The sequence below is a fragment of the Bidens hawaiensis genome, unplaced genomic scaffold, assembly GCF_021521415.1.
Source record: "Bidens hawaiensis isolate Kalapana, Puna unplaced genomic scaffold, B.hawaiensis_p1.1 tig00018229_1, whole genome shotgun sequence".
NCBI classification, from domain to species: domain Eukaryota; kingdom Viridiplantae; phylum Streptophyta; class Magnoliopsida; order Asterales; family Asteraceae; genus Bidens; species Bidens hawaiensis.
Genome location: NW_027492759.1, coordinates 1,708 through 73,796, shown reverse-complemented (window position 1 = coordinate 73,796; position 72,089 = coordinate 1,708). Strand labels below are relative to the sequence as shown.

At 34.1% G+C, this 72,089-nt stretch overlaps 4 protein-coding genes across 4 annotated transcripts; 3 read left to right on the top strand and 1 right to left on the bottom strand.

Moving 5' to 3' along the window:
- The first annotated feature begins 24,172 nt into the window (after positions 1 to 24,172).
- LOC143555651 (transcription factor MYB51-like) lies at positions 24,173 to 26,086 on the top strand. The gene is made up of 3 exons (XM_077045172.1): positions 24,173 to 24,476; positions 24,580 to 24,709; positions 25,427 to 26,086. Exons 1-3 carry the CDS (start codon positions 24,344 to 24,346, stop codon positions 25,905 to 25,907), a joined length of 744 nt encoding a protein of 247 aa, XP_076901287.1. The 5' UTR covers positions 24,173 to 24,343; the 3' UTR covers positions 25,908 to 26,086.
- Positions 26,087 to 34,517: 8,431 nt separating this feature from the next.
- Positions 34,518 to 36,410, top strand: LOC143555650 (transcription factor MYB14-like). The gene is made up of 3 exons (XM_077045171.1): positions 34,518 to 34,797; positions 34,901 to 35,030; positions 35,748 to 36,410. Exons 1-3 carry the CDS (start codon positions 34,665 to 34,667, stop codon positions 36,226 to 36,228), a joined length of 744 nt encoding a protein of 247 aa, XP_076901286.1. The 5' UTR covers positions 34,518 to 34,664; the 3' UTR covers positions 36,229 to 36,410.
- An 8,340-nt stretch (positions 36,411 to 44,750) lies between these two features.
- On the top strand, positions 44,751 to 46,629 carry LOC143555649 (transcription factor MYB51-like). The gene is made up of 3 exons (XM_077045170.1): positions 44,751 to 45,058; positions 45,162 to 45,291; positions 46,009 to 46,629. Exons 1-3 carry the CDS (start codon positions 44,926 to 44,928, stop codon positions 46,487 to 46,489), a joined length of 744 nt encoding a protein of 247 aa, XP_076901285.1. The 5' UTR covers positions 44,751 to 44,925; the 3' UTR covers positions 46,490 to 46,629.
- Positions 46,630 to 59,622: 12,993 nt separating this feature from the next.
- On the bottom strand, positions 59,623 to 60,952 carry LOC143555647 (transcription factor WER-like). The gene is made up of 3 exons (XM_077045169.1): positions 60,743 to 60,952; positions 60,515 to 60,644; positions 59,623 to 60,186 (listed from the first exon to the last, which is right to left on the bottom strand). Exons 1-3 carry the CDS (start codon positions 60,873 to 60,875, stop codon positions 59,691 to 59,693), a joined length of 759 nt encoding a protein of 252 aa, XP_076901284.1. The 5' UTR covers positions 60,876 to 60,952; the 3' UTR covers positions 59,623 to 59,690.
- Between the last annotated feature and the right edge of the window lie 11,137 nt (positions 60,953 to 72,089).

Below are 72,089 nucleotides of genomic sequence, written 5' to 3'. Positions count from 1 at the left end.
CGACGTCTCTCAAAAAGCTCTCTCTCTGGTTCGGGAAATCCTTCAATTTCTGGTGGTCCTAGAGATCGAGTACGTTGCATACAACTATTAAAATAAATAAAAGAAACTATAATTAGCTAAACTATTTTAAACTAAGAAACAAAACAAATAAGAAAGACAAGTAGTAAACAAGGCAAGTCCTAACTCGAGTCGTTCTTAATACGCCTCAAACCGTGTCCCCGGAAACGGCGCCAAAAACTTGATGTGCGAATATATATATATACATATATATATAAGAATAAAACACAAGTCGCAACTAAGCTTTAAAAACCAAACAATCTATCCTAGTTCACACAAACGGCAAGTGTACCGGTCGTGTATAGCACAAATGAGGAAAGTCCGGATATCGAACTCGAAGACACGTGAAAACGTTTATAATCACTAAACTCTAATCGAGACTCACCAAAATATTTAATTGATATTTTTTAGATTTGATTTAACTACTTAACTTAACTAAATAAAAACTTTTGACAAAACTTCAGAAACTTTGACTGCAGTGATAAAAACGTCTACCTAGGTAAGAATCATATTGAAGGAGATGACAAGACAATGGATTGAAAACTCTCACGACACCGGTTCTAAAGGATGACACAACTAAGGTTCGCTCAAGAAGGTCAGATCACCTCTCGGTCTCACTAACAAACTCTAACTTATTTTAGTTGATTTTAAGAACAAACCGGGAAAACAAATTATTAACGTGTTCTAATGCCGACTCACCTCTCGGTACTAGCCTAATGGAAACGAATACTACGCAACCAAGGATAGAGAAACAATTCAACTTAACTTAAACTAGACCAACTAATCGCTCAAACACCCAAACCCGACAAGAACAAAACCCGTTCTCGTGCGATCTTAATTCTAACACGTAAAAGTAATGAGACGAGTTTACTTCTTATCACCTCTCGGTCTCTAAGAAGGTGTTTCACAACTGATTTTATCTAATTAATTTACCCACTTATCCCTACGGTTGTACTTCCCGCAAATAAACCCTGAACACAAAGTAAAGAGCCTTAAACATGCAACAACTAATCAAAACCGATTCAATTAATTAAAGCACGAGGTTATTAGGTATAATCAAACAAAACACAGCCACTAAACACAATCTAATTTACTGTTAAATCAAACTTTACATTAACAATTTAAGTCATGATCATTAACAATCCATATTACTAGTCAAAACCTAACAATATTCATCAAACTTAGGTAGAACAAACAAGATTAGCTACTCATTAAGTTTGGACAGCCATTAACATTCAAGTAAATCATCATAAACATCAACATAAGCATAATCAAACTCATTCAAGATCCAATAATAACTAAATCAAAGTCAAACAATCAATTACTTGCAAAACAATCCAAAGAAAAAGATCAATTCAACTAGTTAGGGTTCTTGAACAAAAAACAAAGTTTAAAGATGATTACTTAGGGTTATATGGCTGAGATTATGGATGTATTTGATGCCTAGCAGCTGCACAAGAGTCTCTCTGGTGTTCTTCTTTTTCTCCAGCTGTCACAACAGCCACCACAGCCGCCAAACTTTTCTTCTTTTTCCTTCTCCTTTGCTGCTGCCGATCGGAACTATGGATAGGAGTTAGGGTTTTTTTATTTTCGGGATTTAGGGCTGGATAATGGCTGAAAACTAAGTTAATTAACTTAATATAATATCATGTAAGGCTTCTAACTTGTGGGCATGGGTCGGGCCTTGAGTTGTAGCTTTGAAACTTGACCAAAAAGGTCCCTAAAGTCTTCCAACTTAACTCTTTTTTCACCATCTTTCATAAACCTACAATTAACATTTAAACTTTGTAAATTATTGCACTTAACCCCCAATACTTTTATAAAATAAACAATTAAGCATAAAAACCATGATAAAATCATAAGGAAAGTAAGTGTATTTTACTACACATCATCCACCCTTTCCTAATGTTATGCCATCTCAATGATATCAATTTAAGTTGGCAAGTAGTTTCGTAAAGTAAAAAGATTAGGATTGACTTCGATTTCTCAAATACCAATTCTAACAACTTCGGGTGATTGTAGTTTAGTCACACAACCTCCCCTTGGTTGATTTATGTAGGTTATAATTACACATTCCATTAACATATGATTTCTTTAACTAGTATGATATCCTAAGCAAAGCCATTTTCGGATTACCAAGACTTAGAGAAATAAATCATAACTTATATCTCATCATTTCTAAGTACAATATAAGGATCCCTATTTCGATAATGTATCAAAGTATTTCTATCTTTCAAGAACATGAATCGATCATGAACGATTGCCAATATAATTGACAACCACCAACTTTGAATTAATGATTTAAGATGGTGAAACATTTCTCATCAAAAGATAACTGTAATATAACGATGTACTTGACTAGACTACACCACATGTTTTATATAATTATCAAGTAAAACAAAGCTTCTTCATAGATTTCAGATGGTAAAAGGACTTTAGCTCATAATGAGCATGATGATAAACATTAAGATGAATGATGATAACAAATACATGATTAAACTTGGAATGATCTAACCAAATGTAGATGAATCTTTCTTCTTAATGATGGTGATGATGGATGGTGATGACCTCCAAGCCTTCAAACTCTTCACTAAATCTTCTTTTTGAGTGTTAGTGTGTGTTTTTATAAGAGAAAGCCGGATAGAATTATTTTTAAGACACACTATTTAAATGGCACAAGAGCCTCTATTTATAGGCTGTCTGGAGATAGAAGCACGACCCCGTGCTTTATTAAGCACGACCTCGTGTCTACGTGTCCCAGTTGCATGTTGTCAGATCGTACATGATGACTCACCACGACCCCGTGCTTCCTGAGGCACGGCCCCGTGTCTTTTTATGACATGTTCTAATTTCATTTTGTAGTTTCTGAAAGGTGACTATGGCCCCGTGGTTGAGAGGCACGGCCTCGTGCTTTTGTTCTCAGTTTTTTGTCTTTTCTTGTAGATTTTTGTCTTTTCTGGTGTTCAGAAGCATGGGGGCGTGTTTCTTGAGGCATTGGGGCGTGTTTCTTTGTTTTTCTTGTGTTTTCATCTGTTTTTCTCCATCTTTTCGCTTGTTTCTTCGTTTGGGGCTTGTTTTCACATGAAATTACATTTTATTATGATAAGTATCCTTTTATGCTATGTTCTTTAATAGAAATTGTAGTTTTTAGAGATTATTTGATGCTGAAAAGATGTATAATTTTATGTACATCAGTAGTATAGAATTCCTCAATAAGGTTAGCCTCCTTTCAAATCTCATTGGCTTGCTGAGATATTGAGGGTCTCGGTTCTACATAGGCGGAAAATAAGGATTTTCGTTTTCCTCATCTTGTTCTTCAGGATCCTCTTCCGATTCATAAGAATTATTGATTGGTGGTTGAAATGATATCTTTTCATAAGTCATAGTAACCTTCATCTTAGGTTTTTGACTGGGTCCTGCAACATTTTGTGGAATTTGATAGTTCTGTGGTGGCGATCCAAAATGCCACTTACTCTGATCAGAATGACAATTCATCCAATTTGATGAGCCAGAACTAATCTCCTGCTTAATCTTACTTTGAACTTCTTGGTCCTCGGAAAGATGGTAAGATGGAATTTCAGATGGATAATATTGGGAAATGTTATCGGTGGTATCGTCAGAAATTTCAATCGGCATTTGCTGACTTCCCGGGAGGTGCACGGGTTGACTCACATAGGGTTGTACTGGAACTATCGGTTGGTTTTGATTGAATAAGTTGGTGTAATAACTATTATTACTCACCATATCTAATGGTTCGCGAATGAGTGTTGGTTTATTTTGAATGGCTACTCGGCGTCTAGGACCAAGATAGTTGATATAAGACATCTGCACTTAGTTAAATTTAGGGATAGGAAGTTTACCAATCCTATCTTATCCTTACGAAATAATAATAATAATAATAATAATAATAATAATAATAATAATAATAATAATAATAATAATAATAATAATAATAATAATAATAATAATAATAATTTTAAGGTTAAAGATTAGGTACTAATGTTTAATACCTAATTCGCTGAAACCGATGACTTTGATACCAACCTATCACACCCCAACTTAGGTCGTAGGCGTGTGACCAATAGTGTGACATCCGGCATTTGTAGGTTAACCCCGTTAACTAAAATCAGTTAATTTTATTAACTCAGTCGAAAACTAGCATCCATGTCACATGTCGCATAATCACACACACGAGTTTGTCTGAGTCGTTGACGGACTAACAACAATAACAAGTGCTATTAATTAAAATAATAAACTTGTTGCAAATGTCATGATACATATTATATGAAATATGACAACTTGTTAAAAATGTTATGATACATATGGTAGGTAAATGTTAGGTGCTGCATATGATATGTTATATAAACTAGTGAGATATATATTACATACTACTTGTCACATATTACACCATAAACTAATGTGATATAGATTACATACTACTTGTCACATGTTACATTATGAACTATGATAATATATGTTACATGCTACATGTCATATTTTACATGTCTATATGTATGTTATGTGTAAGAAATGGTTAAGAATGATTGTTACATGCATCTTATATTACATGTACATGTTAATTATTAAAATGTACCATGAACTTTAGATTATATACCTAGTAAACTTGAATTAAAAATGTTACACGATACATGTTATTAAATAAAAGTCTTAACCTAAAGTTTATTATTGATTAATAGTAGTTAAATTGTTGTTAATGAGAGTTAATATGTTTTTAATAAGATTTTGGTTACACAACTTTGATTTGAAAAACTTTTCTCTTCCTTTTCTCCTTACTTGGCCGAAATCCACACTACACACACACACATATCACAATTTTCTCTCTAAACAACACTTTCTTTACAACTTCTCTCTAGACATACATACACACAATTGGTTTTGGTGATTCTTGAATCAAGGTTTTGGACTCTTCATTGATAAAACAAGAAAGTAAGAATGTTTTTATATGTTTTAGTTTACTTTTCATTAATTTGGGATTGTGGGATGAAAGTATCCAAGCACATGAAATCATAAGAAAACGAAATACGATAAAATTGACAATCTACATACTAAGATTGTTTTGTTTGTTTCTTGATATGAAAACCCTAAAAATATTTGTAATAAAATCTGTATGAACAACAAAAAGATGTGTCTTGATCATATAAAATGGTCCTTGAGTGAATTAGGATCATAGAGATATAAAATCATGTTTGTTGTAAAATTTTGATTTGGATATGCTTGCTGACAGATTTTGTGATCTAGATTGTTAGTTGCATAACTTGTTAATACGATGGTATATTTGATTAATTATTCATTCTAAGGTTAAGTAATTTGAGTCTAGTTTTCAAAGAGTCAAAAATTATAATTTTTGGAGTCTGTTTGACTACTGTTTTTGAATTTACAAAATCGGGTATATATTTTGGTTGAACATGTAATTTTCTGGTCTGTCTTGTAAAGAGTATAACTTGTGATTGAAAATGAATATTTGAGTGATTCCACCTCTGGAGTGTTATATATTTAATTATGAAACAAATCTAATTTGTCTTGCATTGATTGGACATATATGGAAGTTTTGACAAATATTTATTTTATGTTGCGTAGATAAAGTAGCTGAAGGTAGGTTTCTATAGTAAGTGAATTATCATGATGGTTGTGAGTGTTGAAATATTACAAGAAAATTCTGAAGATACCTAATATTTGATAGTTTCGGTGGAAATTGTTTGGTAATTTATTTCCAAGATTTAGGTGGTTAGAAAAATGGGCCTTGGTGATTAGAAATCTGTCCAAATTTGTCTAGCTTGCTGTTTTGGTAAAATAGTTATAGTTTGTGCAAAGATTGTTGTGTTAACTTGAAATTTGACTTTGTTGGTCAACTTGAAACCATTTGACTAAATGTTTATCTTACTTATGATTTATAAATATTGCTTTAGCTATAGGACTTCATGAAAAGTGTCTAAGTGCAAGTTACATGATGGATTGATAAATCGAGATTAAGGATATAATACGACTAGGCAAAGTCTAGATAATGGGACAAAAGTCACCAACGGGCCGTCAGTCAATATTTTGGGTCAAAGGTCAATACTTTGGTTAACGGTCAATGATGGTTGGGTCTTTTGTATATATATTAGTGTATTAATTATGTAGTTTTATTGAGTATATTGTTAGAACTTTGGTACTTCATACGTGCTTTTGTATTTCAGGTAATTGATCGTTAAAGATGCTAAATGCGAGACCTGTACGAGCATGGAATGATATCTCGGGAATACCAAAGCATGATTTGATGTCTTGGGAAGTGTTAGAAGGATTCGGGAAGAGTATGGATGAGAAATCATAAGCCAATGCTAAAACTGAACAAGATGGGTTGACAAAATGCGACCTTAAAGTAAAACGAGTATATCCTAAGCTAGAAAATGAGTTACGGGATCCATAATATATGAATTTTGGGTTTGTCGACGAGAGGAATCCAAATATGAGGTTTTCTTAGGTCGCGGTACGCGACGGGTAGGGTCTATGGCCATCGCGATACGCGATGATCTTAAAAAACGTGAAAAAACGGATTTTGACCTATATCTTCTATTTTCCGAACCCTAATCAGCATTGACGACTAGCTGTAGATATTAGGAGATTTTGGGTGAATTCCAGGGCTACCAATCATCTCTTGATCAATCCTAATGGCCTTCCTCATCATAATTGAAGATCTATCGATGACGATGCTCGGCTAGTCTTCTCCGAATCATACCTGGGATGTAAAGTTTGTAACAGTTTCAGTTTCCTCATGTGACTAAGAACATTTATGTATAAATGTTTATGGTTAATCTATAATTATTGATGTTTAGTATTTCTGTGTGTTCAATTCGTTTAGGTTTACGTTGATCTGAGCGATTAGTTACCAGTTGCTATAATAATTTATCATAGGGTTGTTTGATTAGGATGAATACGACAAAGCATATAATTGCCCTTAATTGAGTCACACTGGCAAGGACCGTTTGATAACCAGTGCCGTGTGTAAAGCAATTATTATTGCCTAAGGTTTTGTCTAGTTGATCAGTCTGTAGTTAACAGTTAATGATTAATCTGTTAGGTTGCATGAGATTACTGTAAGTTACCTACTTGAAGTCCCGGGTGTGATTTGCTTTGTTAATTGATTGAAATTCGTTTACTTGTTTGTTAGCTTAATTCTCTAAATTCACATTAATTGCTTGTGTGATCAACACTAAAAACCAGTCACTTCATAATTAGAAATCTGTTACACGAATACATTGACCACATACTCCTGGTGGATACGATACCTAACTTATCCTATCTATAGTTTAACTAGGTTTTTTATTGACTCAAACGACGGTCATCAGTCAACACTTTGGTCAATGGTCAACAAAACTCGAACTTTAGTCTTCGGTCATCGAGACTTGGACTTTTCAGTCAACGGTCAACGACTTGGACCTTTTTGGTCAAAGTCAACGATAAGTTAATTTTGGTCAAAGTCAACAAAAAGTCAAACTTTGGTCAAACTTCTAATAAACAATGGGATTGTTTGGATACTAAGGGTTCTAGGGATCTCTTAGCAAATACTTATAGTGCTTGTATGATTTAGGCACTAGAACAACTTTGACTTAAGCAGTTGACTTTTATTTGAACCGCATTCGAGTTGAGTTTCACTGCCCCTCTTTTTACTTACTCCTTTTGGGGGAGAAAGCATGCATACAAAACTTTTGGTGATATTGTAGACTTTGTTAATACCTCATGTGTACATAGTGAACTTAAACTGAAGTCCCTCATACATATTGGATCGTTAACAATTGGATATTGGCTGGGTAATGAAAGGTAGTACTACTGGGTTTGACGAACCCTCTCAGAGGTCTCGGGAGAGGGAGTTGCCGGGTGTCTTCATTTACTAGATACGCAGTATGCACTAGTTTATATTAGACTCTGTGGGTGGCAAACAAACTAACAAGTCAGCCTCGGCCATAATGGAACTTACACTAATGTAGCATGATTACTATCCTAATTAACTAGTGGTATTACAAAGGCATACATTATCTGTACTTAAATTCTGTTGGTACATGATGTCAGTAGTTCAGTGTCTAGTGTCTGTAATCGAGTTAGTTGGATTTGTATTTTGTATTAAGCTAAGTTAGCTCACAAGTTCGCTTATATAGGCGAACTTGTGGAATAAGCGAAGTTAGGGACAACTTCACCTAAACATGTTAGGCGAAGTTGTCGACTGTTAAATAGTCTAGGTTACGGCAGAATAGTCATATAGTTTTAAGTTTTGGTTTTTACGAGTTATTCAGTTTGTGTAATCGGTGATCAGTGAATCACGTGTTTCCAGTTGCAATACAACGTGTCTTTGTTTATTGTAACGTGTGCTTGATCATGTTAGCGTGTATCGTCTTCTACGCTCGTAACGTCTTACATAGGGATTCCGCACCTACGTAGAACGAGATATTCCGTGTAGATCCGGCTGGGAACCTACACTTATATTCTCTACAATGTTTTTACTTATTTACCTACTGGTTTGTTTGGAAAACTTGTTTTAAACTCAAACCTGTGAACTCACCAACCGTTGTGTTGACCCGTTTAGCATGTCTTTCTCAGGTTTTTAAAGTGCACATGTGAAGTTGAAAAGAGTCTAGGATGCATGGATCCCACTATGCATCGAATTATGTTGGGAGTCTTTAATGAAATGTTATGTCTAGGCGTCTTAACACGCACTCTGGGTTTTTAAGTGTTTTCATAAAGTATACGCTTCCGCAAATGTAAAAACTTTACTGTAAATGTACTTACCTCATTTATGATGAGCAATAATAATTAAATATTTTCCATTATAAATTAGTTGTTCATTATGACACATGGCTAGATCCTTGTATGTCACGCCCCTCACGGTAAAACCCTGTTAGTCAAAAATTGAGGGTGTGACAAATAGTTGGTACCTGTTTTTTAAATATATCAGAGTTTGTGGGTTAATTTTAGCGAAAGACTTTAGGTTGATATAATAATAATTTACATTGAAAATATACTTGAGAATTAAATACCAAGGTATTCGTTTACAAAATACGTGTTTATATTACAAGGATTTTAATATCAAAAGTTGAGCCATCTTGTAACGCGCTTCTAACTTCATGATGACTCCAATCCTTGCTACTTCTTATAAGTACTTAATTACCTGCATTGGGTTGAAAAAATACGTCAGCTATGTGCTAGTGAACACGTATGACTCCAAAAATAGTTGAATAACAGTTACAATACAAATATAGTTTTCTGTAAAAATTCAGTAGAAGTATTTCTACTACCGGGATTTGTACCACTACCCTACACACACAAAAGTGTTCCCCGAGCCAGGTAGCCCCTAATGGAGAACTAGTTATGACTGTTAGCCCATGGTAACGTAGCCTTTGACTGTTTAGGCTTAACAGTTATGTTTCGATCCAGACACCTGTGTAATTGGTCTGAGTTGCTTTTATTTTCAACTTTGTATTATAACATTTTTGAGATCACGTAATCTCATGTAAATGTTGACTGAATATTTAAGATAAATAACCCGTTCATCTTATAGAGTATAAATATGTTTTGACTGATTGTAAAGGTTTAACATATTCACCTGTACCGTCGGTGTGTGTTTGAAACATTGACTGTATATGAGAATGATATTAACCTATACATGAATAGGTTGGCATTAATATTTGAATGGTGTTTATTGATTAAGCTATTACCTTTAAGCTTAACCTTGAAATAGTTTATAACTTTGTTTGTGAATGAAAACACTTTGTTTTATGTGATGTTTGAAATAGCATGCTTTGGCTTAATAGGTTCTAACACGTTGGTGAGTTTCTCCAGGTAAGTAAACGGGTCCCGCGGTTGATTGGGATTTTTACAAATTACTTTTCCGTAGGCAAGAAACTCATTACTAGTGATATCCCCTTACAGTTTACTTCATGTTCGTCAAAATATATCCTTTATGAACATTACTTCATTAAGAAGTAACGTTTATGAAAATTTGTTTGTGATTTTTTATAAAATACTTTCAATGTTAAAGGCCATAGCCTTGATTGCTGTCTAAACTACGACTGAATATCTTAAACATAACCCCTACATTAGCACGAACACTCGGAATGATAATATTAAATAAAAAGTGACGACTTGTCGGTAGGATCTTGATCCAACTCGATTATAACTTCGTTACTTTCACAAACTTCGGGCACGCTTCCCTAGGCTAAGTGTGTATGAAATGAAGGTGTTTTGGGATGAATTGGGTTCAATCCTGTAACCCCCCCCCCCTTATATAGGCAAAATTCGTAAACCGTCGCGTTACGCGACGGGGTTCCTATACCCCCGTCGCGTAGCGCAACACCGCAATTTATACCGCCTTACCACGTTGCGACACATGGCCTGTCAATTCGTGCCACTTGTTGACACGTGGCTGGACACTTGTACCTGGTTACTTAACGAAGTCATATCGATACGCGATGATCCTATAGCTTAGGCCATCGCGTATAGCGAAGCCGTCCAAATTTTGAACCGTGTGCAAGTCCATAGCGCTACGCGATGGTCTTACGAAATATCCCATCGTGTATCGCGACGGATGAAGTTTCAGAATTTTTAGTTTTGGTCCTTAGACTATATATGTTGGCATAAAAGGCTAAATTCAAATAGGGTATTTTAGGTGGTGTTACATTTGGCACGTCAATTATTTTTATATTTATCTATAATAATTGTTAGCTAGTTACGCTAGAACACCTCATCATGTAGCTCGCGTTTTGTATACACATCAGGTTAGCAGGCTAAAGCAAAGAAGAATAAGGACTGATCGGAACCATCCAAACATTGAGGCATTTATATGTAGTTCAGTTGGTATGTTCTGACGTTAGTACTATAAAGACTTCTGATGCTGATATTTTATTGCAATTTTAAGAATCAAATGCATGTGCAAACCCAAAATATGAGATATCCCAGGTTATGGGTTTTTTAGGTTGGTATTAGAGCAACAGTTTGAGAGATTTTGACATCCTCGATGTCTAATTTAAAATGAGAATGGGACCAAGTAGTTGATGTCAGCAAGAATAACCTAGTGCAAACAAGTTACTTCTTAGGAAGTGAATAGTTAGAGATAGTGGTTTTCAAAAATAGGAAAAGAGTTAGAACTTAAGTAGTAATGTGAAGGGTTAATAGTAGTTGATCAATGGTATTAACAATTTACATTACCTTTTGTGTTATATGTTTATACTTATTTATGACAATGTTGGCATTTCATGTTTGTAGGATATTGAAATGATAAGCCAGAGTAATGGTAATCGAGACAGAGGTCGGACCCGAGGCCGTTAACGTCCACCTGGTAGTGCCATGGTTGTAAAACTCCAAGCTACGCGCTGATTAACCCTCGATTAAACGCTATTCGCCAGCCCCATTGATTAATTTTGGGTAAATCGGCTAAAATCAGTCAATGGTAAAATCTGGCCAAAATCGTGATTAATCGGCTCTAGCAGTTTGTTTTGGAGAGAATCTGGCCAAAATCAACGTTTTCTAGCAAGATTGCAGCCAATTTTTGGCTAAAATGTGTGTGTGTATTAAACCAAAAAATACATATAAAATATATCCATATACATAATACTGAAAACTATATATATAAGCTTGATCCAATTAATCCCGATTAAACTTGACTAATCCTAATTAATCGCTAGTCTCTACCCCACCGATCGACTAGCAACTACTATAGCCTTGGCATTAAAAGCATTAGTATATGACCATGACGATGATGTGGGGCAAGATTGTAACATCCCAAGTTTCGTCGGTATTTAACTGATTTGAGTTTAATTAAATTATAGAAGATAAATGCAATTATCTAAAGTAGGAGGGGAATAAGTGTCATTAGATGGAAAGTTAAATATGAAACCCTACCCTCTTACTATAAACCCTACCCGGTTTTTATCAGCAAAACCATAACAGCTATAAATAGAATTTTTCGGCAACTGTTCAGCTTCTCCGACGATTGTAGCGGAGTTTTCCGGTGACGGAGAGCTGATGGGTTTGTAGATAGCGACAAGACAGTTCCGTAGAAACTTAAATCACTCAATTCCGAGTTCGTTTGATACGGTTTTGGTCTATTCGAGTGATTTCGAACATAAACCTCAAAGGTACGTTTTTGTTAAAAAAGTGTACTTTTCGTGTACGGATTTGCATGAAAATTGGTAGGATTATATAATGGGCCAAGATTATTGATAAAGTAATGAAATTTATAGTAAACGGGTTATTTGGTTAATTTCGGGTAAAACGATTAGTGATCGGTTCGTGAAAGGGATGGGTAAACGAAGTCGGTTTTGCATGAAACTTGGTAGGATAGTAAATCAGACCTTATTATGTGAGAAAAATGTAAACTTGAACATAAACAAGCTGTTTGGAATAAAACGGGTAATACGGGTAACGTTTGGACCAAGTTAAAGTACGTAATTGAACTTGTTATGGCTCATAATTCGTTTTATCATTAAAACGCGCATATGGGATGTAAATATGTGATTAGGAAGAAAAGATACAAATAAACCATGTTTGAATCGTGTTATGGAGAAACGTATCAAAATAGAATGAAAATGAATCGAATCGAATCGAATGGAAACAAATCGAATCGAATTAAGACTCGATTCGATTAGAATTTCAGACTCGATTCCATTATAATTATGATTCGCTTAGAATCAGTGATTCAATTAGAATCAATGATTCGATTAGAATGGTCATTCGATTAGAATGGCCTTTTGATTAGAAAGGTCATTCGATTAGAACTGTCATTCGATTAGAGATGTCATTCGATTAGAATTGTGATTCGATTAGAAATGTGATTCGATTAGAATGGTGATTCGATTAGAATGATAATTCGATTAGATGATATAGTTAGATGTAGTCAATTTATACTTATAATTATTACACAGTTAGCTGTACACAGCTAAGGAAGTGTATTACTGTTAACTCGGAGAAGAACAGGACTCGGGTGAGTTTCTTGCCCCATTTCCTTGTTATGTTTTCGGGGGTGTGTGCATACTAGATGTGATTAGTTAATACACTTACCTTACGTGGTAAGTGTATTTTATATGAATGTTTCATGAACGATATATGAATGATATAGAAATGTTGAATGAATGTAGAAAGAATTATAAGTATATATATAAATAAAAGAAATGTATGTACGGTAGTTTGGTTCTATGGTTGTATGGCGGTATGGAATGAAGGGACCAGATCCTTATAATATCTGTGAGGATAGGGACCAGACCATTATAATATCTGTGAGGATAGGGACCAGACCCTTATAATATTTGTGAGGATAGGGACCGGACCCTCATAATATCTGTGCTGTTAGGGACCAGACTTATAATACATGTGATGATAGGGACCAGACCCTTAAAATACTGTGATGGTAGAGACTAGACCCTAATAATATCCATGAGGTTATAGGGCGGAATGCTCTTTAAAACGTAGAGATAGTTATGTATGTATTAAATGAGCTAAACCATATAGTATGAAAGTACGATAGTATGAAAGTATGAAAGAATATAAGTATGAAAGAATGCAAATATGAAAATATAGAAGTATGAATGTATGTATGTGTATATTGTTAGTAATCTTGTGTAATAAAATATGGAAAAAGAAAATAAATAAACAAGAAACGGTTAACCAGGCTTGTGTATGACATAATTCCCTTAAACAGATTCGCGGTATGTTCTCAGGGTACTCTGGTTCGAAACAGAAGCGTAGTACTGCCGGACTTGATCACTTGCCTGAAACAAAACCATAACAATGTTGTTGCAACAATGTTGTTGCAACAAAACCGTAACATGTAACATCCCAAAATTTCTAAGAATAAATAATTAATATATTATTTATTTAAGATGGAAAAGTTTACTTGAGTTTATAAAAAAATAGTAAAATAATAAAGATGGAAGAATAAGTAGGCTAATTAGATGTAATTAATTATGGACCAAAAATAAAAGATGGGCCTAAGGTCCATGGGCTTAAGGGAGTATAAATACTCCTTAGAACCCTAATCCTTTCCATTTTCATACATCTCTACACCATAGCCTCCACCATCAAAATACACACTTAACTCAATTCCCGTTTTTGAGAAAACCACCCACAATGACACAAAGATTCCCGGAGATCTAGCCGTCGGATCGGTCCCAAATTTTAACTGAGTGTTTACGGTATATAAATGAAGATTCCCACCGATTAGAGGTCGGGACATACAGTTTTTATCATCAAAACCGTAGCAGCTCAAAATGAGGATTTCCGGCCACTGTTTCACTATTCCGGCGACGGTAGCGGTGGTTTCCGGTGAAGGTGAGCTGATGGGTTTGTATATCGGTACGAGACGGTTCCGTGGCCACTTGAATCACTCAAATCGGAGTTCGTTTGATATGGTTTTGAGCATCTCGAGTGATTTCAAACAAAAACCTCAAATGTACGTTTTTGTTAAAAAGGTTTACTTTTCATGAACGAATTTACATGAAAATTGGTAGGATGATAGATCGGGTCTAGAAAAATCGTAAAGTTGCAAACATGAATATTAAAATGGACTTAACGAACTCATGGTTATGAACGGATCGTTTAAATAAACCTTAGGTCTAGTTTGTAATGTTTAAGCCTAAAGGTCCAAACTTTATGGTTCCCCGGGGCAAGACTTATCCAGAAATAGCTGTGGGAATGTTTACGGGAATGGTTAATACCATATCAAAGGTTTAAATGTTGTTAAATCCAAACCTGTACTGCTGCGTGTTAAGTTCGCCTGCTGGTTAACTTCGCGTACTGAATAAGTTCGCCTGCTGGTTAACTTCGCTTATAAGTTCGCTGATGTTAAGATCACCTATGGATAAGTTCGCCTATACTAAGTTCGCTTAATACTAAGATCGCTTAATACTAAGTAAAAGAAATCTGATACGATAGGACGAATTTTGATACGTATAACTTATATACAGTCAGCTGAGCTCAGTTAAAGAAGGGATTAACAACTATCGGAGAAAGAAGCAGAGCTCAGGTGAGTTTCTAGCCCCATTCCTTGTTATGTTTTCGGGGCTGTGTGCATACTCGTTGTGATTTGCTAATACACTTATCCTAAGTGATAAGTGTATGCCTTATGTGATTATGTGAAAGTTATGAATGATGGCTTGTCGATACGTGAACGATCTTCGGATATTGCACGTACTGTCAAGTTATAGTTATGTATAATGTATGAATGATTGCTTGCCGGTACGTGAACGATCTTCGGATATTACACGTACTGTCAAGTTATAGTTATGAATGTGAATGCTATGTATAATGTATGAATGATTACTTGCCGGTACGTGAACGATCTTCGGATATTGCACGTACTATCAAGTTATAGTTATGAATATGAATGCTATGTATAATGTATGAATGATTGCTTGTTGGTACGTGAACGATCTTCAGATATTGCACGTACTGCCAAGTTATGATTATGAATATGAATGTTATGTATGAACTATGAATGATACATATGTATGTTATGAATGAATGTAAGACATAGAAAGGTAGAAAAGGGACTGGACCCTAATAATATCCAAGGTAGAAAAGGGACCGAGCCCTTTAATTATCTCGAGGCAGAAAAGGGACTGGGCCCTAATAATATCCAAGGCAGAAAAGGGACTGAGCCCTTTAATAATCTCGAGGCAGAAAAGGGACTGGACCCTAATAATATCCAGGTAGAAAAGTGACTGAGCCCTTTAATAATCTCGAGGCAGAAAAGGGACTAGACCTTAATAATATCTAAGGCAGAAAAAGGAACCGGACCCTAATAATATCCGAGGAAGAATATAATAGAGTAAAGTAGAATTTGAATTATGAAAGTATGTATGTATGTATGTATGTATGTAAAGTATGTTATGTTATTAACTAGAACTCACTCAGCGTAGCTGACTTTTAGTATGCACGCAGGTGAGTAGGATGAGACAGCTCGCTTGAGGGGAACACGTGGCATTGAATAAGAGGCTGGCATCGGAAGACTCGAGACATTTATGTTTAATATTATAATATTTTGAAAGAAAAGATATTTATTTTAAGACAAGTTATGGTTAATGAAATGTTTTATGAAAGTTTTTATATTCCGCATATGTTTTTATTAACTCTGATGAATAGAACTATGTTGATGAGTATATCCAACGCCCAAATGTGAGGCACCGGTAACGGGGACTTACAAAACAACATTATTCCGATTAGATTTAAGCTATTGAATTTTGCATACAATAGGTAGGTGTTATCCTTTGAACCATTGCTTATGAAGTATACTTAGCCCACTGGCTCTGAGTAGACAGCGATGTCTTTGAACTCGTGTGTCGTTTGTGTAGACGACAATACACGTCACACAAGACTCTCCCTAACAAAGTCAAGTCCTCATAGTTATGTTAGTTATGGTCATGAACACGCGCCTGGTTCTGTAAGAGCTATTAAGTATTGTGCCCAACAACACCCTTCGAAGTGACCCCACTTCTCTTTCACATAGGTGATTCACCATGTATGACTACCTTGGTCGAATCATTAAAAGCCATATGCTTAGCTTCACACTTGTCACTTTAGGAATGGACTGGGAAGGTTACCTAGCTATGTAGTAAACTCCCTCTTAAGTTTAAGGGTTATCCCCCCCCCCCCCCAGTGACCGCACTAATTCATACGATTAGGTTTTCCTATTGAACTAAATTCTTGGGATCTCCAATCTGTTTAGTTAGGTTTCCTTCGCATGAACTTTAATTTTTCAAAAGATTTAGTCCCATTCCCATGGACGAATTCTGAACTAACTCTCTACTTAGGCCTTTTTTAGCGGATCCGCAATATTATCCTTTAACTTCATGTAGCCAACAGTGATAATTCCAGTAGATATTAGTTGTCGTACCGTATTATGTCTATTCTTACCATTATACATTGTGCTATGAGCTCTTCCAATTGCCGATTGGTATATCCTCAACTATTATGCCTCTTCGTCTGCTTTATCTAGAGCGATGAATTCTGATTCCATCGTGGATCTAACTATAACCGTTTACTTTGACGATTTCCACGATGTAGCAGCACCTCCAAGTGTAAATACATATACACTTGTTGCTCTGGAATCATTCGTGTCAGATATCCAATTTGCATCACAGTGTCCTTCGATAACTGTTGGATATCTGTTATAATGTAAAATGTATTCCCTAGTGTACCTTAGGTACCAAACACCCGAATCACACAGTTACAATGAGTTGAACTTGGGTTGCTTGTGTATCTACTTAGCTTGCTCACAGCATATGCTAAGTCGGATATAGTGCAACTCATAAGACACATCAAGCTACCAATAATTCTTGAGTATTCCAACTGGTTAACGGGTTCACCTCTATTCTTAGCTAGAGGTTGACTTGGTCCATGGGAGTTCTAGCTACATTAGAGTGATTCGCATTAAACTTCTCAAGAACTTTGCTCACGTAGTGGGATTGACCTAAAACAAGTCCATTTTGGGTTCGTGTGATGTTAACTCCCAGAATCACATCTGCGAAACTCATGTCTTTCATTTAAAATCTTGCTTTTAGCATCTTCTTTGTTGACTTTATGATTTTGTCATCACTTCCAGCAATGAGCATATCATCTACGTATAAACACAAACTGGCATATCCATCGGATGTGTCCTTCATGTATACATATTTGTCACATTCATTGATTTTGAACCTAGCATCAAGCATGACATGATCAAACTTTTGGTGCCATTGTTTGGGAGCTTGTTTCAATCCATACAAGGATTTCACAAGTTTACACACTTTCTTTTCTTGCCCAATGGCTATGAACCTTCAGGTTGTTCCATTTAAATCTCTTCCTCCATATTTCCATTCAAGAAAGCTGTTTTTACATTCATTTGTTGAACTTTCAAGTTTCTAATGGAGGCAATGGCAAGCACCAACCTGATAGAGGTTATTCGTGTAACTGGCGAATACGTATCAGAGTAATCTAAACCTTCTCGTTGTTTATATCCTTTGATCACCAACCTTGCCTTATACTTATCGATGGTGCCATCAGGCTTCATCTTCTTCTTGAAGATCCATCTATATCCTAGTGGTTTACATCCTTGAGGAAGATCCATTAGTTCCCATGTATGATTTTGTAAGATAGAATCTATCTCACATTTGATGGCCTCCCTACACCGAGGTCCTTCTACGGAGTTCACCGCTTGTTGGTACATTTGAGGTTCCTCTTCTACCATGTAGGTAAGGAAATCAGGGCCGAAGGATTTTTCACTTCTTTGTCATTTACTCTTTCTGATTTCAACCTCCTCTGTCTTAGATTGTTCCCGAGGTTCATCTCTTGTACCCTCATTCTCTGGAATAGTTTCCTCAACCGGTCTAGAATAGCTTGGTTTTCCTTTACCCAAACATGGGAACATATGTTCAAACCATGATGCATCCTGTGTTCTATTATGGTGCTATTGTTTATTCCAGTGTTCTTGGAATCATGCACAATAAATCGAAATGCACCACCAGAATGGGTAGATCCTATAGATACACAATCCACGGTTTTGGGTCCTATTAGAAGGCGTTTCGGTGGACTCACCAATACCTTGGCTAGGCACCCACACACTCGCAGTATTTATATGATGGTTTATTTCCCGTCCATAATTCATATGGCGTTACATCTTTCTTCTTATTGGGTATCATTTTCAAGACGTAATTCATCGATAAGATTGCTTCCCCACATGTCCGGGTTTACCCCAGAACTAATCATCATGGCATTCATCATTTCTTTAAAAGTTTGATTTTTACGTTCCGCTATGCGATTTGATTGAGTGGAGTAAGGAGGCGTGAGTTCATGTATGATTCCTTATTTTTCACACAAGTCAACAAAAGGTGAAACATATTCACCTCCTCGTTCACTCCTTACTCTTTTGATTTTCCTATTTAGTTGATTCACAACTTCGGCTTTAAATAAGATAAACTTATCAATAGCCTCGTCCTTACTCTTAAGTAAGTAAACATAGCAATGTGTTGTACTATCATCAATGAACGTGATGAAGTAATTGTTCCCACCACGAGTAGGAATTGCTTTTAGATTACAAACATCAGTGTGAATCATCTTGAGGGGTTCGGTGAATCGTTCAATCTTTTTGAATGACGATATCGTTTGTTTTGCTTCGACGCAAGTTTCAAATTTATTATTTGAGTCGATATCGAATGTTGGTATATAATTAAGTTTAATCAAACTCCGAATGGAATTAAAATTAACATGACATAGTCTACCATGCCAAACATTAGAAGACTCAAGCATATAAGCAAAACTAGTAGCATTTTCATTCATTCAATTAAACACAGTTATATTCAACTTAAACATACCATTGAGGGCATAGCCTTTACCAACATACAAACCATTTTTGGTCAACACGACCTTATCAAACTCAGTCACCATTTTGAAACCAAATTTGTTCAACTGCCACCCCGACACAAGATTCTTACGAATTTCGGGAACATACAACACATTTGACAAAGTGAGTTCATTTCCCGAAGTCATCTTCAAAACCACATTCCCCTCACATTTAACTTCTGTCGTAGCGAAGTTTCCCATAAATACTTTTCTCCATTAGTCACCTCTTTGAAAGTGCTAAAAGGACTTTTGTCAAATCACACATGACGGGTAGCCCCCGTATCGACCCACCAATCTTTTTTATTTTGCCCAACCAAGTTAATTTCGATAACCATAATCGAGAGATCCTTGACCACAACAACAAGGTTCTCAACCTCACGAACCATGTTCACTTGTCGAGCATTTACTTTCTTTGGAAGCTTGCATTCATTGGCCCTATGGCCTTGCTTTCCACAATCATAACATGTTCCTTGGAACTTCTTTTTCTTCCTAACTCCCCCCTTAGGACCAAGGTTGAAGCTTTTCCCATGATTATTCTTTCCTCTGTTTTTGTTACCCTTTGAATATTGGTCATGTTCAACAACATTGGCCTTTGTTGTTCCAGGGTTGTCACTTATTTTTAGTGCAATTTTGTTATCTTCTACAATACGAAGACGAACGACAAGATCTTCAATGGTCATCTCCTTTGGCTTATGCTTGAGATAATTCTTGAAATCGACCCAAATTGGTGGTAGCTTTTTAAATAATACAGGCAACTTGGAATGTCTCGCTAAGCGACATTCCTTCCGCATGAATATCATGAAGAATAACATGCAAATCTTGAACTTGACTCATAACAGTTCTTGAGTCTATCATTTCAAAGTCCAAGAACTTAGCCACCACAAATTTCTTAGTACCGGCATCTTCTGTTTTGTTTTTGCGGTCCAACGACTCTCATAATTCTTTGGCAGTCTTGGCCTTACAATACACATTATAGAGTGCATCCACCATGCCATTCAAAATATAATTCTGGAACAAGAAATTCGAACGATTCCAAGCCTGAACCGTGCTCAATAATTGTGCATCATTTCCCCTCCATCAACTTGGGGAACGGTTTTAGTCAAGAACCTCGCGAAGTTCAAAGTGGTCAAATAAAAGAACATTTTTTGCTGCCACTATTTGAAATTTACACCGATGAACTTTTTCGGTTTCTCAGCATGAGACGTGACTGCAACAGGCAGCGGAGCAAACAAACCGGTTCTGACAGCAACAACGGAAGTCACGATTGCAGGGACGGCAATAGTCATGGGTTGGGATTCCATTCTTAAACGAAATCACAAGAATAATAAGTAATTTGTTTAAGTTTGTTAATAATCTTGTGTAATAAAATCTTGAAAAAGAAAAGAAATAAACAAGAAACGGTGAACAGGGCTTGTGTTTGACACAATTCCCTTAAACAGATTCGTGGTCTGTTCCCAGGGTACTCTGATTCGAAGCAGAAGCGTAGTACTGCTGGACTTGATCACTTGCCTGAAACGAAACTGTAACAATGTTGTTGTAGCAAAGAGGAAGAAGAAGAAGTGTGTGTTGGTGTGTCTCAAACAGAAGCACTAGTCATGGTTTTATAACCAAACAATTATAAACATACTTAGTTCTAATTGATAACCATTAAATTGTAAAAATATTTAAATAATGATCATTAGTGCAGAATTGAAAACCGAAAATAATAATTATTATCATCATAATGATCATTAATAATCTTGACCAGGCCAACAGATTTTGAATTTCAAAAACAAATTCAAAAAATTGTCTCACGCGGGCTTGGGTTTTTGGACCTGCATTCGTGTCTGCAGGACGTGCGGGCATGCACGAGTTCGAAGAATTTCTAGTCCAAAAACCCAAATTTGCACCACCCAACCCCCCCGCGCGCGCATAGGACTTGTGGTAAAACATGTCATAAAGATTTAAATGAGTGGTAAATGCTCTACCTTATAGACCACTCTTTATTTTGTTCCCAATCCGATGTAGAAAACTTTAACCATTTCTTAATTAAGAATCCATTCAGACACTTTAAAACTTCCAACATGTATGTAAGTATGAATGAAAGAAGCAGTTTTAAGTATGTAATATGTATCCACAGATACGTATACACATAAATGTGTGTGTGTGTATGTAATGTAATGTATATTGTCTGATTAACTATAACTCACTTAGTGCAGCTGAGTTTTAGTATGCACGCAGACAAATAGGATGAATGGGTTGGCTTGAGGGGGACACATGGCACGGACTGAGCTAACTGACATCTAATGAAGAAAAGTTATGATGTTTTATGTTCAGATAATTTGAAAGTTTAAAGATAAGATTTTAATATTTTGTAATAAATGTTTGATGTTTTTATATTCTGCGAAAAGTTTTATTTAATTCTGATATTTAAACTGCGTTTATGAGTAAATCCAACTCTAATGTAGAGCACCGGGACCGGGGCCTTACAAAAATACCGTTGAGGAAAACGAGATTAGCATGACTCTTACCTCAAAGTGGGCAACATGGCGGCTTACCTTTGAGCTAGAGGTGAGGGCATCTCCTGCAAAGGAGACCTCCACCATTTTGCTAGCTTCCTTGCCTGCTATGCGCGATAAGGGTGTCCACGATTCAGTTTGGGTTGCTTTGGGCTAAAACCAAATCAAAAACTGAAACTTTGGTTTTTAGATTTTTAAAACCAATTGGTTTTGATTTTTTCTGTTTTTGCTATTTAAACTTGAAAATTTTTGCCCAAAAAAAAATTTTGTCGAAAATAATAAATTTATGTATAATTAATTTTATATATTATTAACTAATTGATTATTTTTCATTTGACCGAAATATTTGAGTTACTTATTTTTAGTTAATATAAATTATGCGTAATAGAAAACAAAATAATATAAAAGTAAATATTTGACCTCACTTTACTAGTGAAATGAGGGGGGGTCCACTAGCCTCATTCGAATGAAAAGGGGGGTCATATCGGATTAATAAGAGGTGCTTACCGATCCATACCCTATAGGCCTATAGAGAATATATGTTTTCTTAAATTTCCAAATTAAATGAGTAGCATCATACTTTAATCCAAGTTTAAAATTATTACAATTTAGATGCTTTTTTTATTATTATTATTATTATTAGTAGTAGTAGTAGGAGTAGTATTGTTTCTATTACTTGAACTCGATTGCTAGATCGCTAATTAGTAATTACTACGATTTCTAGATCGCTAATTAGTAATTACTAAGATAGATAACTTTGTATATATTTTCAGAAATTATCTTTCCTAAACAACCAGCGGGTTGTTAAAATTAACTTTGTTTTGTTTATTAGTTATCAGAATTATCATATTTTTTTCTTAAAAAAATAGAATTATATATAAGGGCCCAATTGTTAGTACACTCTTTGTGCATATGAAATCTCGATGAAGATTACAATCAATTAGTGGCGGATCTAGACGGAAATTTCAGGAGTAATGTTTAAAAAATATATATATACCGTATTTTGTACAATGCAAAATGAAATTTTTTTTACCATATTTCATACAAAAACTGAATTTTTTTATCATATTTCTTATAATAAGTTTTTTAACATGTTGGATCAATAATTCAATATCATCATTTTATTGGAATTTTCGTTTAAAAAGATTACTAATAAGACTTTTTCATTTTCATGTTCAATAGTTTTAAAAGAAACAAAATTTAAACCCTATATAGCTAGTCTATTCCAATTTACATTGTCAAAATATCCAATAAACCATAACCAATCATTCAGATATTTGATTGCCTATAATTAAAAAAAAATTCAAATTAACAATTTATATAAACAAATTAACAATTACAATTTTAGATAAAAGTAGGAGAATACCTAAAATGAATAAGTATAAGTCAAACGTGGAAGAGGGATTATCGGAACACCGGCCGTCGGCTAATCGACTGCAACGTGGAGGTCTGGTGACCTGAGGAGAGCGGCAGGGGGATGTGCAGCATGGGGTGGAAGCAGCGTGGGCTGGACAGTGTCTGAATGAAACTTTGCTTCGTTGAATGTTGATGCCGGCCTGGTCTAAATGTCCAAGCGTAAAGGAACAACAGACAATGATTTTATTTGGTTTGAGCTTTAATTTGGTTATGCTTTAAACCTTAATTGGTTTTAGCTTTTTGTTTGATTGGATTTTAAACAAATAGGGGTACCGTTATATTGTTTCAGGGATAACGAAATACGAAAACCGACTAAATAAAAAAAATTTTCACTGCCGATGAAAAGTTGAGGGGTAGCTAAGTCCACCCAATAATCAATAATAAACAATTTAGAAGAGGTGAAAGATGAATGCCCAAAATTATCCAAGGTTTATTGATTGAGAGAGAAGAGTTTATAGATTGAGAGAGAGAGAGAAAATTAGTACGGTTGGTGTAGAAGTACTGAAGTAGTCAATCATGGAAGACTACTTGAGAAACATTGAAACCCAACATTATCAATCCGTGACCTGTTGTGGGACAAAACTTTTTGTTAGAAGTGAATTTAAAAGAGCACCGCAATGTTTCCATCAATTAATTTAAAACACATGTGCATTCCCCCATGTATTATTTCATCACCCCATGCATGTATTTTCAAATCTAGACATTGTACGTACGACGCGTAGACAGTACTATTTTTTATGTTATCTGTGGAATATTTTTATGCTTATTATCCTTGATACTTTTGGCATCAAGACTGCTTACTTATATAGTACGTGTTTACTTTGACCAACATGATTGCACCACAGAATTTACTGATAATGGAAGTTGCTTGGTGGTTGAGAGGAAGCTGCTTCAGAATATCTATTACGTACGCTTATAATGATCATTATTTATAGCACTCAAACAGTCACTATACCACATCAGTTCATGATACTACACTACTGATTTGAATATAGTTTATACATTAAGAAGTGATGAGGTCTCCAAGTGGTGAGATGAACACAGGTTTAAAGAAAGGTTCATGGAGCCTTGAAGAAGATCAAAAGTTGGTTGCTTATATTAATAGATATGGCATCTGGAACTGGTCTCATATGCCCAAATTTGCTGGTAAAAAAATCCGAGGATTCATATACTTCGGATCTATATATGATTATGTGATATTGAAATATATAGCATGATTTCTTATAGTTTCTATGTTGTCTTTAATCAGGGTTATCGAGAAGCGGGAAGAGTTGCAGACTTCGGTGGATGAATTATCTAAAGCCTAACATAAAGAGAGGGAACTTCTCCAAGGAAGAAGAAGAAATCATACTACATTCTCACTCACTTCTTGGCAATAGGTATATATGCATAGATAATTATAATCAATGGTTTATTTCAAAATCCATTAACAAACCAACTTTCCTATGGTATATCTATTAATTAAGTACCTAAAGATTTTTCTAGTTAATAGCCAACATTGAACTTATCGTACCAACCGGTATTGTTTGATCTGTCTATACATATTTGGTTTTGATTGCCTGAATGAAAACTTTCAAGGAGACCATCTAGTGTAGAATTACTCTCACGCAAGGAGACTTAAATACGAAGTTACCCACACATCATTGACATTTGATATGAAGCACTCTTCATGTCCATCACTCATATGAACAATAACACAATAAACGACAAGTGATTTGCCTAAAGTGTCACATATATGTAGCGTCTAAAATTTATCCATCTTCACATACTCATATATCGACTCCCTAATTAATTTCATTAATAATTTATCGACTGAGTCTACGTATGTTTCAGTAACTCAACTACACATTAAAGTGTAAAGAAAAGGCATTTGACCAGACGGAACCGATGGTTCAGAAAAGTTGTTTAGTGTGTACATGATTAGTTGGATAAAATGTAACATGGATGTCTAAATCACTTGCCGACAAGCCTGTCTAACCCACGTTTATTAATTTAATTCCAAGGAATTTATTTAGATTCTCTTAAGAATGACATATAGTTTTGATCAAGTGTATTAAATACTAATTTATGCCCTCCTTTCTTTAATTTATTTACAGGTGGTCAGCAATTGCAACAAGACTTCCTGGTCGGACTGATAACGAAATCAAGAAATACTGGCATACTCGTCTCAAGAAACGTGGGACACACAACCTGATGCATGAAACTAACAGCCCAAATAATTCAAACGTATCATCAACGTTTGAATCCGATGATATCGATAATACACGGCATCGTGTTAATCATGTAACCGATGTTATTGTGACTCAATCGTCAGTGACTTTTGAAGATGATAGCTCTTCCTCTACTAGTACTACTTCATCCATAGAGAAAGAATTTGACATTAAAAGTAACTACTATGATATAGGATCCCCAGGAACCGTTGAAGATCTTCAATCGTTTTGGAAACAACTTTGCCCAATCGAGAACTTAGAGCATGGAAACAATCACCAAGACCCGTTTTCTGGTTCGGGTTTTCAAGATTCATTACACGATACAATCGGTTACTACACCTTATATGATCATGAGTTTGGCTACTAGAATTTACTTAGGATGGCATCCGATCTCGCGTCTAGGTGGTACTAAGTTGTAAGTTGTCGGTTTATGTAGGAAATTTGGACCTACAACTTCAATCTTGTACATTTTTAGAGGCATGAGATGTTCGAAGTTTTTCCTTTTGAGTGAAATGCATTGTACATAGAAAAAAAGGTCATGGAATAAAAGGCCCGCTCAAAATGTTGATTTTTATTATATACTTTTTTTGTTTTGTCTTTTGTGACTATTATTATTAATGATATAAAAATTATTTATTATTTATTGTCAATCCACCATTTGTGGTCTAGTTGCAGGAAGACTTGCGTTTTTTAGTACAAACCCAAGTTCGATCCCTACTTGTATCACTTTTGGTAAATTATGACAATGAATTATTTGAGTTAGGTCTTGTGAGGTTATCAGTTTAAATCCCAAACTCATCCGTGATTTTGTCCCACTGTGTGTTAGTTCAAATCCCGAGCTCACTCGGGTTCTCGTCTCACTGTGTGTTACGCCAAAGAGTTATTCTCTTATGGCAGCATAACGATCGTCACGTGGGAGCCGACAACATGGTTTCCTAGCACAACGATCATAGTCTGGCCAGTATAGGGCAACGAAGCTCTCGATTTTGGAGAGTCTGTTGACCTAAACACAAAAATGAAAGTCACCGTCGTAAAAAAAAATTATAATTTATTGTTATTGTTTATACAATAAATACCCATAAAATTGTAGAAAAATTTATTTGTTTATATTTTTACCGACCTTGATTATATTACTTATTTTATACCTCGTTAATTTTTTTTAATGTATAGCTACAAAGCCATTTATGTAAATTCGGAAATTAGATTTATAAAGTCTAAGTATTTTTTATGAACATTTTAATTATGAACTGATCATTTTAATTATGAACTGACCATTGAGTCAATATCTATGTTTATCTTGATCACAATTCTTCCCCGACCCTTGCAATAGTTTCCCACACCTCTGCCATGCCACGCACATCTTACGATAAAGTTGACCATGACTTGTTATTAATTTATATACACTTCCTTGATAACCCTTGCCTATAGAGTTGAGTACGTAGTCGTAGCTTTTTAAAAGCATTCATCTATGGAGTAAAGCGAGATTGGATGCTTTGAGACGACCATCCAAAACCGACGCCTCACGTAAAGTTCTGCTTATTCATTAAAGATCATTGAACCTGTGTGTGTGGGTAAGGGAGGCCGAAAGTTAAGGAGATGGGTTAGGGTTTAGAGAGAGTTTGAGAGTTTGTATGTTACTTGGATGAAATAAAATGCCAAGGTTTATTCACAAAGGGTTGTGGAGAAATGAGTTAAGTGACCCTTTATATAGGGTCCCCATTTCTCCAACAATTACATTTTGTTCTTACAAAATAAACGTACTGAGGTACGTAATACACCGACTCTAAGCAAATATAAAGACATACGCAATCCTAAAACTAATATAGAATATTGGCCCTACAATCTCCCTTTAGGATTGTGTATGTCCAGAAACCTTCAACAAGTTCCTAGCTTCGTCTTTATTTCTTGAAATCTAGTAGCTGTCTTGATCCAAGAGCTTGAACGAGATTGGATCTTGACAGTTCTTTATTTTCCGATCTTGAAGACTTGAACTTTAATCTTATTTCCTGGGAAGGATCGACAGCAGCAAATTTTAGAAACATCAGATGCAGGAGGCTCGACATCTAATTTTCCTTTGTTGACTTTCTTGTGCCGACTTGTTTCTTTGCTTTGTCCTTCGATTGATCTTCAGACATAGTCAGTTCATTTTTGGGTTCAACTGCCAACTGTCACGTTCTCGTTTTCTTTTAAGTGCTTCAGCATCGGCAACTTCAGTCTATGAAGCCCAGGACACTTGATCTTGATCTACATGTCCATGTAGAGCTGCACAAAAACTTAGAGCGAATAAGATTCGTTCACAGGCCCTCTTAAGGGTCAAAGAAGAATTTTCTTTTCCAAAACATGCCTTTGGTTTGAAGTATTTGCAGAATAACTCTGAAATTTTATTTATCTTGACTTTTCATAAAATATCAATTTCAGTCTCTCATATTGTAAATGATCTGTTTAAGTCCTAGGTTTCCAACGAACTTTGTATGAACGACCTTGACAATAAAACACATGATTTTGAATAAAACAAAGATTTAACAAAATATGTACAAACACATAAAAAACTTAAAATCTTTTTGGAATTTTCATATATTATAATATTTCAAATACATATATACACATAATATTTTGAAGTTGAAATATAAAATAAAACAAGAAAAATGAAAAAGATAGGAGTAAAGATGAATTTAATATTATATAACAATAATATTTACATAATTTTCTAAGGACTTAAAAATTTTTGCGAGAAAGATCACTACATGGAATCACATTGTCTATAATGTCCTAGATCACACTTCTATTTGGATATTAGTATGCCAAGAACCCAAAGTCGATTGTAGATATATTGGTCCACTTTAAACTTAACAAGTATTTTGATTTCACCGTGATACGTTAAGGTATAATTAGGCACAATACTTATGTGGTCCCCTGTTAATCCGCATGTTACAAACTCCATCATACTTCGGGCATACTTTGTGTTCATCAGTATCACCCCGAATTGACTATGACCCCCTAATGATTGATCAAAACGTTTTGAGCTTCATAGACTTTTTGCAAACTTTTCTTTCAAACAATATGTAAAGGTTGAATCATGGACTTACTAGCCTTGTTGACTTATGCCTTCATATAAAGTGTTTAGGACTTACTTGTTTGCCCCACATTACGTGGTTCTAATATACCCCTTTTTGTTTGATAAAATTATCAAAAATTTTGTTGTTGATTTTTGTACACTTTTTGAGCATTTTGCAATTTTTCTGCTTTTTCAATAATTTTTGATATTTTTCAATATATGAAGCTAAAGCAAGAAATAATTTTCATTGTGACCAATCACTAACGGGCTCGTGTATGACTGACTATTAGGATTTTTGCCTTCATCAATATGACTTATTTGGAGTCAGCAACCGCTTCATAAGAGTGTAACCACTAGTATAGGCAGATATTTAAGTTTATATCACTATGATACTTACTCATTTGTCAAACCTATCTACACATCAACAACAAGAAATTCGAACGATTCCAAGCCTGAACCGTGCTCAATAATTGTGCATCATTTCCCCTCCATCAACTTGGGGAACGGTTTTAGTCAAGAACCTCGCGAAGTTCAAAGTGGTCAAATAAAAGAACATCTTTTGCTGCCACTATTTGAAATTTACACCGATTAACTTTTTCGGTTTCTCAGCATGAGACGTGACTGCAGCAGGCAGCAGAGCAAACAAACCGGTTCTGACAGCAACAGCGGAAGTCACGATTGCAGGGACGACAATAGTCATGGGTTGGGATTCCATTCTTAAACGAAATCACAAGAATAATAAGTAATCTGTTTAAGTTTGTTAGTAATCTTGTGTAATAAAATCTTGAAAAAGAAAAGAAATAAACAAGAAACGGTGAACAGGGCTTGTGTTTGACACAATTCCCTTAAACAGATTTGTGGTCTGTTCCCAGGGTACTCCGATTCGAAGCAGAAGCGTAGTACTGCTGGACTTGATCACTTGCCTGAAACGAAACTGTAACAATGTTATTGTAGCAAAGAGGAAGAAGAAGAAGTGTGTGTTGGTGTGTCTCGAACAGAAGCACGAGTCATGGTTTTATAACCAAACAATCATAAACATACTCAGTTCTAATTGATAACCATTAAATTGTAAAAATATTTAAATAATGATCATTAGTGCAGAATTGAAAACCGAAAATAATAATCATTATCATCATAATGATCATTAATAATCTTAACCAGGCCAACAGATTTTGAATTTCAAAAACAAATTCAAAAAATTGTCTCACGCGGGCTTGGGTTTTTGGACCTGCATTCGTGTCTGCAGGACGTGCGGGCATGCACGAGTTCGAAGAATTTCTAGTCCAAAAACCCAAATTTGCACCACCCAACCCCCCCGCGCGCGCATAGGACTTGTGGTAAAACATGTCATAAAGATTTAAATGAGTGGTAAAGGCTCTACCTTATAGACCACTCTTTATTTTGTTCCCAATCCGATGTGGAAAACTTTAACCATTTCTTAATTAAGAATCCATTCAGACACTTTAAAACTTCCAACATGTATGTCAGTATGAATGAAAGAAGCAGTTTTAAGTATGTAATATGTATCCACGGATACGTATACACATAAATGTGTGTGTGTGTGTGTGTATGTAATGTAATGTATATTGTCTGATTAACTATAACTCACTTAGTGCAGCTGAGTTTTAGTATGCACGCAGACAAATAGGATGAATGGGATGGCTTGAGGGGGACACATGGCACGGACTGAGCTAACTGACATCTAGTGAAGAAAAGTTATGATGTTTTATGTTCAGATAATTTGAAAGTTTAAGGATAAGATTTTAATATTTTGTAATAAATGTTTGATGTTTTTATATTCTGCGAAAAGTTTTATTTAATTCTGATATTTAAACTGTGTTTATGAGTAAATCCAACTCTAATGTAGAGCACCGGGACCGGGGCCTTACAAAAATACCGTTGAGGAAAACGAGATTAGCATGACTCTTACCTCAAAGTGGGCAACATGGCGGCTTACCTTTGAGCTAGAGGTGAGGGCATCTCCTGCAAAGGAGACCTCCACCATTTTGCTAGCTTCCTTGCCTGCTATGCGCGATAAGGGTGTCCACGATTCAGTTTGGGTTGCTTTGGGCTAAAACCAAATCAAAAACTGAAACTTTGGATTTTAGATTTTTAAAACCAATTGGTTTTGATTTTTTCTGTTTTTGCTATTTAAACTTGAAAATTTTTGCCCAAAAAAAAAAGTTTGTCGAAAATAATAAATTTATGTATAATTAATTTTATATATTATTAACTAATTGATTATTTTTCATTTGACCGAAATATTTGAGTTACTTATTTTTAGTTAATATAAATTATGCGAAATAGAAAACAAAATAATATAAAAGTAAATATGTAGAAATTCGGTTAGGTCCTTTTTTTTTTTTTTTGGTTATTATCACATGCAAACCAAAACTGAATTCGGTGTTTGCAAAGTCAAATCGTTAGATTTTCATTTTGGTTCGGTTTAGGTTTTCTATTTTTTCGTATTTCGAAATAGTCTTTTCGTTTTCTTACACAACACTAGTTCCGTAAGCCACTTAAAGCCGTCAACATTGACTTGATATTTGTATGCATATATATTAATAAGTTATATAGTCAATTGTGTGGGTGCGTGAAGGAAGAAGACTAAGAACGAAAAAGGTTAGCTGAACGAGGAAAATAAAAGGCAAACTAGCAAAGTAGTTAGCTTTATTATTCTAAAGAAAAAAAAAGTTAGCTTTATTTCATGTTTCAAATGAGTGTGGAATAATTTGTACTAAGGTTGGTAGGTATGTTTCATTTAAACCATTTCATCTTGTTTTTTTAAGTTAGCTTTCTCTTCCTTATTTTTCTTTCTCATCGTTTTTTTAAGTTAGCTTTCTCTTCCTTATTTTTCTTTCTCATCCTTTAGTTAGTGGTATGGTCGTATGGATCAATATTTTTGTAACCGGATTAGACATTAAACCATACACATAACTGGTTCATTAGTTGGATCGGTTGAACCTGCCCGCTTAGACTTAAGAACCGGATAACACTATAAATTAGTTAAAAATTACACAATATACAAAATAAAATAAGATTTTCAAATATTTAGGAATATAATTAACAAAAATACTATTATCAAAATTTGAACATATTATTAGTCTACTGCTAGATTAATTGTTTCTTATTACAAAAATCATTGTGAAGTTTTTTGTTTTTTAGGTAAGCTTAGTTTACATATAATAATTGTTTTTATTAACATGTCTTGAGTTCGATCCTTTGTTCAAGAAATGGTTGTTTTTATTTAACATTTCCTGAATTTACATAACTTACGTGTGAACCGGTTCTTCTCCACTAGTCGGATCGGCTAATTTTACATAACTTGCGTGTGAACCGGTTCTCTTGACTAGTCGGACCGGCTAAACAACTGAATTCCGGTTGAACCGGTCAACCTGACTAAAACAATGGTATGTAGAGATTGATTGAAAAAAAAGCTCGAGCCCGGTATATCCGAAACAAATGGGACGGGTATACTCGAAACCCGATGGACCGAGTATGAGATTAGATGATGCCCGACCCAACTACCCGAAAACGTATACCCATTTACCCGAATCATATACTCGAAAAATTATTTATATTTTGTAGGTTGTGAAGTGTGTTTATAAAAAAATATATAAAATTATAATGATATTATTGATTTATCGTAATGCTTATATATATGGAGTGTATTATATTTTAATTTGTAATAATTGTTGTATGTATAAAAGGTATAAAAGAATTATAATGATAAAAAAATGTACTTGAAAATTTCAATGGGTATACCTGATACCAGCGGGTATGCCCGATACCAAATGGGTAATTATCCGGCAAATACCCAACGGGGTAATGGGCCGGGTATGAGACACATTTTTACAAACGGGTATGGGCATGAGATTACCAATACTCGGTCTGTTGTCGTCCTTATTGGTATGCTTCATTCCCCTCATTCTACATCTTTCTTACCATTTCATTATTTAATATAATAAAATTTTAAAAAGATAAAAAAACAAAAAATTATATGATTAGCCACTAATGTGTGTGACCATAATCAGTGACTTCACTTTACTAGTGAAATGAGGGGGGGGTCCACTATTCTCATTCGAATGAAAAGGGGGGTCATATCGGATTAATAAGAGGTGCTTACCGATCCATACCCTATAGGCCTATAGAGAGTATATGTTTTCTTAAATTTCCAAATTAAATGAGTAGCATCATATTTTAATCCAAGTTTAAAATTATTACAATTTAGATGCTTTTATTATTATTATTATTATTATTATTATTAGTAGTAGTAGTAGTAGTAGTAGTAGTAGTATTGTTTCTATTACTTGAACTCGATTGCTAGATCGCTAATTAGTAGTTACTACGATTTCTAGATCGCTAATTAGTAATTACTAAGATAGATAACTTTGTATATATTTTCAGAAATTATCTTTCCTAAACAACCATCGGGTTGTTAAAATTAACTTTGTTTTGTTTATTAGTTATCGGAATTATCATATTTTTTTCTTAAAAAAATAGAATTATATATAAGGGCCCAATTGTTAGTACACTCTTTGTGCATATGAAATCTCGATGAAGATTACAATCAATTAGTGGCGGATCTAGACGGAAATTTCAGGAGTAATGTTTAAAAAATATATATATACCGTATTTTGTACAATGCAAAATGAAATTTTTTTTATCATATTTCATACAAAAACTGAATTTTTTTATCATATTTCTTATAATAAGTTTTTTAACATGTTGGATCAATAATTCAATATCATCATTTTATTGGAATTTTCGTTTAAAAAGATTACTAATAAGACTTTTTCATTTTCATGTTCAATAGTTTTAAAAGAAACAAAATTTAAACCCTATATAGCTAGTCTATTCCAATTTACATTGTCAAAATATCCAATAAACCATAACCAATCATTCAGATATTTGATTGCCTATAATTAAAAAAAAATTCAAATTAACAATTTATATAAACAAATTAACAATTACAATTTTAGATAAAAGTAGGAGAATACCTAAAATGAATAAGTATAAGTCAAACGTGGAAGAGGGATTATCGGAACACCGGCCGTCGGCTAATCGACTGCAACGTGGAGGTCTGGTGACCTGAGGAGAGCGGCAGGGGGATGTGCAGCATGGGGTGGAAGCAGCGTGGGCTGGACAGTGTCTGAATGAAACTTTGCTTCGTTGAATGTTGATGCCGGCCTGGTCTAAATGTCCAAGCGTAAAGGAACAACAGACAATGATTTTATTTGGTTTGAGCTTTAATTTGGTTATGCTTTAAACCTTAATTGGTTTTAGCTTTTTGTTTGATTGGATTTTAAACAAATAGGGGTACCGTTATATTGTTTCAGGGATAACGAAATACGAAAACCGACTAAATAAAAAAAATTTTCACTGCCGATGAAAAGTTGAGGGGTAGCTAAGTCCACCCAATAATCAATAATAAACAATTTAGAAGAGGTGAAAGATGAATGCCCAAAATTATCCAAGGTTTATTGATTGAGAGAGAAGAGTTTATAGATTGAGAGAGAGAGAGAGAGAGAAAATTAGTACGGTTGGTGTAGAAGTACTGAAGTAGTCAATCATGGAAGACTACTTGAGAAACATTGAAACCCAACATTATCAATCCGTGACCTGTTGTGGGACAAAACTTTTTGTTAGAAGTGAATTTAAAAGAGCACCGCAATGTTTCCATCAATTAATTTAAAACACATGTGCATCTCACCATGTATTATTTCATCACCCCATGCATGTATTTTCAAATCTAGACATTGTACGTACGACGCGTAGACAGTACTATTTTTTATGTTATCTATGGAATATTTTTATGCTTATTATCCTTGATACTTTTGGCGTCAAGACTGCTTACTTATATAGTACGTGTTTACTTTGACCAACATGATTGCACCACAGAATTTACTGATAATGGAAGTTGCTTGGTGGTTGAGAGGAAGCTGCTTCAGAATATCTATTACGTACGCTTATAATGATCATTATTTATAGCACTCAAACAGTCACTATACCACATCAGTTCATGATACTACACTACTGATTTGAATATAGTTTATACATTAAGAAGTGATGAGGTCTCCAAGTGGTGAGATGAACACAGGTTTAAAGAAAGGTTCATGGAGCCTTGAAGAAGATCAAAAGTTGGTTGCTTATATTAATAGATATGGCATCTGGAACTGGTCTCATATGCCCAAATTTGCTGGTAAAAAAATCCGAGGATTCATATACTTCGGATCTATATATGATTATGTGATATTGAAATATATAGCATGATTTCTTATAGTTTCTATGTTGTCTTTAATCAGGGTTATCGAGAAGCGGGAAGAGTTGCAGACTTCGGTGGATGAATTATCTAAAGCCTAACATAAAGAGAGGGAACTTCTCCAAGGAAGAAGAAGAAATCATACTACATTCTCACTCACTTCTTGGCAATAGGTATATATGCATAGATAATTATAATCAATGGTTTATTTCAAAATCCATTAACAAACCAACTTTCCTATGGTATATCTATTAATTAAGTACCTAAAGATTTTTCTAGTTAATAGCCAACATTGAACTTATCGTACCAACCGGTATTGTTTGATCTGTCTATACATATTTGGTTTTGATTGCCTGAATGAAAACTTTCAAGGAGACCATCTAGTGTAGAATTACTCTCACGCAAGGAGACTTAAATACGAAGTTACCCACACATCATTGACATTTGATATGAAGCACTCTTCATGTCCATCACTCATATGAACAATAACACAATAAACGACAAGTGATTTGCCTAAAGTGTCACATATATGTAGCGTCTAAAATTTATCCATCTTCACATACTCATATATCGACTCCCTAATTAATTTCATTAATAATTTATCGACTGAGTCTACGTATGTTTCAATAACTCAACTACACATTAAAGTGTAAAGAAAAGGCATTTGACCAGACGGAACCGATGGTTCAGAAAAGTTGTTTAGTGTGTACATGATTAGTTGGATAAAATGTAACATGGATGTCTAAATCACTTGCCGACAAGCCTGTCTAACCCACGTTTATTAATTTAATTCCAAGGAATTTATTTAGATTCTCTTAAGAATGACATATAGTTTTGATCAAGTGTATTAAATACTAATTTATGCCCTCCTTTCTTTAATTTATTTACAGGTGGTCAGCAATTGCAACAAGACTTCCTGGTCGGACTGATAACGAAATCAAGAATTACTGGCATACTCGTCTCAAGAAACGTGGGACACACAACCTGATGCATGAAACTAACAGCCCAAATAATTCAAACGTATCATCAACGTTTGAATCCGATGATATCGATAATACACGGCATCATGTTAATCATGTAACCGATGTTATTGTGACTCAATCGTCAGTGACTTTTGAAGATGATAGCTCTTCCTCTACTAGTACTACTTCATCCATAGAGAAAGAATTTGACATTAAAAATAACTACTATGATATAGGATCCCCAGGAACCGTTGAAGATCTTCAATCGTTTTGGAAACATCTTTGCCCAATCGAGAACTTAGAGCATGGAAACAATCACCAAGACCCGTTTTCTGGTTTGGGTTTTCAAGATTCATTACACGATACAATCGGTTACTACACCTTATATGATCATGAGTTTGGCTACTAGAATTTACTTAGGATGGCATCCGATCTCGCGTCTAGGTGGTACTAAGTTGTAAGTTGTCGGTTTATTTAGGAAATTTGGACCTACAACTTCAATCTTGTACATTTTTAGAGGTATGAGATGTTCGAAGTTTTTCCTTTTGAGTGAAATGCATTGTACATAGAAAAAAAGGTCATGGAATAAAAGGCCCGCTCAAAATGTTGATTTTTATTATATACTTTTTTTGTTTTGTCTTTTGTGACTATTATTATTAATGATATAAAAATTATTTATTATTTATTGTCAATCCACCATTTGTGGTCTAGTGACAGGAAGACTTGCGTTTTTTAGTACAAACCCAAGTTCGATCCCTACTTGTATCACTTTTGGTAAATTATGAAAATGAATGATTTGAGTTAGGTCTTGTGAGGTTATCAGTTTAAATCCCAAACTCATCCGGGATTTTGTCCCACTGTGTGTTAGTTCAAATCCCGAGCTCACTCGGGTTCTCGTCTCACTGTGTGTTACGCCAAAGAGTTATTCTCTTATGGCAGCATAACGATCGTCACGTGGGAGCCGACAACATGGTTTCCTAGCACAACGATCATAGTCTGGCCAGTATAGGGCAACGAAGCTCTCGATTTTGGAGAGTCTGTTGACCTAAACACAAAAATGAAAGTCACCGTCGTAAAAAAAAATTATAATTTATTGTTATTGTTTATACAATAAATACCCATAAAATTGTAGAAAAATTTATTTGTTTATATTTTTACCGACCTTGATTATATTACTTATTTTATACCTCGTTAATTTTTTTTAATGTATAGCTACAAAGCCATTTATGTAAATTCAGAAATTAGATTTATAAAGTCTAAGTATTTTTTATGAACATTTTAATTATGAACTGATCATTTTAATTATGAACTGACCATTGAGTCAATATCTATGTTTATCTTGATCACAATTCTTCCCCGACCCTTGCAATAGTTTCCCACACCTCTGCCATGCCACGCACATCTTACGATAAAGTTGACCATGACTTGTTATTAATTTATATACACTTCCTTGATAACCCTTGCCTATAGAGTTGAGTACGTAGTCGTAGCTTTTTAAAAGCATTCATCTATGGAGTAAAGCGAGATTGGATGCTTTGAGACGACCATCCAAAACCGACGCCTCACGTAAAGTTCTGCTTATTCATTAAAGATCATTGAACCTGTGTGTGTGGGTAAGGGAGGCCGAAAGTTAAGGAGATGGGTTAGGGTTTAGAGAGAGTTTGAGAGTTTGTATGTTACTTGGATGAAATAAAATGCCAAGGTTTATTCACAAAGGGTTGTGGAGAAATGAGTTAAGTGACCCTTTATATAGGGTCCCCATTTCTCCAACAATTACATTTTGTTCTTACAAAATAAACGTACTGAGGTACGTAATACACCGACTCTAAGCAAATATAAAGACATACGCAATCCTAAAACTAATATAGAATATTGGCCCTACAATCTCCCTTTAGGATTGTGTATGTCCAGAAACCTTCAACAAGTTCCTAGCTTCGTCTTTATTTCTTGAAATCTAGTAGCTGTCTTGATCCAAGAGCTTGAACGAGATTGGATCTTGACAGTTCTTTATTTTCCGATCTTGAAGACTTGAACTTTAATCTTATTTCCTGGGAAGGATCGACAGCAGCAAATTTTAGAAACATTAGATGCAGGAGGCTCGACATCTAATTTTCCTTTGTTGACTTTCTTGTGCCGACTTGTTTCTTTGCTTTGGCCTTCGATTGATCTTCAGACATAGTCAGTTCATTTTTGGGTTCAACTACCAACTGTCACGTTCTCGTTTTCTTTTAAGTGCTTCAGCATCGGCAACTTCAGTCTATGAAGCCCAGGACACTTGATCTTGATCTACATGTCCATGTAGAGCTGCACAAAAATTTAGAGCGAATAAGATTCGTTCACAGACCCTCTTAAGGGTCAAAGAAGAATTTTCTTTTCCAAAACATGCCTTTGGTTTTAAGTATTTGCAGAATAACTCTGAAATTTTATTTATCTTGACTTTTCATAAAATATCAATTTCAGTCTCTCATATTGTAAATGATCTGTTTAAGTCCCAGGTTTCCAACGAACTTTGTATGAACGACCTTGACAATAAAACACATGATTTTGAATAAAACAAAGATTTAACAAAATATGTACAAACACATAAAAAACTTAAAACCTTTTTGGAATTTTCATATATTATAATATTTCAAATACATATATACACATAATATTTTGAAGTTGAAATATAAAATAAAACAAGAAAAATGAAAAAGATAGGAGTAAAGATGAATTTAATATTATATAACAATAATATTTACATAATTTTCTAAGAACTTTAATATTTTTGCGAGAAAGATCACTACATGGAATCACATTGTCTATAATGTCCTAGATCACACTTCTATTTGGATATTAGTATGCCAAGAACCCAAAGTCGATTGTAGATATATTGGTCCACTTTAAACTTAACAAGTATTTTGATTTCACCGTGATACGTTAAGGTATAATTAGGCACAATACTTGTGTGGTCCCCTGTTAATCCGCATGTTACAAACTCCATCATACTTCGGGCATACTTTGTGTTCATCAGTATCACCCCGAATTGACTATGACCCCCTAATGATTGATCAAAACGTTTTGAGCTTCATAGACTTTTTGCAAACTGTTCTTTCAAACAATATGTAAAGGTTGAATCATGGACTTACTAGCCTTGTTGACTTATGCCTTCATATAAAGTGTTTAGGACTTACTTGTTTGCCCCACATTACGTGGTTCTAATATACCCCTTTTTGTTTGATAAAATTATCAAAAATTTTGTTGTTGATTTTTGTACACTTTTTGAGCATTTTGCAATTTTTCTGCTTTTTCAATAATTTTTGATATTTTTCAATATATGAAGCTAAAGCAAGAAATAATTTTCATTGTGACCAATCACTAACGGGCTCGTGTATGACTGACTATTAGGATTTTTGCCTTCATCAATATGACTTATTTGGAGTCAGCAACCGCTTCATAAGAGTGTAACCACTAGTATAGGCAGATATTTAAGTTTATATCACTATGATACTTACTCATTTGTCAAACCTATCTACACATCAACAACAAGAAATTCGAACGATTCCAAGCCTGAACCGTGCTCAATAATTGTGCATCATTTCCCCTCCATCAACTTGGGGAACGGTTTTAGTCTAGAACCTCGCGAAGTTCAAAGTGGTCAAATAAAAGAACATTTTTTGCTGCCACTATTTGAAATTTACACCGATGAACTTTTTCGGTTTCTCAGCATGAGACGTGACTGCAGCAGGCAGCGGAGCAAACAAACCGGTTCTGACAGCAACAGCGGAAATCACGATTGCAAGGGCGACAATAGTCATGGGTTGGGATTCCATTCTTAAACGAAATCACAAGAATAATAAGTAATCTGTTTAAGTTTGTTAGTAATCTTGTGTAATAAAATCTTGAAAAAGAAAAGAAATAAACAAGAAACGGTGAACAGGGCTTGTGTTTGACACAATTCCCTTAAACAGATTCGTGGTCTGTTCCCAGGGTACTCCGATTCGAAGCAGAAGCGTAGTATTGCTGGACTTGATCACTTGCCTGAAACGATACTGTAACAATGTTATTGTAGCAAAGAGGAAGAAGAAGAAGTGTGTGTTGGTGTGTCTCAAACAGAAGCACTAGTCATGGTTTTATAACCAAACAATCATAAACATACTCAGTTCTAATTGATAACCATTAAATTGTAAAAATATTTAAATAATGATCATTAGTGCAGAATTGAAAACCGAAAATAATAATCATTATCATCATAATGATCATTAATAATCTTGACCAGGCCAACAGATTTTGAATTTCAAAAACAAATTCAAAAAATTGTCTCACGCGGGCTTGGGTTTTTGGACCTGCATTCGTGTCTGCAGGACGTGCGGGCATGCACGAGTTCGAAGAATTTCTAGTCCAAAAACCCAAATTTGCACCACCCAATCCCCCCGCGCGCGCATAGGACTTGTGGTAAAACATGTCATAAAGATTTAAATGAGTGGTAAATGCTCTACCTTATAGACCACTCTTTATTTTGTTCCCAATCCGATGTAGAAAACTTTAACCATTTCTTAATTAAGAATCCATTCAGACACTTTAAAACTTCCAACATGTATGTAAGTATGAATGAAAGAAGCAGTTTTAAGTATGTAATATGTATCCACAGATACGTATACACATAAATGTGTGTGTGTGTATGTAATGTAATGTATATTGTCTGATTAACTATAACTCACTTAGTGCAGCTGAGTTTTAGTATGCACGCAGACAAATAGGATGAATGGGTTGGCTTGAGGGGGACACATGGCACGGACTGAGCTAACTGACATCTAGTGAAGAAAAGTTATGATGTTTTATGTTCAGATAATTTGAAAGTTTAAAGATAAGATTTTAATATTTTGTAATAAATGTTTGATGTTTTTATATTCTGCGAAAAGTTTTATTTAATTCTGATATTTAAACTGCGTTTATGAGTAAATCCAACTCTAATGTAGAGCACCGGGACCGGGGCCTTACAAAAATACCGTTGAGGAAAACGAGATTAGCATGACTCTTACCTCAAAGTGGGCAACATGGCGGCTTACCTTTGAGCTAGAGGTGAGGGCATCTCCTGCAAAGGAGACCTCCACCATTTTGCTAGCTTCCTTGCCTGCTATGCGCGATAAGGGTGTCCACGATTCAATTTGGGTTGCTTTGGGCTAAAACCAAATCAAAAACTGAAACTTTGGTTTTTAGATTTTTAAAACCAATTGGTTTTGATTTTTTCTGTTTTTGCTATTTAAACTTGAAAATTTTTGCCCAAAAAAAAAAAGTTTGTCGAAAATAATAAATTTATGTATAATTAATTTTATATATTATTAACTAATTGATTATTTTTCATTTGACCTAAATATTTGAGTTACTTATTTTTAGTTAATATAAATTATGCGAAATAGAAAACAAAATAATATAAAAGTAAATATGTAGAAATTCGGTTAGGTCTTTATTTTTTTTTGGTTATTATCACATGCAAACCAAAACTGAATTCGGTGTTTGCAAAGTCAAATCGTTAGATTTTCGTTTTGGTTCGGTTTAGGTTTTCTATTTTTTCGTATTTCGAAATAGTCTTTTCGTTTTCTTACACAACACTAGTTCCGTAAGCCACTTAAAGCCGTCAACATTGACTTGATATTTGTATGCATATATATTAATAAGTTATATAGTCAATTGTGTGGGTGCGTGAAGGAAGAAGACTAAGAACGAAAAAGGTTAGCTGAACGAGTAAAATAAAAGGCAAACTAGCAAAGTAGTTAGCTTTATTATTCTAAAGAAAAAAAAAGTTAGCTTTATTTCATGTTTCAAATGAGTGTGGAATAATTTGTACTAAGGTTGGTAGGTATGTTTCATTTGAACCATTTCATCTTGTTTTTTTAAGTTAGCTTTCTCTTCCTTATTTTTCTTTCTCATCCTTTAGTTAGTGGTATGGATCAATATTTTTGTAACCGGATTAGACATTAAACCATACACATAACTGGTTCATTAGTTGGATCGGTTGAACCTGCCCGCTTAGACTTAAGAACCGGATAACACTATAAATTAGTTAGAAATTACACAACATACAAAATAAAATAAGATTTTCAAATATTTAGGAATATAATTAACAAAAATACTATTATCAAAATTTGAACATATTATTAGTCTACTGCTAGATTAATTGTTTCTTATTACAAAAATTATTGTGAAGTTTTTTGTTTTTTAGGTAAGCTTTGTTTACATATATTAATTGTTTTTATTAACATGTCTTGAGTTCGATCCTTTGTTCAAGAAATGGTTGTTTTTATTTAACATTTCCTGATTTTACATAAATTACGTCTGAACCGGTTCTTCTCGACTAGTCGGATCGGCTAATTTTACATAACTTGCGTGTGAACCGGTTCTCTTGACTAGTCGGACCGGCTAAACAACTGAATTCCGGTTGAACCGGTCAACCTGACTAAAACAATGGTATGTAGAGATTGATTGAAAAAAAAGCTCGAGCCCGGTATATCCGAAACAAATGGGACGGGTATACTCAAAACCCGATGGACCGAGTATGAGATTAGATGATGCCCGACCCAACTACCCGAAAACGTATACCCATTTACCCGAATCATATACTCGAAAAATTATTTATATTTTGTAGGTTGTGAAGTGTGTTTATAAAAAAATATATAAAATTATAATGATATTATTGATTTATCGTAATGCTTATATATATGGAGTGTATTATATTTTAATTTGTAATAATTGTTGTATGTATAAAAGGTATAAAAGAATTATAATGATAAAAAAATGTACTTGAAAATTTCAATGGGTATACCTGATACCAGCGGGTATGCCCGATACCAAATGGGTAATTATCCGGCAAATACCCAACGGGGTAATGGGCCGGGTATGAGACACATTTTTACAAACGGGTATGGGCATGAGATTACCAATACTCGGCCCGTTGTCGTCCTTATTGGTATATGCTTCATTCCCCTCATTCTACATCTTTCTTACCATTTCATTATTTAATATAATAAAATTTTAAAAAGATAAAAAAACAAAAAATTATATGATTAGCCACTAATGTGTGTGACCATAATCAGTGACCTCACTTTACTAGTGAAATGAGGGGGGGGGGGTCCACTAGCCTCATTCGAATGAAAAGGGGGGTCATATCGGATTAATAAGAGGTGCTTACCGATCCATACCCTATAGGCCTATAGAGAGTATATGTTTTCTTAAATTTCCAAATTAAATGAGTAGCATCATATTTTAATCCAAGTTTAAAATTATTACAATTTAGATGCTTTTATTATTATTATTATTAGTAGTAGTAGTAGTAGTAGTAGTATTGTTTCTATTACTTGAACTCGATTGCTAGATCGCTAATTAGTAATTACTACGATTTCTAGATCGCTAATTAGTAATTACTAAGATAGATAACTTTGTATATATTTTCAGAAATTATCTTTCCTAAACAACCATCGGGTTGTTAAAATTAACTTTGTTTTGTTTATTAGTTATCAGAATTATCATATTTTTTTCTTAAAAAAATAGAATTATATATAAGGGCCCAATTGTTAGTACACTCTTTGTGCATATGAAATCTCGATGAAGATTACAATCAATTAGTGGCGGATCTAGACGGAAATTTCATGAGTAATGTTTAAAAAATATATATATACCGTATTTTGTACAATGCAAAATGAAATTTTTTTTACCATATTTCATACAAAAACTGAATTTTTTTATCATATTTCTTATAATAAGTTTTTTAACATGTTGGATCAATAATTCAATATCATCATTTTATTGGAATTTTCGTTTAAAAAGATTACTAATTAGACTTTTTCATTTTCATGTTCAATAGTTTTAAAAGAAACAAAATTTAAACCCTATATAGCTAGTCTATTCCAATTTACATTGTCAAAATATCCAATAAACCATAACCAATCATTCAGATATTTGATTGCCTATAATTAAAAAAAAATTCAAATTAACAATTTATATAAACAAATTAACAATTACAATTTTAGATAAAAGTAGGAGAATACCTAAAATGAATAAGTATAAGTCAAACGTGGAAGAGGGATTATCGGAACACCGGCCGTCGGCTAATCGACTGCAACGTGGAGGTCTGGTGACCTGAGGAGAGCGGCAGGGGGATGTGCAGCATGGGGTGGAAGCAGCGTGGGCTGGACAGTGTCTGAATGAAACTTTGCTTCGTTGAATGTTGATGCCGGCCTGGTCTAAATGTCCAAGCGTAAAGGAACAACAGACAATGATTTTATTTGGTTTGAGCTTTAATTTGGTTATGCTTTAAACCTTAATTGAGCTTTAATTGGTTTTAGCTTTTAGTTTGATTGGATTTTAAACAAATAGGGGTACCGTTATATTGTTTCAGGGATAGCGAAATACGAAAACCGACTAAATAAAAAAAATTTGCGCTGCCGATGAAAAGTTGAGGGGTAGCTAAGTCCACCCAATAATCAATAATAAACAATTTAGAAGAGGTGAAAGATGAATGCCCAAAATTATCCAAGGTTTATTGATTGAGAGAGAAGAGTTTATAGATTGAGAGAGAGAGAGAGAGAGAGAAAATTAGTACGGTTGGTGTAGAAGTACTGAAGTAGTCAATCATGGAAGACTACTTGAGAAACATTGAAACCCAACATTATCAATCCGTGACCTGTTGTGGGACAAAACTTTTTGTTAGAAGTGAATTTAAAAGAGCACCGCAATGTTTCCATCAATTAATTTAAAACACATGTGCATTCCACCATGTATTATTTCATCACCCCATGCATGTATTTTCAAATCTAGACATTGTACGTACGACGCGTAGACAGTACTATTTTTTATGTTATCTGTGGAATATTTTTATGCTTATTATCCTTGATACTTTTGGCATCAAGACTGCTTACTTATACAGTACGTGTTTACTTTGACCAACATGATTGCACCACAGAATTTACTGATAATGGAAGTTGCTTGGTGGTTGAGAGGAAGCTGCTTCAGAATATCTATTACGTACGCTTATAATGATCATTATTTATAGCACTCAAACAGTCACTATACCACATCAGTTCATGATACTACACTACTGATTTGAATATAGTTTATACATTAAGAAGTGATGAGGTCTCCAAGTGGTGAGATGAACACAGGTTTAAAGAAAGGTTCATGGAGCCTTGAAGAAGATCAAAAGTTGGTTGCTTATATTAATAGATATGGCATCTGGAACTGGTCTCATATGCCCAAATTTGCTGGTAAAAAAATCCGAGGATTCATATACTTCGGATCTATATATGATTATGTGATATTGAAATATATAGCATGATTTCTTATAGTTTCTATGTTGTCTTTAATCAGGGTTATCGAGAAGCGGGAAGAGTTGCAGACTTCGGTGGATGAATTATCTAAAGCCTAACATAAAGACAGGGAACTTCTCCAAGGAAGAAGAAGAAATCATACTACATTCTCACTCACTTCTTGGCAATAGGTATATATGCATAGATAATTATAATCAATGGTTTATTTCAAAATCCATTAACAAACCAACTTTCCTATGGTATATCTATTAATTAAGTACCTAAAGATTTTTCTAGTTAATAGCCAACATTGAACTTATCGTACCAACCGGTATTGTTTGATCTGTCTATACATATTTGGTTTTGATTGCCCGAGTGAAAACTTTCAAGGAGACCATCTAGTGTAGAATTACTCTCACGCAAGGAGACTTAAATACGAAGTTACCCACACATCATTGATATTTGATATGAAGCACTCTTCATGTCCATCACTCATATGAACAATAACACAATAAACGACAAGTGATTTGCCTAAAGTGTCACATATATGTAGCGTCTAAAATTTATCCATCTTCACATACTCATATATCGACTCCCTAATTAATTTCATTAATAATTTATCGACTGAGTCTACGTATGTTTCAATAACTCAACTACACATTAAAGTGTAAAGAAAAGGCATTTGACCAGACGGAACCGATGGTTCAGAAAAGTTGTTTAGTGTGTACATGATTAGTTGGATAAAATGTAACATGGATGTCTAAATCACTTGCCGACAAGCCTGTCTAACCCACGTTTATTAATTTAATTCCGAGGAATATATTTAGATTCTCTTAAGAATGACATATAGTTTTGATCAAGTGTATTAAATACTAATTTATGCCCTCCTTTCTTTAATTTATTTACAGGTGGTCAGCAATTGCAACAAGACTTCCTGGTCGGACTGATAACGAAATCAAGAATTACTGGCATACTCGTCTCAAGAAACGTGGGACACACAACCTGATGCATGAAACTAACAGCCCAAATAATTCAAACGTATCATCAACGTTTGAATCCGATGATATCGATAATACACGGCATCATGTTAATCATGTAACCGATGTTATTGTGACTCAATCGTCAGTGACTTTTGAAGATGATAGCTCTTCCTCTACTAGTACTACTTCATCCATAGAGAAAGAATTTGACATTAAAAGTAACTACTATGATATAGGATCCCCAGGAACCGTTGAAGATCTTCAATCGTTTTGGAAACAACTTTGCCCAATCGAGAACTTAGAGCATGGAAACAATCACCAAGACCCGTTTTCTGGTTCGGGTTTTCAAGATTCATTACACGATACAATCGGTTACTACACCTTATATGATCATGAGTTTGGCTACTAGAATTTACTTAGGATGGCATCCGATCTCGCGTCTAGGTGGTACTAAGTTGTAAGTTGTCGGTTTATGTAGGAAATTTGGACCTACAACTTCAATCTTGTACATTTTTAGAGGTATGAGATGTTCGAAGTTTTTCCTTCTGAGTGAAATGCATTGTACATTGAAAAAAAGGTCATGGAATAAAAGGCCCGCTCAAAATGTTGATTTTTATTATATACTTTTTTTGTTTTGTCTTTTGTGACTATTATTATTAATGATATAAAAATTATTTATTATTTATTGTCAATCCACCATTTGTGGTCTAGTGGCAGGAAGACTTGCGTTTTTTAGTACAAACCCAAGTTCGATCCCTACTTGTATCACTTTTGGTAAATTATGACAATGAATTATTTGAGTTAGGTCTTGTGAGGTTATCAGTTTAAATCCCAAACTCATCCGGGATTTTGTCCCACTGTGTGTTAGTTCAAATCCCGAGCTCACTCGGGTTCTCGTCTCACTGTGTGTTACGCCAAAGAGTTATTCTCTTATGGCAGCATAACGATCGTCACGTGGGAGCCGACAACATGGTTTCCTAGCACAACGATCATAGTCTGGCCAGTATAGGGCAACGAAGCTCTCGATTTTGGAGAGTCTGTTGACCTAAACACAAAAATGAAAGTGACCGTCGTAAAAAAAATTGTAATTTATTGTTATTGTTTATACAATAAATACCCATAAAATTGTAGAAAAATTTATTTGTTTATATTTTTACCGACCTTGATTATATTACTTATTTTATACCTCGTTAATTTTTTTTAATGTATAGCTACAAAGCCATTTATGTAAATTCAGAAATTAGATTTATAAAGTCTAAGTATTTTTTATGAACATTTTAATTATGAACTGACCATTGAGTCAATATCTATGTTTATCTTGATCACAATTCTTCCCCGACCCTTGCAATAGTTTCCCACACCTCTGCCATGCCACGCACATCTTACGATAAAGTTGACCATGACTTGTTATTAATTTATATACACTTCCTTGATAACCCTTGCCTATAGAGTTGAGTACGTAGTCGTAGCTTTTTAAAAGCATTCATCTATGGAGTAAAGCGAGATTGGATGCTTTGAGACGACCATCCAAAACCGACGCCTCACGTAAAGTTCTGCTTATTCATTAAAGATCATTGAACCTGTGTGTGTGGGTAAGGGAGGCCGAAAGTTAAGGAGATGGGTTAGGGTTTAGAGAGAGTTTGAGAGTTTGTATGTTACTTGGATGAAATAAAATGCCAAGGTTTATTCACAAGGGTTGTGGAGAAATGAGTTAAGTGACCCTTTATATAGGGTCCCTATTTCTCCAACAATTACATTTTGTTCTTACAAAATAAACGTACTGAGGTACGTAATACATCGACTCTAAGCAAATATAAAGACATACGCAATCCTAAAACTAATATAGAATATTGGCCCTACAGTCTCCCTTTAGGATTGTGTATGTCCAGAAACCTTCAACAAGTTCCTAGCTTCGTCTTTATTTCTTGAAATCTAGTAGCTGTCTTGATCCAAGAGCTTGAACGAGATTGGATCTTGACAGTTCTTTATTTTCCGATCTTAAAGACTTGAACTTTAATCTTATTTCCTGGGAAGGATCGACAGCAGCAAATTTTAGAAACATCAGATGCAGGAGGCTCGACATCTAATTTTCCTTTGTTGACTTTCTTGTGCCGACTTGTTTCTTTGCTTTGTCCTTCGATTGATCTTCAGACATAGTCAGTTCATTTTTGGGTTCAACTGCCAACTGTCATGTTCTCGTTTTCTTTTAAGTGCTTCAGCATCGGTAACTTCAGTCTATGAAGCCCAGGACACTTGATCTTGATCTACATGTCCATGTAGAGCTGCACAAAAACTTAGAGCGAATAAGATTCGTTCATAGACCCTCTTAAGGGTCAAAGAAGAATTTTCTTTTCCAAAACATGTCTTTGGTTTGAAGTATTTGCAGAATAACTCTGAAATTTTATTTTTCTTGACTTTTCATAAAATATCAATTTCAGTCTCTCATATTGTAAATGATCTGTTTAAGTCCCAGGTTTCCAACGAACTTTGTATGAACGACCTTGACAATAAAACACATGATTTTGAATAAAACAAAGATTTAACAAAATATGTACAAACACATAAAAAACTTAAAATCTTTTTGGAATTTTCATATATTATAATATTTCGAATATATATATACACATAATATTTTGAAGTTGAAATATAAAATAAAACAAGAAAAATGAAAAAGATAGGAGTAAAGATGAATTTAATATTATATAACAATAATATTTACATAATTTTCTAAGGACTTTAATATTTTTGCGAGAAAGATCACTACATGGAATCACATTGTCTATAATGTCCTAGATCACACTTCTATTTGGATATTATTATGCCAAGAACCCAAAGTCGATTGTAGATATATTGGTCCACTTTAAACTTAACAAGTATTTTGATTTCACCGTGATACGTTAAGGTATAATTAGGCACAATACTTGTGTGGTCCCCTGTTAATCCGCATGTTACAAACTCCATCATACTTCGAGCATACTTTGTGTTCATCAGTATCACCCCGAATTGACTATGACCCCCTAATGATTGATCAAAACGTTTTGAGCTTCATAGACTTTTTACAAACTTTTCTTTCAAACAATATGTAAAGGTTGAATCATGGACTTACTAGCCTTGTTGACTTATGCCTTCATATAAAGTGTTTAGGACTTACTTGTTTGCCCCACATTACGTGGTTCTAATATACCCCTTTTTGTTTGATAAAATTATCAAAAATTTTGTTGTTGATTTTTGTACACTTTTTGAGCATTTTGCAATTTTTCTGCTTTTTCAATAATTTTTGATATTTTTCAATATATGAAGCTAAAGCAAGAAATAATTTTCATTGTGACCAATCACTAACGGGCTCGTGTATGACTGACTATTAGGATTTTTGCCTTCATCAATATGACTTATTTGGAGTCAGCAACCGCTTCATAAGAGTGTAACCACTAGTATAGGCAGATATTTAAGTTTATATCACTATGATACTTACTCATTTGTCAAGCCTATCTACACATCAAGCCATGATCTTGTTGGCTTTTTATCTACTCTTTTCATGTGCTAGGTTCACCTAAGACAATCTTCTATCATTTTCCAAAGGTCGGATCAATTTCTCAAAATTTTCTGATATTTTAATGTTATCTGACTCCCTCTAAACAGGAGCATCTCTAAACAAGAGATTATACTTTTCAAACTTTTTCAGATTTTCTTAATTAAAATAAATAATATAAAATATTTTTGGAAAGTCAAGTGACTTATTTTTTGTTTTTCTTAAAGCAAAGATAAAATCTTTTTGGTGAGTTAAAGTTAACTCTTTTTCTCCCTCTAAAATTGAGACATATTTGAAAAATATTTGCAATTTTATATATAAAGATGGATAGGTTGTTTTAATCAACATAGAACAATGGCTTTAGTGAAAAGGTCAACAAAGTTGTTGTCAGATGGACTATCCTAAACATGCATTGTCATATCATATAACAAAGTTGAAGAGATTCAAACCGAAGCCCAGCAACTGATGTTCTATCCATCACTTGAGAAGCGCTCGACAAGTTGTGGTTGATCCATTTGAGCATGGTTGGCATTGTTGAAGCACAATGTATGAAACATTTCCCATTCCCTGAAGTTTGTCATCCTATGTCGCTTATGAAAGACTCGAATCCGCCATCGAATGGTTTAGAATCAAATAGCATGGTTTCGTCTCCCATCATATGTCAGGTGCAACCACTATCTAAGTACCGAATACTCTTGATAGTCCTCCTTGATTGACCCTACATGCACTTAGCGTTTAAATGGACACGAGTTCCCGAGACTTAGTTGTCTCGGGAAAGTCGACCATAAATCGACAAAACTTGATTTTATTTCTTGAAGACAATTTATTTCTTGGCGACTCGTCGCTTGAAGAGCAGTCCTTAGGAATCCAAGCACAAACTTGTTCCTTGATTTTGGCAATTTTGGACTTTTGTTTTCTAGATTTTAAAACTGTTTTTGGTAAATCCTTAGACTTTTCAGTCTTAGGATCCTTTTTGATTTTATCCTTTTTAGTTCTCCAAAAAGGTTTTCTTTTGTGTTTTACTTTATTGACTTTGGATCTCACATCCATTTCACTGGCTTCACTATCAGCTTGATCAGTCCTGGAATCTGGGCTACTAAAAGCACCTTTTGGGGACTGACTAAGCCGCATTTGAATATCAAGTTGTTGCTTGAACCAGTGCTTGCAATGTCTTGCAAGGAGAGAAGAATGACCACAAACAAAACAACATTTTCTCCTAGGAGCACTATAGAACTCATCAGAACTATAAAATGGTTGGTGTGGTGGGAAAGGTGATCCGTGGAAAGGAACATGATTATAAAACACATTTGATGATTGACCCCGATCATCAAAAACAGTAGTGTAATATGGATCAACAAAGTTTTGTTGATAATGACCATAGTAGTTGTTATCAAAACAGTTGTATGACTGAGGATTTTGTGATTGATTAGTTGTTTGAGAAAATGATCTTTTATTTGGTGGCACGTATTTACATGAAGTACTCGTTTGATTATCATTTTCAAACACTTTGCTTTTACACGAATTATCCTCAGTCTCACCACTTGATGATGAACAACTTGATATGCTCACATCAACAGGCCTTTCCACCGACCCACTTTCTTCTACACAAACTGCTACAGAAGATGAACTACTATTAGGATTAACTGAAGGAACAGCTGAATCAACAGTCTTGGGAGCTGTAGGAACAAATGTCTTAGAAATTGGCACATGACCAATACCATAGACCATTTCTTCCTCTGGTGATGAGTTAAAATCAAAGTGAGGAAGGCTAGTATAGTTATCATTAAAAGGCGGTGGTACATGATGGTTGGTTAATTTGTATATATTTAAGTTCGTTTATTTATTAGTTTTAACTGTTTATTGTGAGAACTTCGATACTTCATACGTGTTTATTGTATTTCAGGTCATAGACATTAAAGTACCTAATTTGGACCTGTACGAGCACGAGATGAAGACTCGGGATGATTTGTTATAGTGTATGATCAAAACTGGTGAATCTGGGTAAAAGTTGGTTTAGCATATCATTTGCTGAAAACAGAGTATCATATGCTGAGCATAAGAGGGAGCGCACATCAGGAAGTTTTAAAGTATGGTATGTTGAAATAGAGTATCATACTCTAAAGTTAGAGTACCATTTGCTGAGCCATAGTACCATTTGCTGAAGCTAGAGTATCATATGCTGGACCAAAGTAAAACTACGGGAGTCAGCTATTTTAAAACCCTATAAAAGGATAAAGTTAGGGTTTCAAAAAGGACTCCTGACTGGCAGTTTACAAAGCTACAAGAGGGCGATTCCACCATTCCGATTCATACCGAGATCACATACATGTTCCATATCATCATAATTGAAGATTACATGATGACGATGCTCGGCTAACTTCTCCGAATCATACCCGGGATGTAAAGTTTGTATTATTTTTAGTTTTCTCATGTAACTAAGAACGTTTATGTATAATTGTTTATGGTTAATCTATGATTATTGATGTTTAGTATTTCTGTGTGTTCAATCGGTTTAGGTTTACGTTGATTTGAACGATTAGTTACCAGTTGCTATAATAATTGATCATAGGACTGCTTGATTAGGTTGAATACGATAAAACATTTGATTGCCCTTAACTGAGTCACACTGGCAGGGACTGTTTGATAACTAGTGCCGTGTGTAAAGCGATTATTGATGTCTAAGGTTTTGTCTAGTTGATCAGTCTGTAGTTAACCGTTAATGATTAATCTGTTAGGTTGCATGAGATTACTGTAAGTTACTTACTTGAAGTCCCATGTGTGATTTGCTTTTATTGATTGATTGAAACTTGTTCACTTGTCCGTTGCTTAATTCTAAATTAAAACTAATTGCTTGTGTGATCAGCACTAAAATCCGCTAATTCATGATATTATAAATCTGTTACACGATTACATTGACCACATACTCCTGGTGGATACGATACCTTATTTACCCTATCTACTTAGGTTATTTAGGTTTTTGATTGACTCAAATGACGGTCATCAGTACAGCAGAACTATCATAGCCTATACCAGTCTTTAATCTTAACTCCATCTGTGACCCAATTAGCTTGTTCAGCTTTTCAGAGGCTAACTCAAAGTTTTCTATGGCAACTTTCTTTTGAGATAATTCAATTTCTAACTTAGAAATTTTAGTATTTAGTTCATCTATATGTTTTTCATGACGTTGAGCTAAATATGTAGCAATAGTGACCTTTTCCCTAAGTTTTGCCATATCATTACCATGAGTGTTAATCCTAGTGGTATAAATCTTTGCAACTTTCTTAAGATCATCGTTCTGAACTTTAATGCTACGAATTTGTTCAAGAATTTTAGCATTGTGGTTTCTATAGTGCAGGACCTTATCAATACAATCTTGTGTGCAAAGTTTGTGTACCTCGGGAATGCGAGATGCAGGTGTAGGAATCCCATCAGTGTAGCTTGACGAGGTGTTTGCTTGACTACTTCCACATGTAGCACCCTCGGGGATGATATGACTTGCTTGACTGCTCACACCCGCATCACTTGTCTCATCTTTATTTTCTTTGCACCAAAGCTTGATGGTAGAAGTCAACTCTGAGAGTGTTAAGGTATCCAGGTTTGTCGTTCTCTTGATGGTAATCACACTACTATTCCATGCGTAAGGCAGTGAATCCAACAACTTCATGTTGATCTCAGACAACTCAGGGATGATACCGACACTTCTAAATTTAGTAACGAGTGACTCAAATCTGTTGATGAGACAGACAATCAATTCTACTTGAGTATGTTTAAACATGTTGAATTCTTCTTTTAAAATGTCCTTTTGACCTTCCCTCATATTCAGACTTCCTCCAAGCTCAGAATTGTAAGACATTTTTTTTATTTGACTTTGACTTGCGATTATGAGTTGACTTTGACTCTTTTGAAATAAATCAAAACGCTTTCTTGGACCAGCCCGGAAAAATAATCTTGTCAACTTTGAGACCCAAAGTAAGTAATGTTTTCCCGAAATAACCCGCAAGTTAGGTTCGTGTCAAACCTTTTAAGAATCGCTTGAAGTTAGTTAACCCGTGTTAACTCTAAATTAATCAAACTATCTTTGTAAAATATGACTCGTTAGTCAAATTTTCCAAGCAACTTGTATCTCAAATTTAGCGACCCAAGCTAAACTTTTGTATCAACCCATGCATACTAAACAAATTTCAACCCGATCATAACTCTTGGCAGTCCAAAAGGTAAGTTCATTAGTCTAACAAATATTTAGGCCCAACAAAATTAATTGGTGGAACCCAAATAACCAACTAATATTAACGTTCTAGCCCAAGTAATTTATGTTGATTTGTTGAGTTGGCCCACAATTAAAAGGAGAGATGTCCAAATCCAATAGAAGTCTATAACGTAAATCTCAACCCTAATGGTGGAAAACACACCAACCATTCAAATCCTTTCACGTACAAACAAAAAACTCTTATGCTCTTCTTTTTCTCAGATCTGAACTACCACACTTGAAACACCAAATCTGAAATACCCAATCTGGTTAACCACTGTTCCCGGCCAAGATGGACAGACGGTGGTTACGAGAGGGACGGACGTGATAGGTCAGCGGCCAAGGGTGTAATTCGATTACAATCGAGTACAGATTGTAATCGAATGATGATGATGTAAGCGACCAGGGGTGTAATCAATTGGAATGTAAACGAGTGATTGTATGCGAGTCAGTTGATGTGAGCGACTGAATATGTATGCTACCAAAGATTGTAGGCGATTTGGAAGGTGTAAGCGAGTCTTGATGTGAGCGACTTGTCAGTTGTAAGCGAGTGACAATGTAATCGACTGGTGATTGTAATCGATTACAATTGTAATCGACTTACAATTGTAATCGATTGCGCAGTAAGCGATGAAGATTGTAATCGAGTTGGATGTATGCGAGTGTTGAAAATTGCAATCGAAAAGATAATGTATGCGAGTGTTGAAAATTGTAATCGAAAAGAGAATGTATGCGAGTGTATGAGGGCTGAAATGTAAGCGAGGGCTGGAATGTAAACGAGTTAGGATGTGAGCGAGTGTGATTGTAAGCGGGTTTGGTTGTTGAGATGTATGCGAGTTGGAGGAGGAGGTGTAAGCGAGTTTGGGAGAAGGCTGGAATGTATGTGAGTTTGGGAGAGGCTGAGATTGTAAGCGAGTTAGAAAGAGTTGATGTGTGCGAGTCTGATGAAAGCAAGTTGTGAGATGATTGAGGGCTGATGTATTAGAACAACTTGATTGTAATCGATTTGAGGAATTGTAAGCGACTGGAATAGATGAGTTTGGTTTTTTTTTATGTATTCAAACCACAATCAAAGTATTCAAATCACCAACTCCAACCTTGTATTTGGAATCTCTTTAAACCAAAAAAAGAATGTGACCAACCAACTTTCCAACACCTTTTACAATACACACCAAATGCATGAAATTCACAACTTTTTAAGTCTATTTGCACCAACCACAAACACAAACCACAATGGATTCAAACACCAAACTATCAACCTTAAACCTTCTTCTTGAACAAGAATAACTAAAATATCTTAAGAACTTCAAGAACACAAGAAAAACCGAAACCACTTATTTTCTTTGAAAAATCCGTCTTTCACACACAAGACCAAAATCCAAGGTTGTGACCCAAGATCTACAACTAGTCGAGCCCGAAAGCTCTGATACCAATTGTAGGTCCCGAAACCGGATCAAACAACAAAACAAACTAAGATACTAGTTGTTCTTGGATCAACCTCACAACTAGTTGGCGGAAACAACTAGTTGGATCGAGATCTCGGATCTTGTGTGTGTGGGTACGGGAGGCCGAAAGTTAAGGAGATGGGTTAGGGTTTAGAGAGAGTTTGAGAGTTTGTATGTTACTTGGATGAAATAAAATGCAAAGGTTTATTCACAAAGGGTTGTGGAGAAATGGGTTAAGTGACACTTTATATAGGGTCCCCATTTCTCCAACAATTACATTTTGTCCTTACAAAATAAACGTACTGAGATACGTAATACACCGACTCTAAGAAAATATAAAGACATACGCAATCCTAAAATTAATATAGAATATTGGCCCTACAAAATACCTTCCGAAATTCATGTTCCCTCCAATGGGGAGCTCGGCCCGAGAACGAGAAGTGGAATGTGCCAATTTGACATTATGGAACACTTGCCACACTAGAGAGAAGAAAGTATTACACCACCATACGATATAGTCTTACTTTGTTGTATTAGTTAAGTAAAAGCATCTCATGATCCTAATAAGGTTTTGAGTATCTATTCTCTCACAAAAATTGCATTATCCACGTATAGCAAATGGGGTTTGGAGATGCCATGTTGAATACCCAAGTCACATGCGTTTTGTGAATAGCATGGAGAGATTTCATCGCAATAATAAAAAAGAAAGGAGAGAAGAGTTATGCTATCCTAACTCCTCTCGAGGCATGTAAATCCTTAATCGAGAGCCACTAACGATCACGGATGTAGTTCTCATGGAAAAGTTGTCTTTCTGTTCTTCATGTAAGTAATAAAAAACATGAATAATAATAAACCTATGAACATGTTACAACATGGTGGGTAGTAACCGATGTAGTCGACATGTTTGTCAACTTGATCGACTTCCCCTTCAGATTGTATAGTTAATGATGTTGTTAGGGTTCTTGAGAGAAACCTGATTTGAGAGAGAAAAGACGCATAAAATATTATGTATGTTTTTTATTGGATTATGATGTTTATTTATATCTCTTTATATACACCCAAGACGAAACCCTTTATTAGTCAATCAAAGGCAATATGACACATCAACAATTACCGAACTTATATGATAAGGTATAATTAATATTTTGATCTAATATTATATAAATGATTATAATAGCCTCATATAAATATAAATATATATATATATATATAAGTTTAGGATTATGCGAGAATCATTTTGAAATTGAGAAATTTGAGAAAAAGTTTAGACCATAAAAAAATCTTTTTTAAAAAATAAAAAAAATCATAAAAAAACACGATAAATAAAAAAGTAAAAAACAAAAAAATTTATTTTTTATCCCGGTTTCATAAAAAATTACAATAAAGTATCGGTTTAGCAAAATTATACATATATGTATAATACGTATTTTTAAAATTTTATACAGGTTATTCTTTATACACATATGTACAATTAAGAAAAATTATAATGTACATATCTGTACATTATGTAACTCGAGATTCAATAAAAACATACATATGTGTACAATTAGATTTTTTTAATGAAACCGGGTTGAAAAATAAAAAAATTTTGGTTTTTTAATTTTTACATTTTTTATTTTATAATTTTCTAAGAGGTTTTCATGTGGCTAAAATAGTTTTTTCAAGAAGGAATTAAAAAAAGTGAGAAGTTGATGAACTGTTCAATTGTAATAAAATATTAAAAAAATTCATTTTTCATGTAAAAACACATTTTTATATAATCTTTTTTGAGTTTTGTTTACATATAAACACATGTGGTAGCCGTTTAAAAATAATAATTTTATTTTAAGTTAAAAAATGGTAAAAAAAAATTCTACAAAATTATTTTTTATTGGAATGTCTTTTATATGCATTTATAAACAAAGTTCAAAAGTTTATGCTATAACTAATTTTTTACACGTGAAGTCGAGGTTTATATTAGTTTTTTACATGTAAAGTGAAGAGTTCCCAGTTTTCAACTTTTTTTAGTTCATTTTTGAATCTGTCCACACACACACACACACACACACACATATATATATATTCTTACATTCTCTGACTTGGCCGAGTAGTAGTTTATGAGTATTAGATAAGTCTGATAAGGAGTTAACATTCATTTTAACTTTAAACTCAAATTTGAGCAGAGTAATACAATCATTGAATTGGACATCAACTCAAAACCCCCATTAATCATACTGCATTCCTTATTTAAAACCTAAGTAGTTATAATAAAAAATTTCAAGTAAGCCTATAGGAACATTTGATTTGTATAATAATTTGTTATTATGCAAGCTGTACATATTAAGAGACATACAAAACAGAACCGCTGAGTAAAATTAATAATTAATCATTCATAGTACGATATGCAGTTGTACATTGTAATCAATAAACCCGTCATGATTATAAGCGCTTTCATAATACTTACGGATGATAGACCTTTAGTTATAGAATCCTCCTTAAGCATATCATGGATGCAATTGATACGAAAATTTAGTTTCCTCGATTCTTTCATAAACGAGTAATTAATTTCATATCGTAACTTTAATGCAGCACGTCTTGAATTGTTACCGTTTGAAAAAACATGGTAGTTGAGTTTATCACCATAAGTCTTCAATATATAATTTATATAGAGTTAATGAACTTATGAGTCCACTAATAGATTTTCAACATCTATTGATAACTGCGTTATGATTAATCAACATATTATGTCATTATAACTTAGGTTGTTATCAGTTAATTATGACTCTTCCGTGAGGTATATTTATCTGTTGACATAAAAATATATCACGGAAATTACATTTTCTTATTTTTGAATATGACAAAGTTTAGAGTAATCAACCTGTTTTAATTCTCACTTCTTATAAATTATAGTCTTTCATTTCCTTTAAAGATATTTTAATACTCTTTTACATACTTTACATTAATATAGACATATCTATGGTGTTGCAATTTGAGTAATATACGAACGAGTATGAGCTTGAACCTACATAAGGCTTTTACTTAATGAAGCATAAGGAAATAATCTCATTGATCCTATTATCCTCTAAAGGAGAACAATATTGTTTGTTACATGCGTAAGAACCCATTTAAGATAAAACTTATGGAACAAAACTAACGTCCCTTTGGATCTATCTAAGAATGTTATGATATCTATCACGTAAGGGATATCTCTTAAATTTATCATATCAAAGTATGTATGAACAATGCTTTAACTTTTGTAACATATACTAGTCAAAAGAATGTCATCTATATAAGAGCAAGTTTGTTTTAGTTGCTCCCACTAATTTTGAGGTAGGTACGTTAATCCACTTGGTGCTTGATGAAAATAATTGTATTAAGATTTCATCACATTATGATGTTTGCATTAACCCATGCATGGATTTTATTGACTTGTAGACTAAGTGTTCTTTGACCTTCAGGTTGTCTTAAGAACATGTAAATATGTAAGTCAGTTGTTGGGAAAAGTTGTTTTAATGTAACTCGTAATTGTTATAAGTTACTTGAACAGTGATGATCCTTAAAAAATCTTTTTATAATGTAGGTAAGAAGATTTTTTGATGATTTATCCTCTCTTGAATATAACCTTCAATAACTAGTCGTGCTTCTTAGTGTCTCAATGTTTGTGTTAGAATTTAGTTTAGTTATGAACACCCTTAGGTGTTCAACAAAATCTCAAACATTATTCTGACTTATGGAGTTTTCGGTGAAAAATGTTGAGTTTTCCGGCAAAAGCGTTTTTCCGGCGACCTAAGAATAACGGAGTTAAGCTTTCGTTAGTCGCGGATCGTTAAAAACAAATATGTTAAAGGATGAGACCATCATCAACTAACTTGTTAGTTGAGAGTGTTATTTGTCAATAATCAATAATTGAGATTATTTAAATCTAACGTTTTTAAAAATATATGGTTAAATGCAGCCTTTAAAATTAAATTATGGGGGGTCAGCGGCTGCTAATGATGTTGGATAATCCATTGTTTACATCCACATGCGCAACTTCTGTTGGTAATACGTCGAAATATGCATTACCTACACCATGTTTTCCAAAAAAGCATCTGCTTTCACATACGGGTTTCTAACGAAACAGTACGTCAGTGAAAATAATTCTTTGCAGTGAGTAAAATCTTGAGAATAGGCCGGTAACCCAACAGCATACACAATGTAAATCGATGCACATAAGCTCCAACAGCTTTAAACACTTTCAGTACAACCTTGGGTGATATCTATTTTCCACCGGTAGTAGGTTTACAAATTATTTAAGGAAAAACTTTGTACATGACAGATCTGGCCGCTACATCTACAGACATCAACATTTCACCTACTGAACTACTAACTTATTAGGCAATTAATTATGAAATCAATTAATGGAATGAACTTAAATTAATTGTTTGATGGTATCAAAATCATTGTGATCAAAGTTGTATGAGCTTGTTGCCTCATTGTATGCATAAGGAATTACAGGCTCAAAATATATATCCTCGTGTAGACTGGTTCCTTGTTCCATGTTTTCCAACCCACCAAGTTGTTCCCAAAAAGATTCAAGATCTTTAACGGTTCCAGGTGAACGAAGATCATAATAATCATCTTTAAATTCAACTTCTTGATCTTTAAAAGTAGTACTGCTGCTAGAACAAGAGCTCTCATCTTCACAAGTCTGCACCAAGAGGGATCCAAAAGGATTGTTTGCATGGCTATCTTGTATTTTCTCAAATACATTGGTTTCACATATTGTTGATACAGCCATATGTTCAAGTTTTTCCGGTGTTTCGGACTCGGAATTAAAATGTGCGCGTTTCTTCAGATGGCTATGCCAGTAATTCTTTATTTCGTTATCGCTTCTTCCCGGAAGTTTTGTAGCAATTGTTGACCATCTGTGAACATATTACATAATAAGAAACAATATAATAATACATAGTGCTTGGATCAAATGCAAATGACTTTTATTGTGAGAAGCTTATAAATAACTAGAGTAATTATGTTTACACTAGTGTAACTCTTATTATTCACGAACTTTTGAACTAGAGTAAATATTATACACTATTTTATTTTTTATGACGTAATTACTCTAGTTATTTGTATATTTAATAAGTTAATTTTATCTATATCATATCTCACCCCTTGATACATATGTAAAGAATCTTGAGTGTACATTTTCTCAAGATAAAGAAACTAAACTGAAACACAATAACCCATGCATACCTATTGCCCAGAAGTGAATGATAATAGAGTATGGTTTCTTCTTCTTCCTCCGAAAAGTTGCCTCTTTTTACGTTAGGTTTTAGATAATTCATCCATCGTAGCCTACAACTCTTTCCGCTTCTGTTTAAACCTTTAAACAAAAGAGAAAACATTCAATAAATTTTGACTGCTTGTTTACTTTCAACGTAAAACGCAACCATTATACGGGTTCATGATTTATATAATTACCAGCAAATTTGGGCATTTGAGACCAGTTCCAGATCCCATATCTGTTGATATAAGATCTCAACATCTCATCTTCTTCATGGCTCCATGAACCCTTCTTCAGTTCCACCTTCATCTCACCAGTTGGAGACCTCATGATCACTTTAAAGTATATATATTTATTCACGCAATTAATACTTTGAACTCGATAGAATCTGTAACATGCACTGATGGAGTGATGGATATGATACTAAGGCGGCTATATATATTAGTGAAGACTTAAGACTAAAAGCAACATCTTCACGTGCACGAAGGTTCCACAAATATTATTATATTGAATTTATGTATATTAAAACCAGTTATCCTACTTATAGATTTCCCAAGAAAGAAAGTACCGTATCTATGATGTGTGCAAAGTATTATACTTTTCTGTTTTTAATTGATTTAAAATGTCATGGATATTTGTCAAAAAGAATTTTGTTTTTTGGATTGTTAGGAATCGTTAGTCAAGGTAAACATTATCCTACTAAAATAAGATCAGCTTGCAGATATTTTATTTAACAAAAACTTTATGGTGGCCTAAAGATTAGAAAAAGTACTGATATATAAATAGCTAGAAAACAACTCTTATTGTCTTCCCAATTCTATAAACTTCGCAAACATCTTTACATTTTCACTCATCAAATACCTTTTACATTTATTTTCTATAATTTCTTTATAAAAACCGGAAAATTAGAAATAACGATCCACCTTTTATGTATTACCCGATAATAATCTCATCTTTAAAAATCACTTCCAATAGTTCAACCTTTAAACTATTTTTAACTCAATGAACCTCCGCTAAAAAATATTTAACGTCATTAGTTTTTTTTTTTGAGTTTCAATATGATGTTTCAGGGATTTTGATTGGAAAAAAATACGAGTAGACTGATGTAAACTTACATGGAAACGATAATCTAAACGATGAAACAGTGTTTCAATTCAGGTGTTTGAATTTTCTATTAACAAAAAGCAAGCTATTTGAATCAAGTTTTACATTAATTGACTCTTATCTTTCTTACAATCAAAAGCCCTAAAACATCGGATCGAAGCTCAGGAAAAAAAAAAACATAACGACATTAAGTATTTTTTTAACGAAGGTCCATTGGGACAAAAATAGTTGAAAGGTTGGATCATTGGTAATCAATTTAAATGTGATATTATTAGCGATTAATACACCAAATGTAAGATTATTTATTTCTAGTTTGCCTACTAAACCAAGTTATATATAGAACTTCAAAATTAGCTTATAAAACACTTGTTAGTAGAATAATTACATATAAAATTACTACATTCTTATTTTACCTAATTACTACCCTTTCAATTGATTTGAATTTATATATAATATGATGTACAAGTTATTATTACATGTAAAAAAAACAAGGTCCCAATTCACTAAAAACTGAAACAAAAATAAATATAATTCATGAAGCCCGGGCAGGAATCCCAACTGACCCTTCTAAGAGCAACTTGAATGAGCTGTTTAGTTCTAGGGAGACATTATTCAGAATTTTAAACTTGATAAATGCACATTAGTTATGATGTTTAGTTTGGAGCATATTCATTAAAGTGGATTAAAGTAAACATGATAAGTGAGCATAGCCAACTCTCCAACATTTTTTTTTTTTTGGAACAACCCTCTTTAATTATATTTCCTTTTGAATTAAAAAGATATATTTTTTTGTTTATTTTACTTCAAACGGTAAAATTTTATAAAAAAATTATTATTTGTTTTAAATTAGTTTATATAACGTTTTTAGTTTGTGTATGTATGTGGTTGTTTTATTTATTGTTTATGTAATTTTAAAATTTTATTTATAAGACTTTTATTATTTTCATTTTAAATTTATTTACTAGAACTTATTTTATTTTTATATAATATGAAATAAAGAATAAGATACTTATAAAAATTATAAAAGTATTTATGTTTATGAAAGTATTTTAGTTTATATAAAAAAAAATTAGAAGTAGATAATTACGTGGAATATAGGGGTGTCTAAAAATGGATGTATATTGGAGAAGAAATGAGAGCTTTTAGTGTTTGAAAGTGAATGAGTATAAATCTGATTTGCAAGCTGACGTGACGAGTTTAATTTCTTTTTACTCGTTCACCATTGTGGATGCTTTAAAGAGAACGTCCACATCGACAACATGCACCCTCCATGGAGGTGCGTTGCATATGGTGTAAACATGTCTTTTTCTTTTCTCCTACTTTTTTTTCTTGTTCAATTAACCAACCATTTATACTCGTCATTTCATTTTTTCGTTTCTCCGTCTCACGTTTTCTTACTCTCTGTCACTCCCGCGCCGTCGACTGCCTACATTCTTAAATTCCAAATTCACTTGGTAGGAGTGTCTATTTTAGCTAATCACTCCGTCACATCCTTTAACCTTTGTTCATTAAACTATTAAACTAGATTTTTTTTTTTTTTGAATGTTTAAGCTTGCCTCTTACTATTTACAATAAACCGCCATTGCCAGGGATCGAACCCTGGACCTTTCACCCAAAGGCCTAAGCCTTTACCATCCCACCAAAGTGGAGATGGCTATTAAAATCTAAGCCTTTACCATCCCACCAAAGTGGAGATGGCTATTAAACTAGATGATCACATCATTTGTGATTTTTTTTAAAATCTAAAAACCATGTCATTTCTCTTTTTAGGTTGACGTGACATTTTGATAATTGGTTGAACCACCATTGTGTTTTCGATTTTGATGCCAAAATCTAACACTACTAGAAAAATATATGTTTTTCTACAACTGAAGTCGTAGGAATTTTGTTGGAAAATCCATTTTCAAACAGTTTTCCAATAAAATGTTACGTTGAAAAAACATATGCTTAAAAATCGTTTTCAAATGTTTTCCAACAACTTTTCAAACAAAATTGCTACAAAAACATGTGGTTGTAAACTTCGTACAAAAACTGTATTGACTTAACATAATGTTTATTAGATAATATTGTAACAAAGTTGCAGCTTATTATTAATTTTTTTTGTTGAAAATCTCTGTTGGAACTACTTGGCATAAGAAATTTGTATGAAATTTTTGTGAGGAAATGACTTATTTTCTAGTGTTGGAAATTTGTGGACAAATAATATTTATTAGTATTTTTTACTAATAAATAAATTATTAATATGTCCAAAGAGTAGAGGTAAATGCGATATCAATACTCTAAATTGGGTAGTTGAGAACTTGAACATTGGTAAAAAGGAAAATGAGTTTGTCTCATATTGGTAGAACGCTTGAGAGCAGCCTTGATTTTTTTTGTGGTTCGACCGAGTCATATAACAAGTGTCATGATCTAAGCTAGAGGGTGACAAGTGTCGAACTGATTGGTGAGTCGCAAGACACGTGTCGTGCATGTATATGATGTTGTAGCATGTGTGACACCTATGGGACACGTCATCACATTACTAGCTCATGCGACAAGTGTCGTGTGGGTGGCTCTGGACGCGATACGTGTCATGGTGACTCATCACCTAACCAACTACATATAGAAAGGTCGGGTGAGCATTTTTAAGACACCGATAAACCGGCACACCGACAAACTAGATCAATCACGACCCTTATGCACACACAGCCTAACCAGCTCGTTACCATGCACAAGAAACCAAACAGCTCCCTGCCAGTGATACGTGTTCTCAGTTCCAACTCTCTCTCTCGATCCCGATCTCTCATTACAAATATAGTTCGGGTGCTAGGGTAATCCCGGCAGTACCAACTGCTTCGGCTGTTGTACACTGGGAAACAGACGGGCTCTCGGAGGTAGCCCGAAATCTGTTTTAAGGGACCTCTGTTTAACAGAAATCCTCAGCCACTATCGGGAACCACAGCTTGTTCAGTTTTACAGCTAGAAAGGTATAGATGGGTTTCGGTTGATCAAGATGGGTTCACCAATCGAAGGGGGGATACAAGAAGACATGACTTGAAGGTGGCGCTTGGGTCTCGGACAACACAAGCTAGATGATGTGAGCGCGGTCCTAGTCCAACGCGATTCCGGTCCGACTCTAACTCTTTGAAGGATGCTCAAGAATTGGCTATTGGAGCATAAATTAAGGTCCTCGGTATGAATCAATATTTGTATATATGTTATAATTCGTATTACTCTCGTCTGGATTTGTATACGGTATATGTACTACAATTTCCCAAATTGTATAAAGAGATTATTTATTTATTTTATTAATTTTATTTAATAAAATCGTGACCCATGTCCTACAATCTTAAAACAGATTTTAAAATTTTATAAAGGATATTGGGTTCACGAAATTTTAAAATTATTAATTGGATATTTATTAATAAATGCTTTGGGAAAAGTTTTATGTAGTACATTTAAGTAAGGAATTGTGATTGGAATACATCACATAATCCGAATACCATGATACAAAACGAGTAATTTGATTCAACCATATGGAAATGATTTTTGTAATCGTATGTGCTTTAACTATGTGTTAGAAACGATATTGTAAAGTCATAGGGTTTAATAGTTAAACCAACTTTTTGATCGTCTATGTCTAAAATCGAATAGAAACGGTTCATGAGTAATCGTACATTTTAAAATGATTTGAAGTGGCTTTTAGTAAACCATTCGGTCATGTAAATGTGAATACGCTAGTGTGCGTTGTATCGAGTTTAATTTATAATCAATACGTTTTTTGTAAACGTTTCATCTTCTAACATGCGGATTGGAAATTGATTATAGAATATTATGGACTAAACGACTTGTCTCCTAACATGAATGTTAGAAATAATTATTTTGTAAATAATTTAAAACGTTTTTTACATACGAGTTGGATAAAATGAACCAAAAGGCTATGACGCTTTTGTGAGGATCCGATATTGTCTAAAGAATAAGTTCACTTCCTAACACATGGGTCGGAAAAGATTCTTTTATAAAGAGGTTTTCGGAAACATTAAATTATCTAGCACATGTGTTAAATAAACCAAAGGTTTCAAAACAGTTTATTCGAAGTCGGATCACTTCTAGCATGGGTGTTACAAATTATTATTTTGTATAATAATATGGCTAGAATTTGTCTAATATTCTGACATACGTGTTAGAATTATTGTTTTAATAAATAATACGTTTTAGACATTTAACTTTCTAATGAGCGTTAGAAATTGTGGGGGTGTATAAACCTATAGACAAACCTTTGGGAACATTTAATTCTTCTAACGAGCATGTTTGAAATTATTATTTTGGTAAAATAATAATAGTAAATTCGGTTTATATACAACTAAAGGTTGTAAACATTTGTCTATAAATGTTTATAATTCTAACGAGTGTGTTAGAATGAGTTTATTGTTAAAAACGATAATGTTTTAAAAATGATATGTGGTCACTTATTATCTAATGAGTGGTTAGAAATGAGTAATTTAATATCTACCGACTAACTTGGACATGTGTTGTCTTTTATTAGGTAAATGTATATTTCTAACAACCAAGTTAGAAATGTGGTTTGTTGCAAACCGTAATAGATAAAACGCTTTGTAACCATTAGTTTTCTAATATGTGTATTAGAAATAAAATAGTTTATTTTGAAACCATTTATAAAGTTTTGCAAACATATAGATATTTTAAAAGAAATAAAATATGCGTTTGAAAATATAAATGGTTCGTTGCTTATACGAGAAGTGACATGTCGGGTAGACTATTGATCGGAAAACAACTTGGTGTTGGTATGAACAGAAAATTAGTTGTTCAAATATTACTACTAGCGTGTAGAATATTATTTAACTTGTTATTGTGGTTGGACAGATTTTGACTGTTCAAGAATAAAGTCTCGGTATAAAAAGAAGTAATGATAATATGAATTCATGGAGCTCTCTTGAAGGTGTACCTCAATACAAACCACAAGATGATATCAGTGTGATGATCTTAATTGAACGATAAAAGTGTTGAAGATAATAAAACTTTGAGAATTGATGTCTAGATGTTGTCAATTTATCCATTTGATATGTTGTTAAAAAGACTTGTACACATTATGTTGTAATTTAGGTTGTATTATTTTGTGTTCAATATCTTCGGATAACACATGCAATTTTACAATGAAATTAATCAATGTGTATTATGACTTACAAAATGTATTTTGTATATTTCGTTTAATGAATAGTGCAAAAATACATTTTCACAATAAACAACTTGAGAAAGTTGTTCCGTTGACAATAAATCTGTAACATGACATCAAATATCTAATTATGTCAAGTGAAAACGTGGCGACTATATTAAGATTAATACACAAGAGCGATATACCCTATTCAATGTTGAGTGCATCAACATGAAAATGCACAAGTGCGTTTCAATTATAGTAAACATATGAAATGAATATATGTTATTATTGTAAATTATTATAATAAATTTTGTGGTATTTATTATAAGAGGACTACAATAGTGATGAACTTGTTGGTACTTATGTCACCATCAATATTGTTTGAACTATTTGTTAAAAATTTAAGCATATGTAATCGCCATATTGTTGAATGTCAATCTAAGTGATTCTGTTTTGACCATGATAGTGATTGTAGACGAGTACCATTTATCTTGTTGTGATAAATATGCTCATCAAAGTGACTTGGATTATAGACTTATGTTTAAGTCTCTACGAGTCAATGGTCAAGGCCTTGGAAGTTAAAGGCGAACGAGTTATAACCTAATGAGATTAACTTTTGTGTTAATACGTTCTAAAAATAAGGTTTAGGAACGGTAAATGAAATCAAATTATCTTGTCTAAACTAAGAAATGAATTTTGGGAAAAGATAATGTGTTATCTCTTACGCCTGTGAAGAATCAGAATGATGCATCTTCTGTTCACATGCCTAAGTATTGTAGTCTAAGCATGCTAGACTAGTACTTGTTAATTATGGTTATTGACGAAGAATAATTAACGTTTAACATTCATAACATACACAATAATGACTATGTGTAAAGACAAGTTAAATGGGATTTCATTTAATCTAAGGTAATAATATCTCTTGAGGATCTTGAGTAGATCTCAACTTTCCAAGTTCTCCTAGATGTGACTAAGTTTGTGATGGCTTGTTAACTGCCATATGATAAGGATTATCTTAGATGCCACCAAATGGTCAAAATTTATAATAAGGAATCTTTTGCTTTACAAATAACATCGATAAACTCACCGATACAATGGCGTGGTATTGTTCAATGCATGAGTATCGATGTATGGTTATAAGTAAACTTAAACAAACTATGTCAAAATGCATGAAATGCAGGGGATGGTAATTGAGATTAAAAGCTTATTGAGAATACACCATTGAGTTGATATCTCAAACCCGTGAGAAGATAATGGTAATTGAGACGATACCATTGAGATGATATCTTAAACTTGTGTAGAAAGGAAAAGCTCCGTTAGTAAGTTGGATAAAAGAAAAGAAAGAACTTACCATTATAGTTGAAAGAAAGAGATTGTCTTTATACCATCAATAAAATGATGTTATCCAATAACACTTCAATGTGGGGTGTCTTGCATTTAAACTTGGAATGATTGGCAATAAGGATTATTGCAAACATGTGACCTGGTGGAGTACACAATGGTCATAACGAGCTAATTTGGTGATTAGACTCGAATGCCAATGGATTGAAATCAGAATCTAGCTAGATGTATGATATACTGGCATAATGGAGATGTGTTCGCCTAAAAATTAAATGAGAACTTCAAAAGACATTCGTTATAACAAGATTCTGGGTGAATCTGGAGGTTATGGTCTTAGAAGATATTAATAGGCAATATTAACTTGGAAGTTAAGAATACTTCATAACAAGTCATCTTAATTGCGCAATTATCTAGTATTGACTTGACGAAGTCATAGATAATGACTTTGGATCCAACAACCTGAGGGTTGATGAAAGATGGAGTTGTGGAATGAGACTAAAGTCCATGAAGAAAGTGAGTGCAAAGGAAAACCTAACCTATGAGATTGGAGATCCCATGATCTAGGTTCAATAGGACAACCTAATTGTATGAACTAAAGGTGGTCACTGTGGGGGCATAGCTTATGTACAAGTTGACACATAAGCTAATATCTATATCCTCCTAAATTACAAAGGGTGTTTAAATAAACATCCTAGTCCATTCCTAAGACAGTCAGTGACAAAAGGGAGGCTAAGCATGACATAAGGTTAATGATATGGGAATCATGATAATCATTATGCTTTTAATGATTTGAAGGTCAAATCAACCATGTGATGGTTAATGATTTATGATCATGGTAACCATAGTGATTTGAGTATCAAATCACCTATGTGAGAGAGAAGTGGGGTCGCTTCAAATGGATTTCTGGGGGCGCAAATCCTAGAGCTCTCGCAGAACCAGGCTAGTGTTCTATGACCAAAACGGACACGACAATGAGGGGTTAACCAGACTAGGAAGAGTGTTGCGTGAAATGTAATACGGTCTACATCAAAAGGGGATTGGTTCAAGGACACCGTGTCTACCAACCGCTAGGAGACTAAGTATATTTCACAAAGAAAGGTTCAAGGCTAACGCTACCTATCCTGCAACGCTCAACCGTTGTAACTCTATTTGACACATGAGTGGATGGATTGATCTCCATTCATGCGGGGGATTGTTGGAAATTTGTGGACAAATAATATTAATTAGTACTTTTTACTAATAAATAAATTATTAATATGTCCAAAGAGTAGAGATTAATGCGATATCGATACTCTAAAGTGTGTAGTTGAGAACTTGAACATTGGTAAAAAGGGAAATGAGTTTGTCTCATATTAGTAGAACGCTTGAGAGCAGCCTTAGTATTTTTGTGTGGTTCGACCGGGTCATATAACAAGTGTCATGATCAAAGATAGTGGGTGACAAGTGTCGAACTGATTGGTGAGTCACAAGACACGTGTCGTGCATGTATATGATGTTGTTGCATGTGTGACACCTATGGGACACGTGTCATCACATTACTAGCTCATGCGACAAGTGTCGTGTGGGTGGCTCTGGACGCGATACGTGTCATGGTAACTCATCACCTAACCAACTATATATAGAAAGGTCGGGTGAGCATTTTTGAGACACCGATAAACCGACACACCGACCAACTAGATCAATCACGACCCGAATGCACACACAGCCTAACCAGATCGTTACCATGCACAAGAAACCAAACAGCTCCCTGCCAGTGATACGTGTTCTCAGTTCCAACTCTCTCTCGATTCCGATCTCTCGTTACAAATATAGTTCGGGTGCTAGGGTAATCCCGGCAGTACATACTGCTTCGGTTGTTGTACCCTGGGAAACAGACGGGCCCTCGAAGGTAGCCCGAAATCTGTTTTAAGGGACCTCTGTTTAACAGAAATCCTCAGCCACAACCGGGAACCACAGTTTGTTCAGTTTTACAGCTAGAAAGGTATAAATGGGTTTCGGGTGATCAAGATGGGTTCACCAATCGAAGGGGGGATACAAGAAGACATGACTCGAAGGTGGCGCTTGGGTCTCGGACAACACAAGCTAGATGATGTGAGCGCGGTCCTAGTCCAACGCGATTCCGGTCCGACTCTAACTCTTTGAAGGATGCTCAAGAATTGGCTATTGGAGCATAAATTAAGGTCCTCGGTATGAATCAATATTTGTATATATGTTATAATTCGTATTATTCTCGTTTGGATTTGTATACGGTATATGTACTACAATTTCCCAAATTGTATAAAGAGATTATTTATTTATTTTATTAATTTTATTTAATAAAATCGTGACCTATGTCCTACATATAGTAGTGACACAAGTGGTGATTTTAATGACCAGAACCACGTCAAGAGAAATTTAATGTCAAAAACTGCATCAATCCAGCATTTAAGCCTAAAGCACCAATGGTAACTATATACCTACATTATATGGAGGTCGTGTGTTCAAACTCGCCCGAAGAATTTAGTTCCAGCTTGAGTGAGCGGGTTTCTCAAGTTGTGGGTTTCCTTCTGAATGAGTGGATCATGTCACCATGTTCAGTTCTTCGACGCAAAGATGATTTATTTGACAAATGATCCCAGCAAGCGTCCAAGCTATTAGAAAAACAAATAAGAATTTATGTTTTTAGATTACACCACTTATGTTTTATCTAGTTATTAGTATCTACATGTGTTTATGGAATAATAGGTTTATTGATAATTTAAACAAATCAGGACGACGGTTTTTGACTTATTATTATTATTATTATTATTATTATTATTATTATTATTATCACTTAAGCATTAAGTATTGATGTTGCCGCTAAAAATCTTGAAAGAAAATTTTTGGTGAGAAATTGTGATGTCATTTTGAATTTGCATGGAACGGAATTCTATATCTTTTCCAAATTGACAGTGATTGATACATATTAATATATTATTAATAATATTACATCTTTTCCAAACATTCATTTTATAATAAGTATTAAGTTTCTTACACATGAATATTTTTTTCAAATAAACGGTAAAACATGATTTATGTTGATTATATGATTCACATATGTGGAAGTGGAACTCAATTTTATGTTTTCATCCTGCGTAATTATCTTATCCGTATAGACTGAGTTACTAATTTGATAAAAAAAAAGTTATTTCTAATTTAAAAAATGTCTGTACTTCTTTGACCCCATGCAGGAACATGCGAGACAAGTTGCACACCAAGTTGCGACTTGGCGTCTTGAGATAAAATCATAAAGGATAACTATCATAACGTAAATACTGATGTCCCGATTTTTATATTACCGACACCGGTAGTAGTTTTATTGTCAATATTGGCTTGATTTGACACTCAGTATAATTTATGATACAAAAGTTTTTAATTTACGATACAAAAGTTCTTATTTTCATATAAAACTAAAATTAATAAAACTTATATTGGAACGTCGGAAAAGAATTAATCACGCCCACATGTATAGTTGTTTTAACAGGTTAACAAACACAAGTTATTAAAATAAGATAAAACTATAAAAATTAATGTGTTTAAAATATATATTATCTATCGCATAAGGACGAAATTAAAACCTTAAAAAGAGTCATATCATATTTTGAGTGGAATTAATACGGTATATCCGGTGAATTCCTCAATAGGTGGACCGCTAAGGGCTCCGTCCGTCCGGACTAGTGGCCGGCTCGGGCTACCTTTAGCCAATGGGGGTCGCGTACGAAGTACCCGGCGTTACTTAGTTGGTCGTTCAAAAAAAACGGTATATATTTGTTTAACGAGATAGGCTAAACGTACTCTCCTTCTCTACTTGTCATAACCCATCGTCTGAATTTTCATTTCCTTAAGAATTTTTTTAACATATTACTTTCCTTTAACATTTTAGAGTATTTTATGGTTTTCCTTTAATATTAAATTAAAAACTATAA

Bases quoted from the DNA above. Each gene is read 5' to 3' on its own strand.
- LOC143555651 (XM_077045172.1), top strand. From the start codon at position 24,344: ATGAGGTCTCCAAGTGGTGAGATGAACACAGGTTTAAAGAAAGGTTCA. The intron at 24,477-24,579 runs GTAAAAAAATCC...GTCTTTAATCAG, and splicing joins TCATATGCCCAAATTTGCTG to GGTTATCGAGAAGCGGGAAG. The intron at 24,710-25,426 runs GTATATATGCAT...ATTTATTTACAG, and splicing joins CACTCACTTCTTGGCAATAG to GTGGTCAGCAATTGCAACAA.
- LOC143555650 (XM_077045171.1), top strand. From the start codon at position 34,665: ATGAGGTCTCCAAGTGGTGAGATGAACACAGGTTTAAAGAAAGGTTCA. The intron at 34,798-34,900 runs GTAAAAAAATCC...GTCTTTAATCAG, and splicing joins TCATATGCCCAAATTTGCTG to GGTTATCGAGAAGCGGGAAG. The intron at 35,031-35,747 runs GTATATATGCAT...ATTTATTTACAG, and splicing joins CACTCACTTCTTGGCAATAG to GTGGTCAGCAATTGCAACAA.
- LOC143555649 (XM_077045170.1), top strand. From the start codon at position 44,926: ATGAGGTCTCCAAGTGGTGAGATGAACACAGGTTTAAAGAAAGGTTCA. The intron at 45,059-45,161 runs GTAAAAAAATCC...GTCTTTAATCAG, and splicing joins TCATATGCCCAAATTTGCTG to GGTTATCGAGAAGCGGGAAG. The intron at 45,292-46,008 runs GTATATATGCAT...ATTTATTTACAG, and splicing joins CACTCACTTCTTGGCAATAG to GTGGTCAGCAATTGCAACAA.
- LOC143555647 (XM_077045169.1), bottom strand. From the start codon at position 60,875: ATGAGGTCTCCAACTGGTGAGATGAAGGTGGAACTGAAGAAGGGTTCA. The intron at 60,645-60,742 runs GTAATTATATAA...TTTTGTTTAAAG, and splicing joins TCAAATGCCCAAATTTGCTG to GTTTAAACAGAAGCGGAAAG. The intron at 60,187-60,514 runs GTATGCATGGGT...ATATGTTCACAG, and splicing joins CATTCACTTCTGGGCAATAG to ATGGTCAACAATTGCTACAA.